Raw genomic sequence first — 72089 nt, forward strand, 5'->3', positions numbered from 1 at the left:
TGTCTTTGCCAGATCCAGAAACTTCCTCACCCTACCACTTACCATTCTGGGGTAATAAATCTCCTTTGCGCTGAGAACTTGGTGTCTAGGTGTGTTTTGTGCCAACTCTGAGGCCTCTTACAAGGGATTTGGGGTTTATTTTTCTTTGTTTATAAGAAAGGGTTTCGTGTAGCCCAGGTTGGCCCCAAATTTGCCAAGGCTGACCTTAAACCCTAGATATACTTGCCTCCATGTGCAACTTCTGGGATCATAAGTATATACTGCCACCCTGGCTATCCAATGAAAAATTATTTAGCATCTTCCACACATCATGAATGCAACCATATTCAATTAATGGTAAACTATATCTGTGTTAGCAGAACGCAGTAATCATTATAGATCAGAAAAAGGCAGCTAGTGTGATGAGCTTGGTGGTTTGTGATGTTTGTGATTTATCTGACAGGGGGAGGGAGTGGCAGGGAGAAGTCCTGGGAGCTAAAGAAGAGTTGGAAAATGGAAATACTGATTGCAACAGTGTCCCCACTGGCTAGAATGCAAGGCAAGAAGTTTCCCCTGGCAGTGGAGGAGGGGTTTCAAGTGAATAACACCACATCATCTTGCATCTACTTTAAGTCATTTATTACCCCACAAGGAGCTAGTCCTTCTTTGTTATTCCCAAAATTTCAGGAAGATCTGGTATGCACATTGGCCCTTTGTCAGTAGTGAATTTTGAAGAGATGAGAAAAAATAATTCTTTTTCTGAAAAAAAAAACTGAGGAGAAAAATGGTCATGTGTAGCATGAGAGGAGGAAGCTAGCTATAGGTGATGAGAGAAAGCACCGCCAAGAGATCAGAAGGAGGTAGGGCCTGGCAAAATGCAGTGAGGCTCCTGAGGTTCTTGGTAGACCTCTTGGAGGGATGCTTGAGTTGACATGCTTGTCCCAGTTTGTGAGGTCATGGTTCAGGACTGAGCCATTTTAATACAAAGTGACCAGGGGAAGCTAAGGGATGAAAACTCAGTCTTCAAAAGGCAGGTGACACAGTAGTGTGTGTGTGTGTGTGTGTGTGTGTGTGTGTGTGTGTGTGTGTGCAGAAGCACACATTCTGGGAACTGAATTCAGAACCCCTGGAGGAACAACAAATGCTCTAACATCTGAGCCATTTCCCCAGCCCTGACGTTATATACTCTTGACATCATTATTAATTTCCATTTCAGAGCTTAGTGTCTTGCGGGAGACTCAATAAAGTTTTTAAGATTAAACTCTTTAAATTTTTATTGGGTTTGTGCAATGCTGGTGAGCCCTCAGCTCTGTGTGTGTACAGTATGGCTACAGACAAAACGTTTACATGTACCAAATGAGCCCCCTTTTCAGAGGGAAAAGAGCTCCCAAAGAAGCTCACCTGCTTCTCTTGACAGAGATAGTTAATTCACACACACAGATGCTTGGCTAAGTCCCTAATTTTTCAAATGGAATTTAAGTAGGCTAATTAAAATAACATGGAAATAATTTTTAGTGTGGGCCTTTATAAGCCTTTCGGTTCTCAATTAGAGTCTTGTTTCTAATAATAATAAAAGGCAACAATGCACCCAGTAATTAGTAAATTAAAACCATCAAAGTAAACCTCAAGGCCTGATAAGAGCTCCAATTTTTTAAAGTGTTCTCATGTCAAGAGGTTATTTAAAGTACAGGTTTTATAGATGCTTTCCTTTTAAGTCAAATTCTCTTAGGTAATCAGATACTGAGCAGCGTTGCCTTTAATTTATCTGGCCAAGCCTCCCGCCATCTGTTTTCCCATAATGCTCTCATTCTCTCCTCCAGATGTTTGGCACAGGATCTCAACTTGATGACTATTTCTTCTTGTTCTCCTTCACCTCACAAGAACCTTCCAAGCCACAATTCTTTGGAAATCGACACAAGGAGCTTTACTTCAAATTACCATCTTTCGCTTAACAAGATCCATCTCTAAGGTCAGTGATAGTTTTTGTTTTTTTGCTTTTTTTTTTTGAAAATCGTTTTCCATGTAGAATTCCCTGGATGTGCATATTTTGAAAAAGACACTAGAGAATAAGACACCTAAACAGTGTGGGTCATGTTCACATGAGGCAGGCAAATTCAGCAACTGAGTTAGATATCACCATTTTACTTTGAATTCTTTCTAAAGTTTTGATTTATGGAGAAATAGAGGTTTTCTATCAGTCTTGCTACAGCTTCAACTTTGATCAATTCCTCTACTCAGTAGAGGGTCAAACACCTGAAGGGAAAGAAGAGGGGTCTTCAGAACATGTGTCAGGAGAAGATCATTTGTGCGAGCCCACTGAAAAGACAAATGACCCACCTCCCGCCTCCCATCTCCTGTGCTCTTGCTGCGTCAGTGATCTCTGCTGGTTGGTGGATCAGAGACAATCCAAGCTCTAACTAATCTGCCCTGTCACAGAGCGAGCCATGTGCAAACAAAGGTTTTAGTGCCTGGAAGGTAAAACGACTTTTAAGGAAAAATCTCCTGGCAAAGAAAAACTTTTCTGATTAAAATGTAGAGCGAGCCAGGAAATGTCTTCCCGAAGCCACCTGCAGACATTCCGTTCGATACCTGTATTCAAAGCCGAGCTGGAACTAAAGCTAGGTGACCAGGAAGAGAGAATATATAGATTATCACAAGGCTTATGGAGACCTGTAAGATCTTTTCAAGGTGCAAAGTGATCTGGAAAATGCTGTTCAGGGATAGCCTGGGCTAAGAATGAGATCATATCTCAACAATGAAACAACAACAACAACAACAACAGCAGCAGCAGCAGCAACAACAACAAAACACCTTCAAACACAAACAGGAAAGGAAAGAGGATGGAAGGAAGGAAAGAAGAAAGGGAGGGAGGGGGAAAAGGAAGGAGACATTTTTCTGTAGTCTTCATTTTGACCTCTTCTCTCTTTACTCTTCCTTTCTTGCTGCCAACAACTGGCAAAGTTTTGGTTGGCGCATGCTGCACAAAGCAGAGTGTTAGCCTACAGGCTCTCAGAGCCCAATGCATCTATCTCTCCTAGCAGAAGTTTTCTGAAGAGAGCATGGCATCTGTTTAGGAGACACATGTCAAGGTGTTGAGGGACAAGTGCAAGATCCACCCATCAGTCCGGATGGAAGGACTCTGCAAGAGACAAGGAAGCAGCTCCTTCCCGGAACCAGAAGAGAGTAGAAAAACAAAGGAACAATGGATGCAGAGGCCCACAGGAAATGAGAGGATGGAAGTAAGAAAGCCTAAAGGGGTGCTCTTAGGACTAAGGGTGTGGTGTTTCAGTTCTCGGTGCAGTATGGCGTATAACTCATAAATGGATAACATGAATATGGACTAACTTTGAACTTATCACTCTGGCAGTCCCACTGTGCAATCTTGCCCTGATAGACTACATTCTGGCTGCATTTTCCTAGCCTTCTTATAGATGAGCTGAACTGCACTGCTCACCCCTCCATGAACTGATTGTTAAGCCAGTTGCTGCTGAGTGATCTCTGAGAAACAGCTTTGCACTTTTGAATGGTGGCTGTTTATCTATACATTGAGAATAATTTCCCAGCGTTAAGAATTAAATGTGATAACACCCCCCATGACCTCTATCTTACATCATTGCTTGTCATGAGTCACCCCAAACTCCTGATTTCCCAGTTTTTGCTTATAAAGTAAGGAAGCCCCATTGGTGTTCTTGCCTTCTCCCTGACAAGTTCAAAGTCTGTTTACTTTAAGCTCATATCATCCATTATCACAGACTACTCGGTGTCGTAATATGAAGGGACTCTTTCTTCTCTTCCACTGATTTATAAACATCAGCAGAACATTGAGTCTTCTGTTTACCATAGTGCCTACCAGTTGGCAGGATGCACACCGTACATTCTTTAGATAAAATCCCCAATGTTGTTTACCAGAAGCCCTACACAATGTTTTCAATTATGAACCTTTAAATTTAAAGCAATTCCATTAAAATATCAAAAATAAGGCAGACTTTCCCCCCTCCAAAAATAATAATCAGTTTTCAAAGACCATGTTTTAAATACCAAGTCACAGTTCCTTGGAGATTATCACTGCCTGGGTCATAACACGTACAGTGTTTTGACATAAATCAAGTCGATAATGTGAAATTGAATAGAACTTATTTTGGGCCTCAGACTAATGAAGGAAGGAAACTAGAATCACTTGGAAAGGAGCTGCCAAACATTGGACAGCCTGCTAATGTAAAAAGATGGAATGCTTCTCTTCTCCATCCCTAAGTCATTGGGATGGCAGGTGTGCCTGGTTTATGTTGTTGCTCCTGTTTTTGATTGAAGAGTAAACTCTGCCTGTAGCCAGTTAATCATCTGCGTTTTTCGGAGAACTTAATTGAGAGGTTATTGCTGGCTCTGCTTCCTTCTTCCTCTGTGTCTCCTCTGAGTATCAGCAATCACGGTGATGTACGGCTTTGCTGGCAACTCACAGGGCACATCCAGAAGCACAGATCATGGTTGTTAGACCTGCCAGATGTTCCTGGTCCCTTGCCGTAATTAAGTTCCAACTTAGCTGGATTGGAAAGATCAGGAAACCACAGTTCTAATTAAGAATATTCATGAGTTTGCACCTTGGAAAGCGGGCAATCACATGATGTGCCAGAGTGGACGAGGTCCTTTGAGAAGGGAATAAAAGTAATAATAGTATTGCAATTTTAAATAGATAGCAGGAACAGACTGTGGGGTATTCTGCAGTGAAATGGAAGTATGTGAGATCGAACAAACTATTTGAACTCAGTCAAACCTGTCTTAATAAACTTGAAAGGGCTATGCCAGGGACTTCTAATACTGGCTGCACGTTATTATCTAAAAAACTTTAAAAAGGGGAAATCACTCAAACCTGGCCCCTCTCCCTCCTACCTCAGGGACCAAGAAAAAGACACAGCATCCTCATTACCACCTCTACAAGGAGTCACCTCTAGGCAGTTGCTATGGCAACCATGAATGTGTTCTTAGACATCCAAACTGAGAACTCAAAGCATGTTCAGTTGGACTATGAACAGTGCTGTGTTGTGACATGCTCAGAGTCAAGTACCTACCCTCTACCATCCTTTGACTGCCATTGGTTATCAGAGGTTCCTAACACCATCTCCAGAAGGAACAAAGGATACCTCCCTGGAGAGATTGCAGGCAGAGAGTTGAATCCTTTTCTCCTGGGTCTCTTGCAACAGCTGGAGTTAGAACCCTCAAAATACAGCAGAACATGGGATTACAAGTGAAGAGAGTATGAATTTATTTCTGCATTATTTTATGACACTTGAGAAAATCACCAGTTCTTTTTGCTAATAATTTTCCAATACAAGAAAGTTTCTCAGAGATTGCCTTAGCTAGTTGGAATAGTTTTTGAAGTCAACAGTTTCACATTGTATTCGACATCCAGTTAAGGGGCTCCCATAAGCCATTTACCTTCTTCCAGATACTTGATTTTCCTTGAGAACCCAGTCTTCCCTCACAGTCTCTGTCCTGACTGTATGCACTTCATGTTTCACGGGAGAACATCATTCATGTTCACCTCATCATGAGGTGAACGTTTGGGAGATTCGACTGAAACCCAAACCGCTAATGGAACACAGTTCTGGAGCCTTAGTTTTAAACCACGGTGAAATACAAACTCTTCATTATTGTCGCTGTGCTTGAAGTTCTCAGGATGTAAAACCCCAGAGATGCAAGGACAAGCCTTGTGTCACAGAGGGAGAGCACACTCGTTGGAGAGCAAAGATGTCCTGGGCACCTCTTTTCAGCTCTGCCTGGTGTTGGCATACTGTGTGCAGCTATAGAAATCAATAAAGTCTCTCTTAAAAGTCAGGTCAGTTTGAGCCAGATTCTCTCCTCTTGTGAATCAAAGGGTTCGAATGAATATGATCCCCTCATTTTGAAAACTTAAGAAACCAATGTCTAGCATGAGGACTTGTCTAGAACTAGGTTGTCAGACAGGGATGAGAACCACTTCCACAGCCTTTCAAATCAAACACTTTCACGGCACACTAAAGTCTTGAATTAAAAAGCTACAAGTCCTAATATCTCTGAAATCCCCCTTTAGCCAACAATTTCATCATTCTAGTGATGCCAATCTTCTTATAGCCTTGCTAGGTTTATTCTCTTGTAGCCTTTCTTTATCTTGTGTACCTGCTAAGCAAACTAATGAGAGTCTATTAACCAATGATCTACTTCAATCACTGTCTTGACACAATCTAGACAAAATAAACAACAGGATGTTCTGTAAGTTTTTCTGCAGGTTTAGTTTCCAAGCTTATTTCCCAAGAGTTTTCCTTTTTTATTGAATTGTGGTATGACTGTTTCAATTTCCAACCAGAGCAGAAGAGATGAAGATCTTAAACGAAAAGAGTGCAAAGCCAGAAGAGCTTGGTGTTTGCTAAAATTGGACTCTCTAAACCATCCTTCTCAATCTGTGGCTACTATACATTTTGCTAAACCTACTGATGTACCTCAGAAGTTTTATTCTCCGTGAATAGTATATTCCTATCACATACCTGCCTCCTCTATCCTTGGACCATGAGGCCCAATCTCCCAGGAACCTTGTTTTAATAAACCCAGAGTCTTATGATCACTCAACCACATGCATGCATATGAAGTGGTGGCTAGAAAACATGTTTATTAACAGCCAAGTGCATTGAATCAAACATGCCTCCTTTGACTATAGCCATGGCCCAGTACCAAGTTAATTTATTTATTTTTATCAGCATATATGTTAAGAGTTTCCAGTATATTCAAACCATTTCTAATTTTTGAAATTAGATATGAACCATGTTTGATCAGGATAAATCCCATGGGATTCGGGGGCCTGAAGTGCCATTGCTAATTGTCATATTTTCATGTTCATGTCTTCAACAATGTAGACGTGACATTGTGGACTGGCACTCAGAGGCAGTGTGAACTTGAAAATCTGAATTCTGAGATCTCAGATCTTCTTCGCTGCCCTCCCCACTCATCGCACATCATCTGGGACAGAGAACGTGCGAAGCTTTAGTTGTCTCTACCTCCAAGAACTGCAATCAGTGAGAGAGAAAAGAAGAAGGAACATCCTTGAGTTTTGTGTTATGATACTTGGACATTTGCAAAGTTCTCTGTTCTTCTAAATAGAGGAATAAGGGTTGTCTTCTTTTTCTTTAACTGAGGAGGAATGTTAAATATGTTGATATGTAGCTATTAACTTTAGGAATTCTGGAGAGTGTAGAAGAAATAAGGTTGGTGTTGGGCTGCAGAGATGGTTCAATGGCTGAAAGGACCTGGGTTTAATTCCCAGCTCCCACAAGACAGCCCACAACCATATGCTAATTCCAGTTCCAAAGAATTTGAAACCTACTTCTGGCCTCCACTTATACCAAAAATGCAAATTGTATACAAACTTACATGCAACAAAACACCCTTCCACATGGAAATAAAATCTAAAAAGAAAAGTTGCTGTCAATTTTGACATATTAGAAAATTAAAAAGAAACCACAAATGTATCCAGCTATTTTTATTGGCAATTTCCATTTTACTTTTTCATTGAAAAGAATATTTTCTAATTTATATACAGATGTATAAGTGTATAAGGACATAACTCTTACATATGATAACTCATTTATTCACCACAATGTTCCTAATAAAATAAATATTAGTATGTTCATTTTATAAATGGAGACTGGCTTGAGGATGCTGAATAGCCTTTGTGGATAGTGAGCCAATGAAATGAACTGGAAAGTCAAGTTTACCGTTCCCTAGTTTCTGTTCTAACCACATGGCTTTCTGAAACACGGTCTTGACAACGTAACGATACCTTATGTGTAAGCTGTCAGCATCTGTGCAGTGCACTGTGCACCTGCCATTTCTGGTTATGCTCATCACCCTGGGAAGCACACAGTGTTATCTGCACTTACAGATCAGGAAACAAACCTAAGTACAATCCCCGAGGTCATAGAACTCATAGCTGGCAGAGTGACACCACTAAATCCCATTCAGCATTCAGCTCACATCAGTGAAGCATTGCCTCTGTGCTGGGCAGCCAGGAGGCAGAACTGAGCCTGAGTGACAAGGAAAATACTCCTCTCCAACACTTTCAATGTTAGTGATGTCTCTTTGGATAGAGGTATCGACACACGCAAAAACTGAACAGCAGACACTGTGAAAGCATTAATTTCTCTAAAAATAGACTTTGATCCCAGCAAAGGACCCTGAGATATCCCAGAGCCTTTTAGACAATTACTGAACTAAAGTTAATTCATTTGGTTTTAAGTCTAGGGAGAGGATCTGATTCCTTTTGGACTTCAATATTATTGGCTTTTCTTTTTCACCCCACCCCAGCAGGTATTCCTCAAAGTAAGAGCTTCACTGAGCTAGCTGCTGCCCATTTTCATTCCCAACTCTCGCTCTGTCTCTGTTTTCTTTCTCTCTCTGCTAGGCACTACTCATGAGGCTCTATCCCATCCATTCCAGTCCTATGCTTGCCCAGCCTCTTTCAAATCTCTGTAAACTGTTGTTATTGATGTATTAGAAAACTGTCCCGAAGTTCTGCAGTCCTGCTGTCAGTGTAGTAAAGAGTCAAGTACCTAAAGATCACAGTCTACTTTTTAATCCTATTTCTGAAGGGAAAAGGGAAGAGAGAGAGAGAGAGAGAGAGAGAGAGAGAGAGAGAGAGAGAGAGAGATACAGAGATTGACAGAGAGGCAGAGACAAAGACCATATATATATGCTAAATTAAATTGTTTTCATTTTATATTTCTAATTAGAAAATTTAATTTATGTTTTCTATACTTGATGTCTTTTATTTATTTATTGGTACTCTTAACCACACTTCATAAGTGCTTGATAAGAAAACTAATAATCTTCAGAACCTTCAGGAAGCAATAAAGACAGTGGTTTTATAGTATGCTGCTCTTTGCATCCTACTGTCAGAGAAAACAGGGGAGGACAATTTGTATATCCAGACTGTAGTGACCATAGGAAGTCCAATCAAGGCTTTGGACTTGATCTTGTAATGAGAAACTTGTGGAGGTAACATAAAAACTGGTTATTCTAGGACCTATGAGAGATTGATGACCCTAGAACTTACATCGATTCTCAGTTACCCCACTCATAAGATGGTGGTAGTTACAGTAAATGCTTGATGGAATCATTTGAAGAATTAAAAGAATGCATGTAAAATGCTTGGCAAAGAGATACTGAGTTACTTCCGAGGCTGCCATAGCAACTACTCACATCATTCATATGGTACCAATCACGTCATATCATCCTATGTATTAGACCCCTAAGACTGCACTGGATAAGTAACACACTGATATTTTTAAATGAGAGGAATTCCTTCTCTCCCAGCAGGAAGCCAGAAGCCTGAAGTCATGATGCAACATGGTGGCATTTTGTTTGGGGCAATGAGAAATTTCCTGTGGCTGCTCACTTCTGGTAGAATTGCTTGACATCTCTTGGATGAGGCTGGACCATTTTCTCTGTCTTCATATAGTCTTCTCCTGTGGCTTTGTGAGTCATATCACTCTCTGCCTTTCTGACGGATGCTTGGGGTCACATTTAAGGTTCATTCGGGTTTTCTGGAATAGATCACACCTACAAGATCCTCTTTCTAAATAAAGTTACACTCACTGGTTTTGGGGGTATAGAAAAAGGCATAGGTCTATCTTTAGGGCAAATAGCAGCCTTCCCTGCCAAATTAGAAGGTAGTTGAAAGGAGTGGCCCATTTCCCTCATCTGTGTATGCTTCATAACATTAAAACATCTAGAACTATAAAGAGAAAATGATGGATTCGTGGGTGCTCACAAAACTATTAATAAGTAAAAGGCTGAGAAGTATATTATCAAAGAGGTCCTGCTTGGACAGTTGATCTGAGTATGTGTGCCTGTACTTTCTGATTTTCAAAGTCAATACAGGGAGGTACTCAGCTAACATCCATTCAAAGAAAGCCCTGATCTTAAATATTTTATAATTCTCTAATAGTTTTATATATCAATAAATTATTAAGGGCAAAATACCATTAAGTTTGCGTTGCCTATCTAGCCATTGCCTATATGGTTCAGTCCTGCCCTGAGTGGCTCCATGCTGGAAGGGACACAACCACAGAGGGACAAAGCCTCAGGGCTTGCCCACTTGCCTCTCAATCCTGTGAAAATTCTAGCACACCCAGACAACAACCCTCACTGAACTCTCATTCTTCCCTGGTCTTTATTGACCCCAAACAAGCCTGCCATTCATAGCGCTCTGAGTTGTTACCTTTCTCCCTCTTTTTCGAATTCTCCTGGAGGCTGAGAGGCACATTTCCTCCATCAGGACACAGGTGGAGAAGGTATTTTGAAGAGTTTTGAATAGACAGCCACTGCTTTGCTCGAACCCACCAGCCTGTACTTTTTGCCTTCTAACTGTGTCCACTAGCCACGGCAGCGAATTAGCTTTTTCCTGCTGATGTATACTATCTCAACATCAGATGTTTGGCAAATGGCCCACCTGGGTCCTGTCTAAATAAGATAAATAATTCTTGAACGAGTGTGAGATTAAAAAGACAGAGTGTTTGTGTGTACAAATCCATTTTCTTTCTTAGAATTGTAGAAATCACAAAAACGAACACCAAAGCAAGTCTCACACTTTTCATTGCAAAGGAGAAAAACTCAGGATAAAGGCCCACTACTGAATGCATTGCTTGGTCCAAGGAGAGCCATGGCGCATTAAATTCAATAAACCACTCAAGCTTCTGATCGAATATATTATGGGAACACTATAGGCTACAGTTTAAAAGATTAGTCCAGGAAGAAACAATATACTAGTGTATTGGCTTTCTTGCTGGCAGTCTCAGCTCCAGGCAAAAAGACGGTGCTACCTGATAGTTACCATAGCAACCAGGCAAGTGTTCAGCTGGAGCATTTCCAAACAGAAAAAAATAGCACACCATACACGAGTTGCTGTTTGAAGAGAAAGAGATTAGGCAGTGCTGGGAAGATGGCAGCATGGGTGTCTGCCAGAACAGATTTTGCAGTGTAAGGCTACATAGCTTCTGAGTTTTGTGGGTTCTCACCACAACTGTTTGGGGGTTCTAAGTTTGGTGGTATAGTGAGTGATTTTGGGGGGTAACAGTATGAAAAAAATGTTGTACCTGCAGGAGGACCCAGTTGGCTGAGATGTGAGCCTGCTCTCTTCCCCAAAAAGTCATTCTTTAATGACTTACTGGACCCATCTCTGGATTAGACAGCCACTCACACTGGAGTACACATCCACCTAAAATCCTGCACATGCTGGCTGCCTCCCACACTTGTACCCTGTACACCAATTCTTTAATGCTCAGAGGTTTTAAAGAAGGAGGGGTCCATTCAGTGTATGCAGGATCCTTTTGGTCCATCTCAACATTGGCCTAGAAAGTGGGGTTGGTGTCTTACCTCTGTGTCACTCCACAATCAGAATCCTCTCTTGTCACAGCATCCCTGGGACTTTACACCTCATTTGTATGTTTGTTCCTTTATTTTCTACAAGTGTTTGGCTTCCTGGTTGCAGACTATCCCTGTGGGTCAGATCTAACCTTTTATTTGACATGACATCTGGTCAATGTTTAAAGACGGAACTGACATTCTAATCATGTAACATTCTAACCCATGTTCTTGGTATTGCTAGCGCCAAGAGGTAAGCATCACTTTTAAAGCAAGGTCTGAACCCCTTGCCTGGTCCATGCCCACCATCACTTACCTGCCAGGCTCCTATAACATCCGAAAGACCTGTAAAGTCTCCAGCATCTTGAGGGGTAGAGTCAGCAGCTCATGTGCTGTTCCTTTCTTCCATTGTTAATACATTTGCTTGCCCACAGAGCCATGCTTACTTATCTTGTGAATATGACATAGGATTGAAGTTTTAAAATTGCATCATCCGTGTGATGCGTGCTCGGATTCTGCTTCTCCAATGTGTAGTGAAGTGAGTACTTTGCTTGTGTGCTTGGTGTCATGATGAAAAAGCCATACTGTTAGAAAGGATGTTTTGGTAATGAGTGCCCCACCAGATCTGGGACCCCAGCCTAGGTGTCTTTTCTTTACTTAAAATAAAGGAAAGGCTGTGCAAGCCTCTAGCTTGTGTCAGGATAGCTTTCACAGGGTTCAGCTAGGAATCCATTCTTGTAGCTGTTAGGTACAATTAATTAATTCATCCACCCATCCACCCATCCATCTATCCATTCATTCATTCATTCATTCATTCATTCATTCATTCACTTGATCAGTAATTATGTCAGTGTCTATTGGTTGTGCTTGACAAGCAGGCTTTCTGAATAATGGCATGGAGGAAAATACCCAAGTCTCCGCCCTCATGATACTTATAGTTAAGAGAACTCTTTCTTTCTTGACCCATAGAAGCTAGAAGTGAAGTTCCTGATGAATTCTGGAGACATCAAGTTGTGGGAAAGAGGAGTCAAAATAAACAGAAAGAGAAGGAAATACAAACGCCAGTAAAATGTGTGAGAACAGACTAACTTTCCTGACAGCCATGAAGTGGAGGTGTGTTTTGTTTAATACTCACACTCCTGACTCTTCATGAGAAGAGAACTTGGCATAATCTTTCAAGAGGTGATAAGTGTGAAAACTACCTACACATATTTTCTACTTTGAAATTCTAAGACTGGTTCTCTTGGAGAACAAGAGCAGACACAAAGATTTAGGTATAGAGATCTTGATGGGTGAGGAAGATGGTTTAGTGGATCAAGAACTTACTATGAAGAAAGCCACAGGAAACATAAAATCAGGCCAAGTATGGTGACTACCTTAATTCTTCACATTCACATGGTGGGGGCTGGGGACTGCCCCTAAGGGCTAGCTAGACTAGTTGGCATCAGCAAGCTCCAGGTTAGGTAAGATGCCCTTCCTCATTAAATAGACAGCAATTGAAGAAGACACTCAAAGTCAGTATCAGCTCTCCATATTCATGGACCCATACATACACACTCACCTGCACACACATGTACTCCTACATGTGCAAACTTTTGTACATGCATGCGTATTTATCACATACACAAAATGATTGTTAATTATAGAATTAATATACTATTAAGTTAATATCATAACTAAATAACCAGTGTGTGTTGAGGATGCCCTACACAGTCTGTTCTCTAAAACACCAAGTTACTCTTGGAAAGAAGCATGCTTGCTAGCTGAGGAAACAGCTAAGAAAGGTCACAGAGCCTGTGCTGACCAGCTGTTAGGAAGAACGACTTGGAAGGGTACTATCACTTTAGTCAACCCATTGCCTTTCTGTTGCATGTAGAAGAGAAAAAACCAGACAGTATAGAAGTTTCATGTTGGGAACTCAATTAGAAGGTCTGGAGCAACACACACACACACACACACACACACACACACACACACACACACAGACAGAGAGACAGAGAGACAGACAGAGACAGAGAGAGACAGAGACAGAGAGAGACAGAGACAGAGAGAGATGGAGAGACAGAGACAGAGAGACAGAGACAAAGACAGAGACAGAGACAGATAGAGAGACAGAGACAGAGAGACAGAGACAAAGACAGAGACAGATAGAGAGACAGAGACAGAGAGAGACAGAGACAGAGGCAGAGACAGAGAGAGACAGAGAGGGTCAATACAGAGTCAATACAGATTTATCAACTTGGAAACAAGATATACCCCAAAGCTGGTTAGAAAATGGTGTTTATAATGTGGTCCCTACGTATAAGAGAATCAGTTTATGGACACATTTTAGTGTAGGGATATGGTTCGGTAAATGATGGTACTAGGTTAGGAAGACAGATATCTAAGGCTATCTTTTGAACCATTGTGTTTCTCTTCTATATTTTTCTACCTTTAAAATATGTATTCTTTTATACACATTTCCTCGAATTTAAAAAATATCCTACTGTCCCTGGCTTGGTATGAGCATTCCAAGTATTTATATAGCACTGTAGTCTTTTGCTGTTGTGAATTAACATTGCTTCCCCTGGGGTGTTATAAGACTCATCTCGAATTGAGAGTAGCCTGACTTGGGTTTCAGGCCAACCTTGTCTATTAAAGTGTCCAGGTTGTGACTTGAGGGAAGTCGCTTCAACTTGCCTGGCCTTGGCACTGTGAGATGGCTCAATGAGCTGAACTCTGAGGTCCCCTGAAGCTCTAATATTCCATGCACTCCTGTGCATTCATTTTCTCCTTTTGTGACAGCCTGCAAACATCTCCAGTCTACAGGAGTCAGAGTGGAGAATATGAAATTATTTTGGCCTATAGAAAAGCATGGATAAACACCTGCCTAACCCATTTTAAGAAATAATAACATGACATTTGTAAACCACTTTGCACAGTCTTGATGAATCCCTCCCCGGAGGCTCTGAGTTTGACTCTACTTATTGTAGTAATTTTCACGCCAGTATTTGGAGAAAGATTTGCAACTGTAAGGGAGGGGGAGGCTTTCTCCCGCAGGGATTGCTAATGCTGTATATGCCTTTGTGTTGCGGGAATAAACTGTACTCAAGGCCAGCTTTGGGGACACACAAAAATGATCCAGAAAAAGAAAATGGAGATGCTTCAAGTTGTCTGTCTCTCTAGCCGTATCTGAGGGAAGTTGTCCTTCCCTAGGGTAGCAGAGCTGGGCTGGACTTCCCCATCAGACCTGATGCAGCACCTCATGGGCGCTGCTGTTTAGCAAAAAGTAAAGTGATGTTTGCCAGGTCCCGTATCTTGCAAAAATAATTCTAATATTGCTGAGCAAAGGTTCTACGGGAGGCTGCTTTCACCTCCAGGTGTGCAGAAGTATCCTGGGCATGAAGCTCGGCAATTTATGAATGGTCAGAGAAGACAGCGTCCTAATGCTTACCCAGGTAGAGAAAGCAGACTGCGAGGTGACCATACTCCTTTCCATGCCTGGGAAGATAAGATGAGCTGAAATGACGCTTTCATGTTGAACATTTCTGAGCTAAAAATTGCTCAAAACTAACTTCTGAGAAGTCAAACGGAAGTGAATTCATTTTCTTCTTTCTTCTTTCAAATCGGAGTGCTGGGAGTATTTTTAAAAACCTTTTGATTCAAGTTCACTTGAAATGCATATCACTCATATTTACAGGAAAGACACGTTGCAGTGATGAGGACTTTGGTTGGAAGCTACGTTACAAACCTGAGCCCCAGAGCCATCTCCTGGATGGGCATCACTGCCTCCTCTACAGTCCAAAGCAGGAAACCCAGAGGTCCCCAGGGCAGGAGGATGACTCGGTAAAGTGTTTGCCTTGCAAGTGTTAGGAACTGAACTCGGTCCTTTAAAATATAGATTTTAAGAAGCCAAAATGCATGTTACGATGTGCAATTGTAATTCCAGCATGGGAGGCAGAAACAAGGATCCCTGGGGTGTGCAGCTAGTTAGCCAGCCAATCTAGCTTGTAAATTCTAGGTCATGAGAGACCCTGTCTCAAAAAAGATGGCAGACAGCTTGATGTTCTCTGATCTCCACTTCAACACATGTGCACATGTGCACATGTGCACATGTGCATGGGCATGTGCATGTGCATGTGCATTACACACACACACACACACACATACATGCACATGCACACCCAGGCACAGAGGCACACAAAAGATCTTTGCAATATATCTAATGACAACCTTCAATGATATGTTCTTTTGGTGAATGGGCCTCTTTCTAGAATCTTCCCAAGCCATTATTTACTCTGAACACTTTACCTCAACCCTATCCTACTATTTATGAAGCATTCCCTGTTTGCTTATAGCTCTTCACTCAGAACACTTACTTTCTAGCTCCCTCTACGTTTTCTGTCATTCAAGACCCTGGGTCCAAGTCCTGTTTTCACTACAGAAATAATTTGGGCTAATGGCTCCCATGGCCAGCATGCGGCTCTGAAACATGCCCTGTTCACAGAGTTCCTGTCATTTCTCTGCCCACTGTATGACTCCTAGGATCCAGCTCAGGTCATCGGCCTTGGTGGCAAGTGCCGTTACTCTGACCTCCACATGGGCTCACACAAGCCACCCTCTCTGTTTCATTCCTTTCTATATGACAATCCCAGCACATCTTTGGAAGGGACTATTCTTTATCTTTTGTATCTTCCTGGTGATTTTATCGAAAGCAGCTGACTGCACTGTTTGGCCATTACTGAGTTTCCCTTCCACATTGTTCCACTGTGCTGAATGCCCATTCTTATTGACATGTCATACTATCTAATTACTATGGCTTTGTAATATAATTTAAGACAGGACTCACAATATCACTAGGTTTGATTCGCTTCCTCAGCATTATTTGGGTGGGTTCAGAGTCTTATCTCTTCATATGAATGTGAGCAGCTTCCAGATTAGAGATTGCCCATGCCCTCGTTTTAAATCATCCTTAATCTCCTTATTGTTAATGCCATTGTGGGATGGACTGTGCTTTAATGCTTTCTCAGCTAGACTGTTATTTGCATGTGAAGATTCTACTAAGTCTGTCTATTGATTTTGTATCCTGACACTTAACTGAATTCACTTAGTTCTAAGTTATTTTGTAAAGGATCATATCACCTATAAGAAGATGCTGTCTCTGTCTCTGTCTGTCTCTCTCTCTCTCCCCCTCTCTCTCTGGTCTGGTACCTCTGTTCTTTTTCAGTTCTGCTATCTTGGATAATGTTTCCAGCATTGGGCTGAACAGATCTGGAGAGCATGGCATCCTTGCCTTGCCCTGGGCTTCAGTGGGAAGCTTTTGTGTTTTTCACGTAGGCAATGTCCTTAGCTTTTGGCTTCTACAGAAATAGTCCTAATGATGCTAAGGAACCTCCCTCCCTTTCATATCTAACCTGTGGAGAACTTAATCACGAACTCACACCAGAATTCCCCTGTTCTTTTTCCGTGTCAGTTGAGATGATCTTCAGAAAGTGAATTTAAACAGTCTGAAATAAGGCTTCTCATTGTGCCAGAGAGCCAGTGTGTGAGTTTGAATGAGTGACTTCGACTCTGATTCCAAGCACACACACATTTAAAATGAAGCTAATGATGGCAAGCTCTAGTGAGATGGAGGCTACAAAATTAGAGAGTGAAGTTTATGGCATGTAGAAGAATCTCATTACATTTTAGTTCCCTTTCAAAAGATAGTTCAGAATATTTCGATCAGTTTTCTCTCCATCTTTCTACCTGGCTGGCTTGTAGAGAAGGCCCTTCTCCAAGTGACATCAATTAGATACACAGGTTTTCATGTCTTGGCTAAACGATTCTTCCCTTGGTCATAGTTCATAGCTACCAATCTCCTAGTAATGAGCACTGGCTTTTAACCACGGGGACTGGGGATGCTTTTTTATTTCAGAGCACAGTGACAGGCTTTTGGGGTCATTCTCAGCCTGTTATATATGTGTGATCTATGTACAACTCACCAAGGGAGAGAAGTAGCCAGCTGAAGAACAGAACATCATTCTCAAGTCACAGAAATTGTTACGTTTATGTCAAGCATGAGTTCTCTGTAGCCATGCCAGGTCAGTGGGTGGAGAGCAGGGAAATGCTTAATGGTGACCAGCATCCTCTGCAGATGAGGTATGACAGGAGGTGCCATTCCAGAGCGGAGAAGGGCCAGAGTGAAAGTGGCTAATCCAGCAGTCCTTGGAATCCTATAAGCAGCCTCTCAAGGACAGCTTCCCACCAGATGAACATGGTGGCCCTAAAGAGGCATGCACCTTGCAACGATCATTCACTCTCTGTTTAAAGTGGGAAATTGAAGTTTGTCAAAGTCATTTGGACTAGACAGAACCTCATGCAAAGCAATTGGCTCTGAGCTATTAGCATAGCAGATTTCTCGGTCCATTAAGAGTGTGATATAGGAGGTGGCCTTTTACAGTGCTCCTCTCCATTGCAGGCTCCAGACGCGCTGCCCTTTCTGAATCTTCAGTCTGTTTTTCTGATTACTTTTTAAGTGTCTCTCGGGAAAGTTTTCCCTCAATTTGGTGCTCACTCTTCCAAGTCCTTTGCTGCTATCCCTGTCTCCTTGATCCCTGGTTCCTGCTTTTGAATACAGTACCTTTGAGAAACCACATCAGAGAGAAACTCCTTATGAATTCTTGTTTTCACTCTCTGGTCTTCTCTTGGCTATTTAGATTCCTCCTTTATATTCTTGAAGCAATATTTCATGTATTCTCTCATCTCTCGATGGTTGCCAAAATATGCAGCTGCTTCCTGCACAGTATTGTGAAGATCTGCCCTCTTTATCTGTCAAAGTTATAAAAAGACTCAACTTCCGAATCCCAGTTAACCATGTAGGGATGATGGAGTTCCTCAGCAACTACGATTTGATCTCTTGGATGATTCCACACAACTGGTACAGTGCTAACTTCTATGTCTTGATCGGCCTAGGGGTAGCAGATGTACTCATCGTTCCTGTTGCCTCAGTGTCACTAATCAGGGTTTCTTGCGAAGGATGCTGCAGAGGGTAAAGTTAGCACACCACAGTCTGCAACCTCATAGTTCATACCCGAGTCCCTGAGAGGTGTCGCTATGAAAGAAAAAAAAATCTACTCTTCATTTCTCATTCTCTATAACCAACAAAATAGAAAAGCTAGCCTGTCTTGAGTAAGAACAAGGAGGGAGTGAATAAGGAAGAGGGGGGAGAGGAGGAGGAAGAGAATAGAGGAGTTGGAGAAGGAGGAGTTGAAAGAGGAGGAGGAAGAGGAGGAGGAGGAAAGCCCCCCTTCTTTACTCACTCCTTCACAGGAAAGATCACTTATGTGCAGGTTTGTTGCTGGAGATCAGGTGTCCTGTGATCTGTAGTTGGGGGACCAGTGTGTACGCCGCATGTCCTTGTGGCTTCATCCTCTTTATCATTGTGTGAAAGGACAACGATGTGTCTATCCCAGGGTCCTCTGTGTAGTTAGTAGAGGGGTATTTGCTGTGTCAGTTTGAAGTCACTGAGTGTGTACAGTTTAGGGGAGGGCTATGAAGAAACTAATTTGGGCTTAACTTGTTGTTTAGTATAGTCTTCCTAGTACTAACCAGTTAATTTTTCAGGCTCTGAATATGTTGATTTGGGGCTCAGAGAGAGAGAGAGAGAGAGAGAGAGAGAGAGAGAGAGAGAGAGGGAGGGAGAGAGAATGATTGCCAACTCAAGATCATGTTTTTCTTTGTTTCATATATGTGTGTATATATGAATACTCATGTATAATTCCACAACTCACTCTTTCCTCTTATATATTCTTGCTTCAATCTTAGAAAATAAAAGTGCTGGAAGGCATCTTATTTCCAGTGTGTTTGTGCCATTCTATGAGAGGGAGAGAGTGACGGGGTGAGGAGCGACTCATGGAGTAAGCTCTATTCTATGGATTGAAAATCAGACAGGAGATAGCAAAACAACTGTCAGAAGTGCAGCCACATTAGGAAGACGCGCAACATGGCACCATTCCATCCCATTCCATTCCTGACACAGGAGACTGACCTGTCTGCCTTGCTTTGTGCAATATACTACTAAACGTCTGGACACATGACTCAGTGTTGCTAAGTTCATCCCTCAGTATCCTTAGGAGATTGGTTTCAGAATACGTTGCCAAAACCCAAACCCCAGATACTATTGTCCCTCTTATAAAATGATATAGCATTTGATATAACCTAGACACATCTTCCCACAGACTTTGCATCATCTCTGGATTACATAGAACACCTAGTCTAGCATGAGTGTTGTGCGCATAGCTGTTACACTGTACAGCTTAAGGAATCAAGGGAAAAAAAGGGTCTGAGCATGTTTTATACAGGTGCATTTGTTTTCAAATATTATTTATCTGAAACTGGTTGAATTTATGAATGAAAAAGCTGCAGACAAGAGTGTTGACTATTAGCCAATGCATGTTGAAAGGCTTAGGGGAAGAGACAGCCTGGGTGTTTCTACCATTTCAGAAGAGAAGAATTTATAAGATGTAAGATATGGCTCTGGAAGAAGATAGCACTCTTGCATTATAGTCCAAAGATGGATGGTTGGATGGATGGATGGATGAATGGATGGATGGATGGATGGATGGATGGATGGGTAAATGAGTTAGTGGGTGGATGGATGGATGGATGGATGGATGGGTAAATGAGTTAGTGGGTGGATGGATGGATGGATGGATGGATGGATGGGTAAATGAGTTAGTGGGTGGATGGATGGATGGATGGATGGATGGATGGGTAAATGAGTTAGTGGGTGGATGGATGGATGGATGGATGGATGGATGGGTAAATGAGTTAGTGGGTGGATGGATGGATAGATGGATGGATGGATGAATGGATGGATGGATGGGTAAATGAGTGAGTGGGTGGATGGATGGCTGGATGGCTGGGTGGGTAGGTGGGAGGATGGGTGGGTAGGTGGGAGGATGGGTGGGTAGGTGGGAGGATGGGTGGGTAGGTGGGAGGATGGGTGGGTAGGTGGACAGGTGGGTAGACAGATGGAGAGGAGATAGATATATAATAGATACCATCTGAGTTTGCCTGTCTTTATTTTTTTTTAATTAAGCTGCTTTCATTATTTTTGCCCCCAGCATTCAATTCCCTGTCTTCTGCTTGCCACCAATCCTTCCTTAGTTTGGTTCTGTCTGATTTATTTAAATGCCTCTTTACATCTCATTAGCTAATTTTATGCCTTGAGAAAAATAATTTTTGTTTAATTTCAGTTCTCTTAAAAATCAAACCATTAAGTAAAGCCTCTAAGACCTGCTTCAATTCAAACAATGAACAAACCAAGGCATCTTTTTGGTGGGGAGTGATGGCACACATTCTTGGGTAGTGAATTCTCCATCCACATTGTACTGAATTTTCCATCAACACTACCTTCAATGATGGGGAAACTCATTAGAAAACGCTGCCAGAGATCTCTAGGGAAACGAACCAGGCATGAAGCGTGGCCTCAATGTGGAAGAGACATTTTGTTATTATGTGATGGCTAGCATGAAGTTCATTTGATACCAGTCACTGCTTGCCTAAGTTGTACCTCTGAGAGGAAGCATGTGGGATTGAGCAAAGTTTACTGACCATGATAGAAGTCTTTATGATTTAGCTTAGAGAATTCTTCTTCGTAAAGTTAAAAACAAAGTTCATTTTCATTTCTTCCATCAATTATGGGGATCCATGATGATGATGATGAGTGATATTATACAGGTTCTGCTGGCATTGGGGACCCAAGCTTGTGGCACGAGATGGAGTTCCACACAGCAGTAGCCTTCAAAACAATTGTAGACTGTTGTTAGTAAGAGCACTGTGAAGGTGGTCTTATCTCAGTCCTAAAGCTTGGTTGCTCTCACAGTGAGAGTGAGAGGGACTGATTAGTTAATGAATGTAATAATCCTGGTAATCCAGTAAATGCCATGATGGAATCTATGAGATTGGCTTCTGCAGACAGGCAATACTATGAGAGTCAGTGTAGCTTGGAGAATCCCTCCTGTCTTTCTGTCATTCAGGTCTCTGTGATTGGGATCTTCCCCAAGCTGAGTTTCCATAGCTTCTTTACCAATTTGTTTCTGCAGCCATGCTAGCAGGCTCAGTTGGGTGAATATTGCAGCTCTCTGGGAAGAAAGGGTAGAAGCTTCCATTTGAAAAGCTAATGACTTAGATGCTTATGAAGATTGGAAAGGGGTGTGTGTGTGTGTGTGTGTGTGTGTGTGTGTGTGTGTGTGTGTGTGTGTGTGTGTTTTAAAGGGCCTTCTTCCCATTATAGGAAAATGCATCTATTTGTGCTTTGAATATCAGAATTGTAAGGTAAGCACTTCCTTTTTGCACAGTGGCCTATCATTGATCATCAGGTTGTAAGGATCTCTCCATAGGACAGCAACAACATTCTGACAGACTGAAACACTGAGATCCATTCTTCTCCGTAATGTGTGATGTATTGTTTTCATTATTAAAATGCAAACTCTGAAGTGAGTTTTACCTGCTTGTGTTTGACTCAGGGACTAACACAGAGTGTTAATGAAATACAGTTTTTGATGAAGGTGCAACATTTTAGGGGAATGGAAGTAGTAACATATCAATTTTATAGTGACTTTTATATAGTGTATGCTACTTACTGATCCCTCCCATGTAATTTCAATAGCATTTATTCAGGAACTGTACTTAACAATGACAGACCCTTGGAAAATGCATACACACACACACAGAGAGAGAGAGAGAGAGAGAGAGAGAGAGAGAGAGAGAGAGAGAGAGAGAGAGAACGAACCCTGGGCCTGAAGCCCTGAGCTGGGCAGATGTGAAATGAAGATTAAGGGCCTGTTTGTCTCATACTGACTTTGGCCCAGCTCTTTGGAGTCTAGTCTTTTTATCCTTCCCCAGCCAAACTCTATTTCTTGGAAAGCCTTCTGGATTAGGTGGCAGAAAGGATTAAATGACAGCGTTACTTATATAAAGCTGTTTATAGTTTTAAAAGGAGCAAAGCTTCTGCTCACTGTGAACTGAAGGACTAGGACTCTACTTGTGTCACGTCACATTTCAGAAGTCAGGAAGGTGACTAGAAACGATAGCCACAGCCCACAGAGTGGCTCACATAGGAAGCTGAGATCACAGAGACCTGCCTGGTTTCAGGGCAGATATAAAAGCATGTTCAGTGGCCATATCCAGCCTATACCCTACTAGTACATACCCTAGTGAAAGGAAGTTACGCAGGGTGTGCCTGCACACAATTCAGTGTCCTTGTGGGAACTTTGGAATTGTCAGTGAAACTCAAGAAAAGACATTGGGAGCTTGCTGGCTCTTGAGGGAATGGTTTGAAATCAAATATTGTTCAAATGAGTGCTTTTCTCGATGAAAATGTGCACACTTGGTGAACTCTATTGTATGAACAGAGATAAGCAAAGAGAATGTGCTTTGGGGGTGCTGTCACTCGTCAGCTGTTTGGAATTTAAATTAGGGAGAAGTATGAATTTATGCCCAATTCCTTGAATTCTCCACCATGAAGAAAGATTCTATTATTTCAACATGAAGATACTTGCATGATCTCCAACTTTGGGCAACTTCTCTTGAACCTATTGGTGTTTGCAAAATCTGGGGCAGTCTGCAGCACTCTGTACAGAAGGCATATTGTGAATGGCTAGAGATTTCATAATCTCCCCGGAGAATGGAAAGGCTGACGTGCTGTGTTCTTGAACCCTTAATACTTCATTTCCTCATTCCTGGGTCCCCCTGATGAGCCCCCAAGCAGTGCTGATGGATTAGCAAGTCTCTTCTCCTGACTCCAATGGTCCATCACGGTTAGCTCTGCTCCGTGTTACTGTCTTTTTAGTGGCTGTGTGTTTGCTTCCCTTTCCCCCCATCTTTTATGCATGCTTCTATGTGACACTTATTGATATCACTGTTGCTGAATTTGGGCAAGCTTCCAGAGAAGCTTGGAGTCACTCTTACTTTTTCATCCAATAAATTCATCTGTTAAGCATTGGGAGAAGAATTCTGGAAACTCCATCACTCGCTGGCAACCCTCACATTTCTTAGGAGAAGAAAAATCTTCAATCTAGTTGAAACCATATTTCTAATGTTGGAATGGGTTTGGGATAAAAATACATTGCACATTTGGGCACAGACCTTGATTTTTCAACATACATCTTTTGTGTGTTAGAGACTGGTGATGCATGTTGCCCCTCCCAGGGATCTACCTTTTCTTAAGGCATTAAATTGCCTGCTCAGATGCATAACGTACTACCTACCACCTTGAATGGATGAGCTCATTAGCAATGACAAAATTTATGTGTGTGACATGGAGACGGAAGGGGAAATTAAAACCTTACTTCGCTCATGTATTTCATGTTTACAAAAAGGAAAGAAAGACTTCCTTTGTTGTCTAGCTGATAATTCAGAGAGGAAAGGGAGGTGTGGTTTGGTTTGCGGTAGGTAAGTACGGGATTGCTGTGGGTCTATGGTGCGAATTCCACACTGGTTCTTGCACTGTTTGATTATAAGCCTCTGAGAAAATTCATGGTTTGTCTTGATGCTTGCTCAAGTCTTTTAACTTTTGTGTGTCCACTGCTAGTCTCCTCTATCTTGGAAGTTACTATCACCAGGCAATTCTTAGCTTGAGGAACTCCAATTACTGTATGTTCTTTCAACAGTTCCCTTTCTGAGCTTGAGGGTTCTCAAAACGAGATCTCTCCACCAGCAACAGTGCTGGAGCCTGTTAGAGATGTACAGGTATGGGGGGACACTGTAGAGTAATGGATGAAACATTCTAGGATGAGCCGGTAATGTGTTTTACACAGCATGGGGGGTGGTTCTGACAGACACCCTACTAGAAAGAAGACCTGAGACTGTTTTTGGCCTTAGTTCAAAATAGTGAAGAAGAAACCACAGAACAGATCCAACCAGACAACTAGAGATGGAACCTTGTTCCCAATGGTCAACAAGCAACAGCTTCTCTCCAGAAACTGCTCCAGGACATCAGCCAGCCACAAAACACCACCACTCTGTCGCCACCAAACACCATCTCTTTATGCCATCACGACTTGCTTTGATTAGAAAATTTCCTGAGATTTGTAATAGGAATTCTTTGCTTTGAAAGTTATGAATTTCATTTCTTTTTTTCATTTATATGGTTAAATTTTCAACAGAATAACCATCACAAACTCGGGGCAAGTCAGCCTTTTTTATTGATAGAAGCTTTGCTGGTGTTGTCAACGCTTTGGTGGAAGGGAGTTTTGAGGATTAAAGTCTGTCTTATCCAGATAAGAGCCAAATATGGTTTAGAGTATTTATTCTATACTAAAATGGTAAAAAGAAATAAAATATAATTATCTATTAGAGTACATAAGTACATACATTAACAATGAGTAATCACTATGTAAAAAGTTGTTCTCTAATACTATCAACAGAATATGGAGAGAAGAAGTGAAGGCATGGTATGGCATCTGTGCTAAATCATAGTTTTCTATATAGGAATTGAAGGGGGGAAACAATGATGAATTGAAGATAAAAATATATGGTGTCACAATGGACATTAGTTAGCTTTTCATGAAACTGAAGAGGTATTTGCTTGAGCACACAGCTTGTGATTGCAAATGCTATTGACTAAGAGTTCAAGCCCCATCAGAAAAGATAGGCTGTTAGCTCATTTCAATTCAAAACAGAAGTGTACAAATTATGACAGTGATGGTAATGGTGGGAAAATGTTGCAAAGAATCATGGGAGCTGAATTTTCTAAGGGTTGTCTCTTAGACTAAAAAGAGGAGAATATAGCATATAAAACATAGAGGTTGAAGAGGGAAAGGAATTAGGGAAATACTTTTGGGAAACTTGTCAGAGAGAAGCTGGAAGAATACACTAAGTGTCTCTAATACCATGGCCAGGAGGTTAGATAGATGGATTTCCAAAGATCCGATGTTGGCTTCCGTGGCCTGGTGTAACTTATAGCTACAAGGATCCTTCCTTTGTTGAGCCTAATAGTAACAAACAGTACTGACTTGTGCCCTCCTTTTCCAGGTCATAATATGGAAGGCGCTTAGACCCAACGCTACCACATTTGAACTAAGGAATCAATCAGGTGAAGGGGAGTGGGAGGGCGAGATATTGCTTTGCTAAGAAGAGCCTCAGGTCTCCCTTTCCCAGGCCACTGAGCAGCCCCAACCAGAAGCAGAACCCTGACCAAACTCTGAGCTTAATCTTTCCAGCCTTCAGGACAGAGGGAAACTAAGTTCCTGTAATTTCTGACAGCCGGTCTAAGGTACTTTGCTATGGCAGCCGGAGTATTCAGACAGAGTGTCGGTAGCATCTGGGTTGAACAATCATTTGTCATGGGGGTTCCATATACTGCAGGATACTTGGATACTTTGTGTGTTTTATTTACAATTATGAAATGCCAGTAGGATTATCCTGTCATATATCGGCCATTTCCTTTCATTTCTCTAAATGTGCTTTAAGGTGGACAAGTACTTTCTGTCCCAGTAGAAGGTGCAAAACAAGCCTATAAGTGGCCAATTCACTGTTGCTTCTGGTGTCTTAGTGACCACAGGGGAAGGTTTCCCCTTAGTGTGGGTCAGGGATGTGCTACAACAGCAATCTCAGTTGTCTTGCCAAGAAGCCACAGCACTGGAAGAGGGTCTTTGTAAGAAGCAAAATTCCTTCTCTTATTACCAATTGACCAATGCACTGTGTGTCACTGAGAAAAACAAGAAACACCATGATGGTGGCTCTCACACAGTGAGTTCAAAGGCTGCCTAAGCTGCACAGTGAGGCACTGTCTTAAATGCCAAGGGCTAGTGTCTGGCTCAGTGGGACAGTCCTTGCTCAGAGTGCACAAGGATGTGGGTTCTATCCCAGAGGGCTTGCACCCTGAGATAAATCAAAACAAAATACAAGAAAAGTCACTAAAGGAACATTCTTGTTAGTACTTGTCAAATCAATAAAGTCCTTTTTAGGATGTTGCTAACTACCTAGGAAAAATAACCGTACATTTTACAATAATGAGTGTGGCAGATTTATGATGAACTCTCCTATGTGTAATTGTCTAAGAGAGCTGGTTTTCTCACCTTGATGTGGCTGTGTTAAAGCACTGGACACTTAATGGAGCTTTCCCCAAACCCCCAAATGCTGGCTGCATTCTTTATTTTTGATGTCCCAGACAGGCTATATCTTGTTTTGTACGGTCAGACTTTCGATTTTACCCACTCAAAGTGGTTTCAGTATGTAGATCATTGGCAATGGATACATTTATATATTAGTGACCTGTTCATTTTTTTCTGTTTTAAGTTTTGTGTCACTTTTTGTTAATTGTACTTTTTAAAGGAATTTGGCCAGCGAATGTAAGTGACTACCTGTTGTGGATTGCCTTGGTGCTGTTTGTATTTTGATGCTAATCCTACCTCCTAGGAGGAGCAGATCACAAACTCAGGTGACCTGCTCCCCAACTGAAAATAAAGGCTAGAGCCTGTGATTGGGCAGTGGAAGGGAAAGGCGTGGCTGGAGGTTTTAGAGAGAGGAGACACATGAGACAGAGGATAGAGGGAGAAGACGAGGAAGAAGAGGTGGAGATGGAGCAGACCCACTGGCCTGGAGGAGCTGCAAGCTTCTAGGGACTTCATAGCTGGGCAGTAGAGTAGTGTAGTGTATATTTGCCCAATCTAGGCATGCACTTGTAAGTATATTAACTGAGTTGTGTGCTCTTAGCATGGGCATATTGGGGTTGGAGATTTACCAATATAAATCTGGCTGGTATAAATATAAGTCTCTAGTGTTTTCCTTTTATGGGGTTAGAGGGAGCTGAGGGAGACCAGAATGGTTGTTCCATGAGAGGGCCAGAAGGCTGCTTGGAGCTAGCTGTGGGGGATGGGTGAGACCGCCATTTCAGGCACCAAGCCAGAACAAGCGTGAGTTCTATTACAATTACACCGTACAACTACCCTCCTCCTAGATCCGCTTTTCACAATGTATACTGTTTGATCTGTCTTGCACAGAAGGAAAGGTTTTTGTTGTTATTTTTTGGGTGTTTGTTGTTGTTGTTTGTTTGTTTGTTTGTTTTTGCCATTCAGGATAATAAAGGCACAGTCTCCTCTGCAGAGGCAATGGTCAGGAAGCTCAACTCTGACACAACAGCCACCTTCACAGATGCCACCATGGAACATGAAGATCCAAAGGAGATGAGTGCCACAGAAGTCTTGTGTCGTTTGCCTAGCACACATGGAGCAGGCAGGGAAGCTTGTGAGCCTAACTGGTCAGATCTTCCACAGTTCCCAAGAACCAGCAGAAGTTGCTAAACAGAAATGACACCCACAGATGTGCTAATGTGGACAAGGTGGGAAGGGAGCTCATGAGGCCTCATGTAGACAAAGAGCTACAAACAACAAGGGGTGCTGAGAGCTGGACAAACATAACAGTCTTCCTCAAGATCACACCAACTAGTCATCCAGTACGGAATCGTCAGCCATGAAAACATACATATACTTAATGTTATAGGTACTGAGCACATTGTATTTGTATAATAGAATACACACACACACACACACACACACACACACACACACACAGACACACTCACACATACATACACACACATGTACAGATGTGGCAACAATTGGGGAAAGGAACTTGAAAGAGAGAAAGTGAATACATAGGAAAGTTTAGGGGGAACAAAGAGAAGGGGAAAATAATGTGATCATATTATAATCTCAAAACACAAATAATTAAAACAAAAAATCAATGCTCGTGAGGGAACATTTTTTAAAGTTGCAGCTAAAGTCCCTCTATCTTTTACACTTGTGGGTCTGTAGTGACATCTCTCACTACACTCCTGTCCAGTCCCCTTCCCCCACCCCTCCCACTCCAGCTTCCTCTCCTTCCTTTGATCAATCATTTTTAAAAATTACGTTATTATATTGAACTCACAAATAAAAACATGACACAGCCAGATCAAGGTAGCCACTCAAACAAACACACGTATTCCCTGACTCTGAACTTCAATTAACGTGTGTCCACCTAGAATGGCCATTCTGAAGCTGTGGGTTTCACACTTGTACTCTCAAGTGCATTTTATACACTGGTCCACCACAAGTGGGGCTGGGGTGGTTGACAGAGTTGTAACAACAACCAAAAAAGCATGCTTATTTCCTCCTTCAGGGCTCATGAGTCCTTTTCTTCATCCCTCCCGTCATCATCTGACGTTAACCTTTTCTTGCTCTTCTCTTTAAACCACATTACACCTATTTACATATATGCATATGCATTACAGGCTAGGACTAGCACATGAGGGAGAACACGCACTGCTTTGTCTCTCAGTCTTCATTGCCTCACTTAGCATTATACATCCTTCGATCAGCTGTGCAAAGATTGATCAATTGTAATTATTTTCTTTTAAATGTTAGCTATTGACTATTGGTTTTCTTGCTGCCTGCTTTTGGTTTCACTCACTCTGCTCTGATAATACTTCTATCTTTTGCTTTGGGTTTTTTGTTTCCTCTTCTTATCCTGGCTTCTTCAGCCTATCCTATGTCACGACAGCTGGTATGTTTCTGGCTTCTGAAAAGCAAGTCAAATTATTGATGGATCACACCATTCTCTTTTTCTAGAAGATTCTTTTCTTTAAGATTCTTTCTTTTTAAGGATTTATTTATGTATATGAGTGCTCTATCTGCGTGTATACCGACGTGCCAGAGGAAGGCATCAGATCTCATTACAGATGGTTGTGAGCCACCATGTGGTTGCTGGGAATTGAACTCAGGACCTCTGGATGAGCAGACAGTGCCCTTAACCACTGAGCCATCTCTCCAGCCCTGAACAGAGATACTGAAGTAATGAATTGTCCACTAGCACATGCTGCTTTCACATTTCTGTCGATGTTTGGTATTATATTTTCATTGCCATTCACTTCATATTTTTTAATGTTCTCTTTGCTCTCTTTGACCCATTGATTGTTTCAATGTGTAGAGTTAATTTTCCAAATATTTGAAGATTTCCAACATGTTTTACTATAATTCACATTTAATTTTCTATTACTGTAGTCTGAGGACATATATCTTATACCCACTTTTGCAAGTGCTTACACATTTGAAAATAATCCATGTGTTTTTGATGCTGTAGACATTGGGTATTTTTCTGAAATGCCAACTCCTGGTGGCATTAATTGTATTCACACTTTTTATATCATTTCTGATTTCTCTATTTGTTTTATCAATTACTCAGAGAGGTGCCAAACTTATCAAATGTATGGCTTTTTAGACATTTTTCTTTCTATTCTTTTGGTTCTTACCTTTCTAATTTTAAAACTCTCTCTTTTTTACTTTAGTGTTTTCATTTATTTTTTAATGTATTCTTCTTTCATACATTACACTATCTCAGTTCTCCTTCCTCCATTCTTTCCAGGCTCTCTCCCCCTGGATCTGCTGCTCCTCTGTTTCCCTTCAGAAAAGAGCAGGCCTCCCAGAGATATCAGCCGGACATGGCATGACAAGATGTAATGAAATAAGACTAGGCTCATCCCCTCCTATCAAGGATGGATGAGGCAGCCCAGAAGAAAGACAAGGGTCCCAAGAGCAGGCAAAAGAATCAGAGCTACCCCTCTCCCACTGTTGGGGGTCCCACACTCTTTGACCAGGTGTACACCCAGGAGAAACCAATTATGCACTCTGGATGATGATCTTTTTATCACTAAGTAAGTTCCTTCAACTCTTGATCTCCAAATATTAGTTGAGTGCTATTACTTTAACCATACAACCTTTAATAACTAGTGCTTAGATGTCTTATCTTCCTATGTGTGCTTCTGTGCTTTTATCTGTCCAGTCTACTTCCAGATCTCTCTAACGTGGGGGGAGTAGGAAAGGGAAGAGATTAGGAAATGGCTTTCTTGATCGACAGTATTTGTATTAGATATTTGTTTTTGCTTTTGAGTGCATGAGTGCCTGCCTGCATTCATGTGCTGTGGGTGTGTGTATGTATGTATGTATTCTGATTACGGTTGAGTCCTTTCAAGGATTCTTAAAAATCTGTGTTTACATCACCCCACTGTCAATCTGTGACACTGTGAATCTCTGACTTCTCCTGCATGTAGATAGACCATGATAAATGACCTATATGTTACCTTTAGCACTTACCCACCTGCTAGTGTCTGCTGCTTCAGCTTTTCCAAGGTGATTTCTTCCATTCTTTCTTTGTAAGGAGAAATTAAGACATTTTATACTCTTTGCTTGGGATTTCCATCCAAGGCCAAAGAAATACTTACATATCCTTTGTTCTAGCAATGCCGAGAGAATTAGCTTTCACGAAACTGCCTCTAGTTACTTTCAAAGCAGCTAAGCAAATATCCCCCATAATTCAGCTTTTCTAGATGGGCTTAATGGATTCCAAATTCCAGGGAAACATTACAAGACTTTTAAGGATATTTATGTTGAAGTCTCTCTCTCTCTCTCTCTCTCTCTCTCTCTCTCTCTCTCTCTCTCTCTCTCTTTTATAACGCAGAGGTTATGGACACGCAGTGCTCCCTAAAGAGAGATAGGGTTCACTGATGCTCCAAATGCTCCTAATCTCCAGATCCAACCCTGCTGATATCCCCTGAGAATCAGCCACATGGCAAGCTTTTCACTCCCTTTGGGCTATACCTGATGTTTCACCTTGCTTTGAGATGAGGCATTCCCAGTTATGAAATGGAAAGTTGTTTTTTTTTTTAAACAAAAACAGCTCTTTTTGCAATCACATGCACACACAAACACACACACACACAGATGGAAAATCACAAATCTAGTAATATGAAACTTACACATTAATGGTGCAATAGCCTGCCTCTCTTCTCTACAAAAAGAATAAGGTTATTCATAATTTATGGATGGGAATGATCTGTCCTACAGTACCAAGAGGAAAGAACAGAAGACAGGGTTATTTTTCATAAGATGGAGGTAATAGCTTTTTTTTTCATGTGTATGTGTGTGTAGGCCAGAAGTTAACATGGGGTGTATTCCTCAGTCACTTTACTTAATGAAGCAGGGTTTCTTTCTCCTGTTGAACCAAGAGTTTGCAGATATAACTAGTCTAATATTGCCCTGCAAGATTACACATGGGCTGCCACACCCATCTGCCATTTATGTAGGTGCTGGGGATCTCAATTCTGGTCCTCACATATGCTTAGCAAGCACTCTATCCACTGACCTATCTCCCCAGCTCCTCTCATGTACTTTTGCTTGTGTTCAGTAAAACATCTCTGATATCATACACAGGAACTGGTTGTTTTTGAAGTTAGCCAGGGATAGATTATGGTACATTTTATGATAGATTATAGTTTAATTTACAACTATATTTCCAGAGAAGACTTACACACAGAGACACACACACACAGACACACACACACACACACACACAGACACACACACACAGACACACAGACACACACACACACACACAGAGAGAGAGAGAGAGAGAGAGAGAGAGAGAGAGAGAGATTGAGAAAGAGAGACAGTAGAGTAGAGTAAGGGGAAGCAGATAAAAGCTCTTCTTCCACAGGTCTCGAATAGGAATGAGGAAAGAAGGGGATTGATTGCTGTCTTGGATTCAAGGTGGAGGAGAGATGCTTCATGGTCTTTCTGGCAGGGTCATGGCTATTCCATAGCTTGGCTGAGATAACCTTCTCACTCCAGACTTTTGTAGACAGCCACAGATTTGTTTACAGGAGGCTGAGGACCTGTCTAGGAAACCTCGAGCTGTAGCCACAAATGGGTTCAGTCATGTGACATGTCTACTTGGTAAGATTTGTAAAGATAAGATTACCTCTGACACAGCATGCAGAGGGTATGTGTGTGTGGGAGGTGTGTGTGTGTGTGTGTGTGTGTGTGTGTGTGTGTGAGAGAGAGAGAGAGAGAGAGAGAGAGAGAGAGAGAGAGAGAACCAAATATGTGTGTTTGGTGTGTTTTTTTTATGTAGAAAATTGTGTGTGCCGTGCTCCTGGGTTGTGCCAGGCATGAGGCCTACTGTGGCCATGTTTGCTGTGGGGTTTCTTAATGAAGAGCAAAGCAGTGGGGGAGAGGCCCTGACTTACTCTTCTGTCTGCACTGCTCAGTTTTCCAGGTACATAAAGGTGGAGACCAATGGACACTGCACCGTTAGATGGAGAGTACTGGTGGCCAGAGCCATTAGAGGACTCTGCCAGCAAGCCTGGCCCTAGCTTAGCTTAGGAGAAGCAGCCATGAGTAATGCCATTCACTCCACTGGCTATTCCCAGGCAACAGTGCAAGTGGTGATGATGGACCCTCGCCATGGAACTCAGAGGACCACTTTGAACTGGAAGATGCGGATGGCTAGGGAGGCACCTGTAGCAAGCAATGATCTTAATTTTTTCCATGAACACATGACCCACTTTCCTTTGGGAATCTGGGATAATTAGAGGCAGAAGTGGGTGTGAGTTGAATCAGAATAACCTACAAGGTTAACATTTGTAACCCCTTGGATTAGTCATTGTTTTTACTTAACATGGAAACTAGTGAAACCTGGAAATCTTTAAGTTGCCTTAATTACTTGTTGGTTTTATTGGGTTTTTTTGTTTTGTTTTTGCTTTTGCTTTGTTTCATTTTGTTTTGTTTGTATAAGAGAAGCATATATAGAGAGTTAAGAGGAGAATCTTAAGAAGACAAAAGTCATGGAGAAAATAAGGACAGGTTGTGAAGCTCCTGGTCCCCAAATGAGCAACAGGGACCAAGTGGGAAACAGCATGAAAAGAAAGCAACGTTCCTTCTGAGGCAGAAGGGAAGGGGCTGAAATGAAGACAGATTCTCATATGTGGGCTCCACTCCCTCACTTCAGTCTGAGGCTGTCCTCTGCTAAGAGAGGATTTAGATAAATAAAAACAATGTGAGCAGGTCTAAGGAGGCCAATGGTGTGTCCATCTTTTTGGAGCTGACTCCAGATCTACAAAAGGCATGTTGAATCATGCCAAGGGCTTTGTCGAAGTTGAAGGCCATCACTGATGAAGTAGCAAAGCCTTCTCTGGCTTCCTAAGTCCTGGACTCAGGAGCCCTCTATTGGGCTTCCTTGAAACTCAGTGCCCCAACTCTGATTATTTTGATCCTGTTGTGGTCTATTGAAGTCTATCCTTCCTACCACCAGTCAGTCTCTGGGCCCTGAGGAGGCTCTGCTCTCACTCACGTTGGTTAGGGTTAGAGTGAAGTGTAAATTTAAGGGTTCTTTGGAAAGTTGGTTGGATGATGTTTTGCTGGGGAAAACACATGAAGGAACATTTAGCTGAAACAGACACAAGTGAAAGGATGTTCTGCTAAAGCAAGTACATGAAAGGACACGGGATGAAGGATTCTTTGCTAACAACACACATGTATTGTTCCACTTTACATTCCATAGTTGAGCTGCATTTGTCAGGACTCCATGGAGAGAAATGAACCAAAAATCTTCAGGTGGTGTGCTGCAATTTCTTGCTACTTCCTCAAACTTGGACTGATTGGCGGAGTGATGTCAGTTCAGACAGACCCGTGCTGATCCCTGGAAAGCACATGATGTTTGGAGGGTATAAATAGACCTCCAGTCTGTGATGGAGGCTGAGCTTGGCCTGCTGGTGTAGCTAGCTGTACAATGCTTGTGGGTCTTGAGTCTTCGATGATCTTCATTTCCCAGAGAGAGGCACAGCTGAGAACCTCCTGGCATTCCTTCTGGTCCTTCCTGCTGAGAGCTGAGGCTGAGGACTGGCTGTCTCTGTTAGGTGGTGCCACTACTGCTGATTTGTGTTTGCTATCCTGATTCTACTGAACTGGACTGCTGGTGTATCCGTGAAGTGTTTGTGAGTGGACCGAGCTGCCACTGTTGACCTTCGTAAAGAACTGCCAAATTCCAGACAACACAGGTGGGAGTTGCTCCGAACAATCTTTCTAAACAGATCCTTTCCCCACATCCTTTCTTTCCCACCACCTCTAGTTGGGCGGTGGGATAAAAGGGAGGTTAAAGCATTTAAGAACCATCATTAAAAGTAGGCATTTAAAAACTTAGTTACATTAGGGTCCTCTCAAGTAAGATGTGCTATCCAGGGAGAGGGGCTCATGAGATGCAGGAGTCTCACGCACTTCATAAGCCCAAGAAGTTCCTGAAGCAAGACTCATAGGCCACGTCAGGGCTGGATAAGCAGTGAATGAGAAGAGTCTTGAATTCAGCTAACCTCAAAGCATGTAGAGAGCTCTGGGGTGCAGCTTTTGTAAGTTGTCACCATAGTGGGGAGAGCTTTTCAGTGATGCAGCTGTCTTTGGGTCATCCACACCCAAAGGCTGTAAGTAACCCCGGTAAACTCATTGATTCATCATGCTGGTCTGGTGAAATTGTTGTTTGCTCTTTTGTTGGTTCCCTATCTAGGGTTGACAGACATGGCTCAGATCCCCAGAAGTTTATTGAACACCATTGTGTCCTTTTGGGTTTGCTTCTATTATTTATAGGCCACAGTGTATTGGGTACTCTGCAAATGTTGGATAGAAATGCACCAGATATTCATGTGACCATTGTGAGCTTTCTTCTATAGCTCTCAGAAGCCAGGGGAGAGAAGACGAAAGGAGATAATGTATGACCCAAGGTTATTTGTGGATTTGCAGGGTGGGTGTAACAGGAGGTGAAGGGTGTAGCTGTGAAGGGTGTTGTCCAGAGTCTTGTTGACAAGATGCTCCAGGAAGGTTGGGTTGGGCAGCATGTGAAAGGTGGCCCTGGTCCAGAGGAGGAGTCAGGCTCGGGTGAGGCCTTGGGAGGGAAGTGCTAACAGGAAGTGTTAGGGTTGAAGCAGAATGAGATGTGACCTCTGGCAGGCCCAGTGTCCCTGAGCTGTACTTTTAATGAATTCCTCACAATCCAATGGGCACTCCCATAGTCCAGAGTGAGGAGAGGAAAGAACTAGATAGTGAGTAGATTCTATTTGGAAAACAGTCTTGTAAGACACAAGGAACGGACATTAGAACTTAACTGTCAAACTACAACAGTGACGTTAAAGTTTTACAGAAAAGTTTTCTCTAAAGCAGTTGTTGCGGTTTAAATGTAATGTGTCCTCTATAGGCCTGTGTGTCTGAACATTTGGTCCTCGGCTGGTGCACTCTTTGGGAGAGTTGTAGAACATTTTGGTCATGATTCCTAGGCTTGTAGACATAGGGCTACAGAATTTGAGCTTATGGGTTATGGTCTGTCTGTCCAGCCCCAGTTTCTGGTTCTCTCCCCTCTGTCTTGTGGTTAGGTATGTTTGTTTGTATGTATGTTTACGCACATATGACATGTACATGCAAGCGAGTGCACATGTGCCTGCACATGGTTGGCACATGTGTGTGGAGTCATATGGAGACAGTATCTTCCTCAGTCATTATAGTTGGCAAATTCTGCTTGCAACCCATATGATGTAACTCCCCCACCCCATATACTGCTGCATTGAGCTGTCCCTGGGGTGAGCTGTCCAGTCATGCTTTTCCTACCATAATGGCTGTGCTCTTCATCTATAAGCAACGATAAATCTTTCCTTCCTGAAGCCACTTCTTTCGGGTATTTTATCACAGCAATGAGAAGATAACTAACACAGTAGTTGAGAGACCTTTACATAATCCTGTGGTTAAATCTTGCAATTCTTGTAGCTTTTGGTCACAATCATTATATTGATTTTGAATATAGGTACACACTGAAGTCATCCTTGTCAGTCTCAGACTTGGCACACAGAGGTGCTGTCCAGCAGGCTGACAAGTTCCAAATCATTCCCAAGCCTTGAGCTCATTAGTTTAGTAATAATTAGAACTCATTTCCACTGACATCTTAATCAGTGAAATTTATACACTTGCTCTAATGGCTTCCTCATGGTGCAGGTTTTGGGGTACCATTAACTGAATCCACCTCATTCAGATTCCTGAGATGTCTTACGGTGTGTTCATTTAATTCTACTATCAATTTTATCCCAAAGAGAATCTATCATCCTGCTGTAATTTTGATTGCTGTCAGGAAAGACAGAGAGAGGTTGGAAATGGACCACAGAAGCCATGGTATGTATGCCATGAACAAACTAAAACACTGTCTGTTAAGGCAGCATTTGTGGCGCTCTCTCTCTCTCCCTCCCTCCCTCCTCCCCTCCCTCCCTCCCTCCCTCCCTCTGTGTGTGTGTGTGTGTGTCATCATCTTTGATCTATTTCTAAACTGTGCACATTGCAGAAAATAAACAGTAATCCAAATGGTTCTCTACCATGGAAATACAAATGAAGGGTGCTCAGTGGAATGCACTGGGCTCATTTCGTATCTATTTGTAAATTTGCTTCAAAGCCTTCTATTGACTATATACATGTGGCTCTTTGATTTCTCCTTTGAAGTGGTCGTAACATCTCCTTGGCTCTCTCACTAATTGATGCAGTAAAGAAAATCTTTGATCCATGACCATTTTATCTGAGAGTCTCAATTTTTCTTTTTTTCTTTCTGTATTATTTTTTTTAAACCAAAGATCCTTTTTACAACATCTAATTAAGTTTCACCTAGCACCGGACCAGAGATATAAGGAATGTGTGACTTGAACACATGAGAATCTGCTGTAAGCTATATATGAATCAGGTCAATGGGTAGATAGAATACCAGAGACTTCCGGTGGCCATTGGATCGGAGGGGAAATCAGGGTTGGAATGATTGACAGAGATCATTGACTAGAACTCTTGTCAATGAAGGGAAACACTGAATTGAGGAAGGATGTGGTGGGAATCAGCATGGCTTACTTGGACTTGTTTATTCTCCCAAAGCCTAGATGAGAATAATTCAATGGTTAAACTTTATTTGCGATCTGCAACCCAATGCAATGATTCCAGGGGTTCCTGTACCCAATCACCCATCAGACACAGCTAAGGAACTGTAAGAAACACTGATTTAAGGGACCAACCACAGGAACTCTGCATAATTGGTCTGAGTAGTGGGGAGACAGGGAAAACTCCTCAAAAGAGTCTAAAATGAAACAAGTTAGGGAACTCTTGAGCTGTGGATTGTATACGTGTAACCTGGCTTACTTCAACCCTCCTGGAGGTGCTATGAAAGAAGAGTTTCACCTTTGTTTTACAGACCAGGGCACAGAGGCTTAGTGGGAACAAATGATTTCTCTCTCAGAGGGCTTCTGTGACTTACTGGTGAGAAAATTCAGCGGACAGAAAGCTGGATTAGTGCTGAAGGGTTTGTGGTAATTTTTAACAATGACATTATGATTATGGAAATAGAGTTCACTCACGCAGCGAATGTTTACCAGGTGCTATGCCAGGCTCTGTCTGGGGGACTGAGAAGTGAAATGGTGTTCAAGGCAGACTCTAGTTTTGCTCTAATCAACTCAGGCTGGCATGAGGGTGGGGGGAGTCTTCTGCTTCCTCAAAGTAGAAATGTGTAACTAGGAGTGTCATTCAGTGGCAGAGCCTCGATTCTGTCCCCAGCACTAAAAAGAAAAGAAAAGAACAAGATAAAAAGCAGAAGGGTTATTCTGAGAGAATAGTGTGTGTAGTGATGATGATGATGATGATGATGATGATGATGATGATGATATAGTTATAGTTATATGGTATATTGTATGTAATCTATCATATAATCTATTATATATTATATTATACATATCATATATCATGTATCACATATTACATATCACACATCATATGTTGTCATATTTTATATGTTGCTATATTTTATGTATTCTATATCCTATATTCTGAATTATATGTCATACACCACATACTACATACTGTACACCATATACTACATATATGATATTACACATATCATATATTGTATATCTGTATACACAGTTTTATATATATAATGAAGATGTGGAGGTGTATGCTTGTAATCCCAGTGTTGGGAGGATACCGGGAGACTGAGTGGTCCACCAACCTAACCTACTTGGCAAATCCCAGGACAATGAAAAACCCTGTCTCAAAAGCACAAGGTGTATGTAGATGATATTTGAGAAATGACAGCTGAGGTTGTCCTCTGGCCACCATATTCACACAGGTGCACCTGCACACACATGCACACACCCAGGTACGCATGCAAGAATGTATGCACAAATGTTAAGTCTGTGGGTAGAGTCTGAGATCTACCCGGGACCTGTGGATGCAGAGCCAGTCCATCCACGTATGAATTCTAGAGTTTAGAAGTGAATCAGCTAGCTGCTTCCCTTATTGCTGTGACGAAGTACCTTGAACTAGGTGAATTACAGACAACACAAATTTACTGCTCACTGGTTCAGAGGCTGGGAAATTGAAGATCAGAGAGCCTGCAGATTCCACATGTGGGGAGGGATGGAATTCTCTGTTTCACAGATGACACCTTCTTCCTGAGTCCACATGTGGCAGAAGAGGCAAACACATCCCCTCAGCCACTTTTTATCACATGCCAGAAGGTTTTACCTCCATGCCCACGCCCCTGCCAAACACCTCCTTACCTAGCACCTTTGCATTGAGGGATTTTAGACTAGGAATTGAGGGCGGAGACACAAACAGTCAGCCACTCTCGGTAAGAGCTCTGCCAGCCTTACTGAGAACTCCACAGATTATTTTAAGTGAAGGGAGCTCCGGGTGGGGGTGGGGGTGCCAACAGAAACAGGCAGTGCATAGGGAAGTATAGAAGATCCTCACCCGCCATGTCCAGGAATAGAAGCAGCAAGCCTGTGACGTCTGTGTCATCCCAGGGTGTGCAGTTGAACTTCTTGAGTGTGTTTGTGTTTATTATTAAAGCCCATAATGGTTTCAACAGCAGTTATTTTTCTGTGTATAAAATTAATGGGAGTCTCATTTTCTCTCCTTTTATAGAAATCATTTTAGAGATTATAGGGTAAATTCACAGAAATGGGAGTATATGAATTACATCAGATTAAGGGTATTTTTATAGAAAAAGTCAATTATGCTAGAGGGGGCTGTTACTTAATAAACAGAGAGCTAAGATGAAGCAAAGCATACATGGCTGATTTTAGTAGCTAATGTCTAGCCCATTGCAAATACACACTGCATTTAAAATCTTTCTCTTTCTCTCTCTTTCCTTTTCCCCTCCTCCTCTTCCTTCCTTCTACTCTCTCTCTCTCTCTCTCTCTCTCTCTCTCTCTCTCTCTCTCTCTCTCTGTATTTGGGAGCCCCCACCCATTCTCCCATTTTTAGGAAAAACCCTTCAGATGAATACTAAAATAAGTTCCATTCTGGTGAAAAAGAAAGCAGATCCAGGAATGTGCCTGGGGGAGTTCAATTTTTCTCTTCTGTATTGTGTGGCCTCTTGTTGGAATTACCCTGCGTGGACCCATAATCCAATTGCAGCCCATTGTTATTAGTGTCGGGGATAATTACACCATGCATGTTGATGGTTTTCCAGTCTTTGGAGGGCTTTCCCTTGTATTACTCCTTATAATTTGCTCCACAAATACAAGTATGAAGCAAGACAAGAGTAATTTTCCTTTTCTTTATGAAGGAAGATAGGTGAAGCTCGCTACAAATCACATTGCTGATGAAATGGTAGAAGCAGAATGGCAGGCCAGGGCATGTGATTCCTAATCTGGGGGCTCTGCCCTGCACTTGGCCTATCTTGTACTATACTGAGATTCTGACCATGCATTCCTGTCATAATCTGTAATGGCCCTGCTGCATTTATCCACAGAAATATGACATATGGGACAATAAACCTGGAGCAAACAGAAGAAGAGGGAAGAAAATTTGTAGTTGGAATGTCTTTCTGTTTAGCACCCAAATGATGGACAGAAGCAGAGCCCCAAAATCTTTATTAGATATATTTCTTTACTTACATTTCAAATGTTATCCCCTTTCCCGGTTTCCTGTCCAAATCCCTCATCCCCTCCCCCTTCCCCTCCCCCTCCCCCATACGGGTATTCCCCCCATCCATCCTCCTTACTGCTCCCCCCCATATTCCCCTGCACTGGGGGTCCAACCTTGGCAGGACCAAGGGCTTCCCCTTCCACTGGTGCTCCAACAAGGCTATCTTCTGCTACATATGCAGTTGGAGCCCTGGGTCAGTCCACATATAGTCTTTTGGTAGTGGTTTAGTCCCTGGAAGCTCTGGTTGGTTAGCCTCATTGTTCTTATGGGGTTGCAAGCTCCTTCAACTGAGCCCCAGAATCTTTATCAAGCTTTCTAGGGGCAGCATCTCTGGCGGTGAGGCAGAAGTGTACTGTTGGAAACCTAGGTGGTGGGTAATGCTGACTGAAATACTGTCCAGCTGGTAAGTGATGGAAACATGCCTAGTGGCTGCTTTCCAGGTAATTGACTTTATTGCTATTCTATGCCCAGGCAGATTGCTGAGGGGCCTGAAGGACAGCCAAACTCCTCTGGGAATCTCTCCAGCCTCCTACCCTCCTACCTCTCCATCGTTCTCTTGAGAGCACACACTTATTCCCTGAAACTCCTTCTTTCTGATGATCCAAATAGAAGATATGTCAAGGACCAAAATCTAGCTACACCAAAGGGTTGATGGCTTCGCCCAGGTCACATGGTAACTGGAAAAATTCAGACAAGTGAGAAGCGACTTGGGGAAAATTTTTTTTCCTTGTCTTGTTTTTCTTTTCTTTCTTAAGCCAACTGGTATGGTGGCTACTTAGTTAGCATATGACTTTCTGTAGCTTGATGGCTGCGGTTTGAAAAGCCTTGGCCATGTTGAATAATCTCAGTTATTTCCAAGCTTCAGTTTTATTTCTGCGTATAATCATCTACAAAGTTCACAGAGGTTCTTGTAACTCCTGGTGAGTTATAGTCATTAGTTTTTTCCCCCTTGTCCTAAACTCTGGCTGGTATGCTGACTAGATCATGGGAGAAGCAGATGCCAAGGCAGTATTTAACATGGCAAAGACTCATAATGAGGAGGAAGGTTAAAATCATTATAAAGGACAATGAGCAAAGAGCTGGTGGAAGGTGGGAAAAGAGAACCTAACCATAATGCAGATGTATCAGCCATGATAAAGGTGCAAAACAAGAGAATTGGGTAACAAGTGTCCTGGCTACTGTTTTGTTAACTTGACACAAGTTTAGAATCATCTGGGGAAAGTAACCTCAATTAAGAAATACCTCATGCCGGATAGTTTTGTGTCAATTTGACACAAGCTAGAGTCATCAGAGGGGAAGAAGCATCAATTGAGAAAATGCCTCCATAAGGCTGTAGGTAAGTAAGCCTATAGGGCATTTCATTAACTGGTGGTTGATGAGAAGAGCCCAGCCCATTGTGGGTGGCGTCATCCCCATCCCTGAGCTGGCGGTCCTAGGTTCTATAACAAAGTTGGATGAGCAAGCCCTGAGAAGCAAGTCAATAAGCAGCACTCCTCCATGGTCTCTGCACCAGCTCCTGCCTCCAGGTCCCTGTTCTGCTTGAGTTCCTGTACCAACTCCCTCTATTGATTAGCAGCAATATGGAAGTGTAAGGCAATTAAACCATTTTTTCCCAACTTGCTCTTTTGGTCATGGTATTTCACTGCAGCAATAGAAACCCTCTATAGGCCTCTATCAGACTGGCCTATGAGCAAGTGTGTGGGGGGAGGAACATTTTCTTGATTAATGATAAGTATGGGAGGGTCTAGCCCACTGTGGCAATTCCACTCCTGGGAAGGTAATTCTGGATTACATTAAAAAGGTAGTTGAGAAAGCCAGTAAGCAGAGTTCCTTTATGTCTTGATTTTCAATTCCTGCCTCCAGGTTCTTGTCTTGACGTCTCCCTGTGACTTCCCTTAGTGACAGACTGAGCCATGGAAGTGTAAGGTGAAAGAACCCCTTTCCTTCCCCAGTTCCTTTTGGTTATGGTGTTTATCACTGCAACAGAAACCTAACTTGGACATAAGGTTACTAAGGATTTCCATTCATGGCTTGACTCCAAAAAGTTGATCCTGGAAACTTGCTGCATTGGTAGTTGCCATGGTGAACACTGTCACACCCTGGGCTCAGTCATCATTTGGGGCTATCCATGTCCTGCACGCCCTCAGCCTAAATACTGATTCAGATTATCAAGACTGCCATAGCCAGAGACCAGAAACAATTTCTCTCTTGACCATAGAGCTGAGTCATGCACTTGCTTAGCAGTGGGCAGAAGGAAGCGGACTCTTGTAGCAAGGTAAAACCTCACCTTTACATGTACTCACAGAGACTCGGGCCTCTCTGACAAGAGACTGGCAGAGATACTCATTTCTCCACACGTGCATCTATATGTCCATTCATTCTTTTGTCCATTTGATGCTTTAGATGGTAGAAGCAGATCTGTTAAAGCGAGCTCATCTGTCTGAGACGGAGCCACTAACCACACTCAAATAAATACAGAGAGCCTGCCATAGCGCCTTCTTGATTCTTGCTAGTGCTTGGCGTTACTGTCAACATGTTCTAACCTCTTTGATTCCATGTTCTAGGCACAGAAAATGATGGGGCTTAGCACAGTGTCCTTGTGTTCAGGTCAAAGATTGCAGCAGGGGTGGCCAGCTGACTTGGCTATGTGCCTTCTAATTCCTAAGCCACAGAAGCTATTTGCTTTCAAAATAGCCCCGGCCTTTGGTAATAATATTTCATAACAGCTTCTCTCCAACTTATATGGCATTCTGCCATACATTGTGGAGTTCAAAGAAATCACAGACATTATTTCAAGAGCACATTATTTGGAAGAATAAATATGCTAGAAATATTTAGGGCTTGGCAGATAGTAAAAATAGTTGGTTTTTATTTTTATTATTATTATTTATTATTATTAACAAACATTTCTATCGATTAGAATTTAGTGCTCCCTTAAATCAGGTGTTTGTAAACCCCTTTTATTTCTTTTATTCCATTATTTAGTCAATCAAAGAACACATATCTGCACAGTAGGAACCAATCTCCCTGCCACACATCTATCCACTACCCCCAGCAGTGTTTGTATTTCGGCAGGCTTTCTCTCGTGGGGCTTAAAGAATCACATGTGTTTGTAGGCATTTTATCAAGTAGTTTAAAGAGCATAAAACTTGCAGTCATAATTTTGGAAGTAAATTTTATTGTTATGGCTTTAAAACACAATCAAATAAGAGCAAGAATTCCATTAGTAGTTGAATATTGTGATAATAGAGTTGAGAATAAATTTTATTGCTATAGGAACTATAAAACAGCGATAATAAAAACACTATTATTGTGAATAAATTGTATTGAGATGACTAACTAGAAAGCTATAAAACACGATGATAAGGGGTAATCTAATCACCAGGAAAGACGTGATAATAATTCACCCTTGTTAGTGAGGATCCTGGGGTTCCAGCTCACTGGCCTTGAGGCTCTGGGTTACTGCCTGCATTCCATAAGGTTACAGAAAGATAATCTTTGGCCAGTGGGGTTGGCAGGAGACCACATATTACAGTAAAATTGGACATGGGGATTGGGGGAAATCCAATTATCAGTGAGTGTTAGGAAAACCCTGTGTAGTAATGCCAACCAAATGCCCTCACAAAACATTTGGGCAGGGGAAAATGTTTACAGAGTTTTACTGACAGTTTTTGTGTATTATTTGATTGTGTGCTTTCATGCCTTTAAAATGTTTTGTGTGTATTCTTTCAGAACAACTGAGTAGAATTGCACTTTTGTTGAGGGGTAGCTGTGGGCTTGCCTTTTCTGCGAAACGCTCCATGTGCGTCTTCATTCCATCCCAGTGTGCACTCTCAGTCCTCGGCCCATCCAGCTGCCAAGGTGACAGTCCCATTGACACCTGTACTCCAGCATTCACCACATCCCTTCCCTCATGTGAGAGAAAGAGTGTTGTGTAAAATGTTATTCACTATTTAAAAGTATATGAGCTTGTGATGGAGTTTATGACGTCATTGCTCAAATGTGGTTTTACTGAAATGTCCTCGGATTTACGTTATCTTGACTTTCTAAAGTCACTATCAACAACAGTGACAAACTGGCTGGAGAGAGGCTCTGGATTTTCTTTATCTTTCCTCAGAACAATGGAGCTTCTGCTCTGGACCTTTTGCTTTTTGGGTCTGCTGGTTCCTGTGACCACAATAGGTGAGTGAGATATGAGACGATGGACCAACCTGTGGTTTCAATTATTTAAATAATTTTTTTCATCATCAACGGAGCTGGTCCTTACCCTCTTCCTATGTATGTATATCAACTTGAATGGTAATAGCTGAGAGCACTAAAGTTTTATCATTAAAAATTACTCTTGGAATCCTTGAATAAATTTCTAACAAGTATTTCCTCACCACTAGATATGTTATGTTTTATGAGTGGGAAAAGGAAATTATAATAAAATTTTTATATCTCTTATTTTCATAGTTTCTCAATTAGTAAATCATATTGCTCTAGTTAGTAAGAAAAATGTTTAAAATTATCAAATAATTTCACTTAGAGATAATCATTGCTAATGTTCCTGATAGATAGCTAATTATGTTTAGAATACTATTGCTAAGATTACAGTTAAATCATGGTAATTTTCCTATGACATTCGTGATTCATTTATAGCATATTACAATTGTTAATAACGTTCAATCATTTTGGCTAACTTTTATGTTTACAATTTTACAAATAATGTCACAATGATCAGCTAGGCAATTTCTTTCAAATTTTTGAATAGCATACTCAAATATAAGTTAGAGGAAGTTCAACTATTGGGTTAGAAAAATACATTTAAGCATCGTGGTATAAAGTGGCTTGATAAGGACTGTATCAGTGTATACATTTAACAGCCATGTAGAAAAGCATTTTATTTAAGCATTTGCCAACTTGATGAGTAAAACCTACCCACCCTCTTTACATTCTTTACATCTCAATGCCTTATGATAAGGTTAAATGCTTTATCTCCCATATTTCTCATTTTCTATCTTATATATTCCATTTACCCACCTTTTGGTGATCTTTTCTATTCTTAAAGGATAACTTCTCTAAACACATACTAAGCATCCGACTGTGTGTGATTGGGCACAGTTTTCTTATAAAGTACTTCTTGGCCTTGTCCATCCATAGCTCATTATTTCCGTCCCTGGTGTATCTTTTGTGAAATGTGTGTGGTTTAACTGCTGTTTCTACTTTTGCTTCATAGTTAAAACAAATATGCTTCTTGATGACTAGAAAGATCCACTTTGAGATTCACTCCAAGCTGACTGCCTGGCATAGGCTGCCCCTTGTCCTTAGAGCCTGATTTTAAGTATATATAGAGAATTTGGAATCTGTATGTTGTTAAACAACCTGTGTAAAATGTTTAGAAATTTCTTTCTTACCTTTTCTTTTTGTTTGTGTGATTCAATACAAGTAGCTAATCCATCTTCCTTTCTGAGTTTCTTCATCCATAAAATAGAGACAAAGATGCATGCATATTTTATAGAGAAAATATGGAATAAAGAGGCTGCTGATAAAACATTAAGAGATAGGACTGGGGAGATGGCTCAGGAGAGTGCTGCTCCAGCATGAGGACCTGAGTTATGAATACCCAATGCTCATGGAAAAAGCTGGGTGTGGCAGTGTGTGCATGTGGGTGTGGCAGTCCTGGAGATGAGAGGTGGATCTCTATATGTCACTATTCACCAAGCTTAGCCGAGTTGGCAAGATCTGGGTTCTGTGAGAGATGCTGTCTCAAAAACTGAGTGGAGTCCTCACCTCTCATCAAGGAAAATTCTCATACATCATAGAAGACCATTATGGAAAACCACAACCAATCAAATTCAGAGTTGTAAAGCCCAATCCCAATGCATATGTCTACAAAACACACTCACACTGAAGAAGAGGAAGCAGAAAGATCATAGGAGCCAGAGAAGATGAGAGAGTTTGTTGTAAGATTGTATCTCTTAGTAATGTTAAAAGCTACACCATAAAATCTGACCACTATGACTACCTAGAAGAAATGAGCTGAACAAGGCAACATCAACAGATATACCAACATGGACGAGGGGAAGCCCATGAGGCCTCAACCCCTATACAAAACAACTACAGGTAAATAAGGGATTCTGAGAGCAGGACAAATAAAGTCTTACCCAGGGATAACCATACCAATTGGTTATCCAATTCCAAATACTCGGCCATGAAATCATATATGCGATTAATATTATACAGACTGAGCAGCTTATATTTAGAAATATATGTACACATACATATATGCATGTAACAACAGTTAGGGTGGAGGGAAATAGAAAAAGACAGTTGATATGAACATCTACCTCTACATACATATATACATGGACACATGCACACATACCTACATGCATATCTTCATACAGACAGAAATAGATACATACACCCCCATTTGCCCCAAGTAAATATATATATGATAAATTATAGATAGCGATAGATACATTCTTACTTAGATATATCAATACATAGATATATATGTGATAGATAGATAATATTAGATTAAGAGTCTTGGCTCTTACACATCTTTTGACAATGAATCCTTGTTTCTGGAAAACTATACTGAGAAATAAGATGTGGAATTGTTTTATACATTGGAATAATCTTTATTTACAATACAAATATTATAGTGTTGGGAAATCAGTGTTCAATGATAGATTATATAAATGTTCATATGTAGTGAATGATACTTGGATATTGTCATAGTTAATTTTTATTAACTTGCCTGAATTAAAGTCATCATGGATCATATCTCTGAGTGCATCTATGTATTTCTAGAAATGTTTACTGAAGGAAAGGTTGCCCTCTGAATGTGAGGGTACCACACCATAGCTGGAGACCTAGAACAAATGTAGGGAAGAGCCCATTTAAGTACCAGAACTCATCTGTCTCTGCTTCCTACGTGTGATTGCAATGTGAGTAGCCACCATACTCTCCTCCCATCATGCATTCCCCATCCCAATAGGCTGTACACACAAACTCTGGGTCAAAATAAATCCGTCTTTCTTTCAGTTGCTTTTTGCCAGGTGTTTTGCCACAACAATAATAAAAGCAACTAAGAAAGTTATTTGCTCATGAAAATAATAACTATGAAGAACTTTCATAACATTGAAAAATTATGTTTCATACTAAAGGATGGATGTGTAATATAAAAGAAGATGAAATACTTAGAAAAGTAAGGAGAAAAAATGATATCCAAATAGTAATAACGACCTTTGGTTAATGATTTCTTTTCCTCTTCTCTATACTATTTTCCACCTTGCAGATATTCTACAATGAACATATATGACACTTGCATTCAAGGGAAAGACTGCCTGACACTTCCACTTGGAAGTAATTAGGCACAGGGAGTAACCTCGGAGAGTAGGGTGGCCAGTAGATGGATCTTCATGACTGCATTTGAGGAAAGCATTTCAAAGCCTCTTGACTTTGTCATTTAGGGCATTTTTGTTTTCATTATTACTTGGTAATCTAATGGGACCTGACAGTGGATTCCTGTGATACCAACAGGAGGCTGATCTTAGAGGATTATGTATTTGAGGTCACCCTGGGCTACATAGCAAGACCCTGTCTGGACAAAACTGTTTACAAACACTTGTATTAAATCTTTGAGACTTTCATAGAATACATTTTGATCATATGCACCTTTTCCCCTAACTCCTCCCATACCTACTCTCACTTTATCACCCACCCACCCAACTTTTAGTTGATTCTCCATTTTTTTTTCCATTGAGTTCAGTTTATGTCACTCAATCAGAGCTGGGAGCAGGGCCTACCCTGGCATGTGGTCTATCTATGAGGACTCACATCATAAAAGAAAAATAATGTTCCAAATGCCATCAAATACCAATGTTTCATTAGCTAGTAGTATGATTCCATGCTCACCTCCCTCCTGGTATACTGGGGTTTTGTCTGGATTGAGCTTTCCCAAGCCTTGTGCATACTATCACAGTCAGTGTGAATTTATATGGGCAGCTACTGTTTCATTACAATTATATACTGCCTCTCTCTTACAATATTTTTTGCCCCCTCTTTATGAGATTTCAGAGTTTTTGAAGGTGTAATATATATGTCCCATTTAGGGTCAACCCTTTCACAATCTCTTATTCTCTGTACACTGACCAATTGAAGGTTTCTGTGTCAGTTGCCACCTACGGCAAGAAGACGCTCCTCTGGATATAGGTAAGAAACATATTGATCTCTATATAGGTATTGCCATAAGTCATTAGGAGTCATTTCACACTATGCCAATTTAGCAAGTAGTATTAGGAACCATACCTATCTTTCCATAGGTTCTTGGCCCTATTAACAGTGCCAAGAGTAGATTTCATCTCATGGACCAGGTCATCAACTCAACCAGAAAGATGCTGGTTTCTTCCACATTTGTACCACCATTTTGCCAGTGGGATATGTTATTAGATCAGTCATTACTGGAGCTTGCAGTTTTCATAGCTGAGGGAGACTGTTGATTTCTTTTCTTCTTCAGTAGTGTGAACAGCACCTTCTAGCACTATAAAATCTACCCAGTGGGGATGAAGCTTCCAGCTTGATTTCTCCATATTTTTGGATTCAGGTGTGTGGTGCTATCAGCACTGGACTCAAGTTTGGATAACCAAGAACATTGACAATAGCCTACAGCGTTTAGATGTCTGTGGGACCACACTGGATGACTCAAAAAGAGAACGCTCATTCCAGGTACTGAGGTTTTTACTTGTTAATATGGTGTTGTGGTTAATAATAAAACAAAAAGGACTCACTGTCCCACACTACCACCTGCTACTCTCTGGTCCCAGTGGTCTCACCGCCATGGATAGCCCCAGCAGCGACCACCCATCTCGCTATGTTCTCATGGTGGGTCACTGCCACGCCAGACCCATACAATGACTGCTCATCTTGAGGTTAGCTGTCACAATTCCCAGTAACCTGGTAAAATCAAAACTCTTGAGGCTTGTAATTTATCAATCAGATTTATATCAGTAAATTCTCACCCAACAAAATGTCCATACAATAAACTCAGAGCCAACTGATATTGATATAAACTGCCCACCTACATAAGACAAATTGTCCTGTAATTATCTATCTCTTATAAGATATTCATAGCTACCGGTGGCTATTTAAAGCCACACAGATCTGGGTCATCCTTCTCTTCCTCCATCTTCCCCTCTTCTCCTCCATACTTTCTGTCCCTTCTCTGAAATTCTCAGCCCGCCTTTCTTTTTCACTGCCCAGTCATGGGCCTTGCCTTATCTTGTGCCTGCCCTCACCTGCATATAGACATCAACCCATAGTACGGTGTGTTTTATTGGGATCTTCAAGTAAATATGTGTTTATGTCTGAAATTTTTCAGTTATTTTTTTTAGAAATTTGCTTTCATAAAACTTACTGACTCAAAACATAGATTAGTATAATTTTAAAACTGTTCTCAAGAATACACTAAACATCAGTTTAACAATCCTAAAGTTAAATCTTTAAGCCTTCTAGCTCTCTCTCTCTCTCTCTCTCTCTCTCTCTCTCTCTCTCTCTCTCCCCTCCCCCCTCCCCCTTCCCTCTCTCCCTTTCTCCCTCTCTCCCTCTCCCTCTCCCTCTCTCTTTCTCCCTCTCAATGAAAATCATTGGGATTTTGTGATTTAAACTAAATGGCTTGAAAGTATTCTTCCTCTTTGACCTCACTCTCCTTCCTGGGATGTGCTCAAGGAAAAGAGAATAGACATTTACATAAGCAGTTATTCGCCATAGGATTACTTACAATAGCTCCCACCCACTCACCACACCCACAAAGAAAAAACCATTCTGTCCAACACAGAAGAATTTCAATAAACAATAGTATTTAATAGACACTTATTTTCAAGTGTTATATTGCCATTGAAATTAATATTTTAAAAGGATTTGTTGATGTAAAGAAATGTATCTGATAGGATATAGAATATAATGGAACGACTACACAAATTACACATAAAAATGAGTTGAAGTAGGTCAATAGACTGAAGATAGAAAATGTAGCAAAGGTCAACACTGGTTAGCTTGGAAGCATGGGAGTACTGAGAATTAGTCTCTCCTTTTAAAAATAGTTTCAGCTCTCCTGTTCTCCATACTTTCTAATTTCTCCATTTTAAATATATGTTAATTTTATAAGAAAAACTCTGAAAATACTTTACTGCATGAAATATTCATGCTTACTGTTTCTCCACTAAGTATTTAAAGTATGAAATTTGCCTCAACATTTGTTATTTTTACCTCTTTATACATTCCAGTCAAAATTCCATCAACCCCTCTTTGATCATCTGTGCTTATTAATAATGTACCCCAAAGGAGTGTTTTCCTCTGTTAAGCATTTGGTGAATGTCTGTTCTGGAAGAATACATGAAGTATAATCATCATTTCATTTGCTCAGTGAGACGAGAGTGGTGATAACTTGGGGGGTTGACCAACTTTCCCCTTCTCTGTTGACACATGTTATGTATCACCCAAGAAACCCAGAGCAGCCCTTCTAAGCTCCCTGTTAGAGTTTTTGAGCTTTAATTATTGAGTTTTCATTTCTTTCACATAAAAATCATAAAAGCTATTAATCGGAGACTTTCATTGAGATCCCAGACTATTAGGTTTTACATATTAGATAAACCCATCTGTTCAATGCTGAATTCCAGAAACAATAGATATTTGCTGAACTCACTTGGTTGAAAATATCCAGTGGACTGGTTAGTTAAATGTCAATTTGACACATGTTAGAATCATTTGGAAGAGGGAATCTTAATTGAGAAAATGCTCCCATAGGATTGGCCTTTCTTGCTTGATGATTGATATTGGAGGACCCAGTTCATTGTGTCTGGTGCCACTTCTGCACTGGTGGCCCTGGGCTCTATAAGAAAGCAGTCTGAGTAAGCCATGGGAAGCAAGTGTAAGCAGCACCTCTTTATGCCCTCTGTCTTAGCTCCTGCCTCCAGGTTCCTGCCTGAGTCCTTGTCCTAGCATCCCTGGATAATGAACTATAAACTGTTAAGAGGAATACAAAATAAACCCTTTACACCTCAAACTGTTTTGGCCATGGTGTTTTTTCACAATAGAAACCCTAGCTACAACATCCATAAGAGAAAATTTCCTTCACACTAAGCATGTCTAAAAATGAACAGCACAATATAAACGTTTCACACTGTATTTGGTGTTGGAGATAATCTAAAGATGAGTTTAAGTGTTCAAGAGAAGGTAGGTGGGTTATATGAAGGCACAATAGCACTATACAAGATGCGCCTGAAGCTAATCTCTGTGAATACCCAGGGATAGACTCCTCTCCTACTCGTAAACTGTGACAAGGAAAAGCCCAAATGTTTGTGGAACCATCTGAAGGGAGAAAGGCTAGCCACCGCCCATATCCCTGCTGCAATTGGAAAAGCATCATCAGGGGCCTCACTTCCTGGTGGGCAGAGTGCATTATGTGAGAGACAAGGGAGGGGCGGCCTGGAAGGTTCTCTCTTCATTTGCCTCTCTCCTCCCCATTGGAAAGAAGAATTACATTTTTTTTTGATAACTCCCTTGATACTGATCTTTACTGCTGATCTCTTTGTTGTCCACATCAGCTCCAGCTACTGGAAAATGTTTAATCTCTGTAACTAAATCTTCAGAAAAAATAAAGCATAGGTAGCATTTCTTCTAAAGATCATTGTTATTTCAAGGGAATAAACAGCATACATATGAATATTGAATTTTCAAAACATCCCCAGCCTGCACAATTGTTACCGAGGTTCTGATTATTGTTATCTCAGCCAGGATTGAGTTCAGATTCTTGCTTCCCAGGCTCTAGTATATTTTGAATACCATTAAGCTGGCAATGATTATCACACATCACATTTTGGAATTTAAAGGCTCTGTCATAGACCTTTCATATGTTTGTGTATTAAAGATATTTTTAAGATCAGGAAATATTTTATTATGATTATCTATTACTATTATCTATTGCTGTGTTTTATAAAGTGGGTGCATAGATATATAAAATAACACAAGATGATAGCATAGATTGTTCAATAAGGATTAATTAGTGCTGTTACAGATGATATTTGCTGACTTGTTAATAACATAATAGAGTGTGTTTCTGAATATGTATTTATATATATTTAAACACACTAAGGGATATTTGTATTTTTCTTTATAATATACATTCCACAAAGCATTCATTCTCCATCTATTACTTGTACCAATATGCATTTTATATTGAAAATTTTACTCTGAAACATTATTGCTTATGAAAATACAATGCATAGTAAATATTCTAAAATAAATTGAAGAAATATATTGGTTCCCATCTATTACAATTTAGGTAGCATTTGTTTCTTCTAGTTACTTTTAAACTTCATATCCATTGTTTTGGGTAATTCTTTAAACAAATTTATAAGATTCCCACTTATTCTAGATAAATATGACAAAATCAAATCTAATAAAACATTAAATTTTGAAGTCAAGGAACTATTAAATTCAAACTATCAGTAGTTGTAATGTTAATAACTAATGAAAATAAATATAACTGCATTTGGTTTCTATTTGAGTAGCTGATTGTTAGTAAATCTCCCTAAATAGCAATGGGAGCTTGTTTTATTTGTTTCTTTGTTACTTTTTATTTTGATTCAGGCTTTTACTCATAGGCCAGGCTGACCCTGAACTTGTGATCATCCTGCCTCAGTCTCTTGAGTATTGAAATCATAGGTGTTTGGTTCTCAGGACCTAGCTAAAAAATGCCCCAGCTTGAAATTTGTACTTTAATTAATCTAGGATCTACAGTTAGGAGTGGAGGGGAAGATGGACAGATTTCTGTGAGTTCCAGAACCGTCAGGATTATTTAGAGAGAACCTGCCTAAAAATTTTTAAAAAATAATGGTTTTGCATTGCTTAAGAATACCAATTGAATGGTTAAATTAGTCTTTGTCTTTTAATACTATTGCAACTAACTAAAGTATTTGTTGTGTTTAATTTGAACTACTGTGGTTTTATTGGTGGTTAGGGGTTAACTACAATAGAAGAGTGTTCTCATTGTTAAGCATGAATTAACTCACTTAATTCTCAAAAGGATCCTCTGAAAAGTGCTATTACTCTTCTCTCTTTATAAATAAAGAAAAGAAGACTCAAGAAAGAAAAAACACAATGCTGTAGATGTTCAAGAACATGGGGAAATGATGAAAGTCACTGGAATACTAGTTAATTAGCTGTCCAGCAAGTTTCCCTGTGATTCACCACCACTGCAGAAATTTGCATCACAGCATCTCCTAAAGCTGACACACCAGTGCCATCAAGAAAGTATTTCCCCACGCATATTTATTAAGTAAATGGATTATCAGAATGATCTTCAATGGATATTCAAACTTCCTGTTCTTTGTTAAATAAAGCGTTTTAGCCAGGAATATTTACCAAATGTTTGTGTGGCTTAGAGTACTAGTAACCCTATAACTTATTAGCTGCATGACTCTTTGCAAGTGACTTTCTTCTCCTGGTGTGTTTCTTGCTTGTAGAACATGGATCATATTCTGTGGGGTTAAAATGAGAACTGAGTTATAAACTGTACATGTGTTTAGTTTCTTAGGTTCTAGCATAATGCTTAGAAAGCATCAGATAGTATTAGTAAACTCTTTGCTGAAAGATACATCCTAAGTAGACAGTTAAAACAATACTTTAGCTGTTATAGAAACTGAAGTTATGATTAACCCATGGCAGAAGACCCAAGTCCAGCTTACTGGTTCATATCAAACATTTAAATTACGCCAGCTCTTCACAATTCATTCTAGAAATTAGAAGAGAGAATGTTTCCTAACCCAGTCTACAGAATTTATCTAATACCCAAGTCAGACAAAGAAAGAAAATTACAGACTGATAGTCTTCATAAACTCAGAAGAACCTTAAAAATTATTGGCAAATATTATCTAGCTTTGGGTGGAAAGAACTGTATATCCTGGCTAAGGGTGGTTTATACCAGTCATATGTAACATTCCAACACATTATCCCAGTCTTACATAACATTCCGTCACATCCACAGGCTGAAGAAGGGAAGTTATAGCCTCCTACCAGTAGATCTACAAAACAATTTCACAGCGTCCAACATACAGCTATGGTTAGGAAAAATAAACTTTCTCAGTCTGATGAATACGTTTTAAAGCTGCTACTGGTAGCATCATCCTTAGCCACATGAAACTGACTGGTTTCACAGGACGATCACTCATTTCAACAGTGTCATTTTTCAATAGAGCCCTTGCGGGCCTAGCTAATGTAATAAAACAAGAAAAGATAATAAATGGCATATAGTTTAGTACTGAATAAATAAAACTGTGTGTTTAAAGGGGAAATGAATATACAGGTAGGAAAACAGAAAGAATCTACGACTGTCCTGGAATTAAGAACCTCTCAGGGCAAACTGGCTGACATAGGAAAGTCCATTGATTTCCTGTACATAACAAAAAGCAAGTTGAATTTGAAAATTAAAAAAAAATGCTAGTGTGCCCAAAATGAAGGATTGGTAACATGTCTCTTCAGGGAAACATATGGAGCACAAATGAAAGACACCAAAGGACTGAATGGCTGGGGAGGTATTTCTGTTCACGGATAGAAGACTCAATATTGTGAGGATATTGGCCCTTCTGAATTTTATTTATAGACACAATGCAACCCCAAACAAAATCCCAGGGAGTTATTTTGTGGTTATTGACAAACTGATTCTAAAGATTTGTGGACAAATAAACGACACTGAATAGCCAACACAATGTTGAAGGAGAGTAGAGTGAGAGGAGCGACATTACCTTATTTCAGACTTACTATAACCTTACAGACATCAGACAGTGTGGTACTGGCAAAGAATAAACAAACAGATCAATATAGGGGAATATGGAGCCCAGAAATAGGCCCACATGCACATGCTCCATTGATTTGGACAAAGGAGAAAAATAATACAACAGATTATTATTAAAAAATTCTTTGCAGCAGATAGTACTAGAATGACTAGACACTGACAGACAAAACACAGGTATTAACTCAGAATTATATATCACTGTGGCGGGGGAGGGGCTCAATCTGTAAAGTGCTTACCATGCATGAGGACTTTAGTTCTTCAGAATCTAGCCCAAAATAGTAGGATGGTAGCAAGCCCCTGCCATCCCAGCTCTGAGAAAACAGATAGACAGATTCCTGCCGTGCCTGCCAGCCTATCTGTCCTGAGTGGTAATCTCTAGGCCAGTGACAAACCTTTCTCACCTCAAAGGAGGTGGACAGCACTATTAAGGATAACAGACAAGGTTGACCTCTCTGACTTCCATGTACATGTGCCTTAGGGGTTTAGTGCTGTGGACAGACACCATAACCAAGGCAACTCTTATAAGGGCAACATTTAGTTGGTGCTGGCTTACAGGTTCAGAGGTTCAATCCATTACCATCAAGGTGAGAGGATGGCAGCATCCAGGCAGACATGGGAATGGAGGAGCTGAGAGTTCAACATCTTCATCTGAAGGCAGACAGGAGAAGACTGGCTTCCCGGCAGTTAGGAAGAAGCACTCCCAAAGCACTGCCCTCCACAGTGCTACACTTCCACCAAGGCCACACCTACCCAACAAGGCCACACCTACTTCAACAAGGACACACCTTCTAATAGTACTACTCCCTGGACCAAGCATTTTCAAACCACCACAACATGTATACACACACACACACACACACACACACACACACACACACATGCATTCTCATTTCATCTACAAGAACATACAGGCATGTATGCATACATACATACATACATACATACATACATACATACATAGTCCTTTACCAAAATATTAAATACAAGACTATAAGATTTAAGAATATGTGTTAGAAAGCTTAGATTATTCTGAGTATAACATTGACATTTTAGACACACCAGCAAAGGCTCAATCCATGAAAAAATTGATATATCAAAATTTAGTAAGTGTATAAACTTCTAACACTTTGAAAGAAAATGTCAAGAAAACCAGTTGACAGAAACTGAGATAAAATGTTTATGAAAGGCACATCTGAAATAAGAGTATGATCCAAAATATACAAAGAACTTTGAAACTCAAACATTAATCAAAGGACTTGATAAGTATAATGTAAGCAGATGACACCAAAGAAAACACAAGGAGATGAAGAACCTAGGAAAAGATCACCCGAAAGCTGCAAATTCAAACTCCCATCTGTGCCACAGTCTGCTGCAGCAGCCCACAGCTGGAAGGCCAACAGCAAAGGCCATGGGGAGGGGCGGAGCAACCAGAACTCATTGGCTGCTGGTGGACGTGCAAAACTGTCTTGATCAGTTTTGGAAAGTGGTCGGTCAATCCATTTCTTACGGAATAAAACATGTGCTTAGCACAGGATTCAGCTACTGCACTCTTTAGTTCTCACACAAATGAACTAGGAACATGACTGCGCGAAATCATTCACATGCCTGTTTGGGCAGCTTAGTTTATAACTAGCCATAGAGAAGGCAACCAAGGTATCTTTCAACATATGAATGGGTAATCTGTGGCATAGCCGGAGAAGAGAATATTACCCAGCAATGATAAAGGAGCTGCCAAGCTGCAAAAAGACATGGAAGGAAGAACAACAATATCAACCAACCAGACCTCCAGAGCTCCCAGAGAGTACACATGGGGGGAGTCATGGCTCCAGCTGCGTATGTAGCAGAGGATGGCATTGCCTGGCATCTATAGGAGGAGAAAGAAGCCCTTGGTCTTGTGAAAGTTCATTTCCCCAGTGTAGGGGAACGCTAGGGTGTTGAGGTAAGGGTGGGTGGGCGGGAGGGGGAGCATCCTCATAGAAGCAGGGAGAGGATGGGAGAGGGGGAACATTTGAAATGTAAATACATAAACTATCCAATAGCAAAACATAAACATATTGTGGGGGTTTGAATGAGAGTGACCCCAAAGTCTCATATATGTGAATGCATGTTTCCTGGTTGTTAGAACTGTTTGAGAAAAATTAAAGATCATTCCAGTCGGCTTACTTCCTGTCTCATGCTTGTTGTCTAGACATGTAAGCTCTTAGTTACTGCTCCAGCACCATGCCTGCCTGCCTGCCTGATGCCATAATGCTCATGGACTCACCCTTGCCCTCTGAAGTTGTAAGCAGGTGCCCAATTACATGCTTTTTTTTAAAACTTGCCTTGGTCACAATACCTATCATGATAGAAAAAAAAAAACCCCAAGACCCACATTAATAAGTGAAAGAAAACAATCTGAAAAGGCTGTACAGTGGGACCACAGCTATATAATACTCTGGAAAAGGTATAATTATGCAGATTGGGTGATCAAAAGTTATTATCAAAGGATTGAAAATAGAGGAACGGATTAACGGAGCTCAGAGGACAGTTAGATCACTAAAATTGATACTAGACTGGTTTGTATGGAAAATCAAATGTCTGTCAAATTTCATAGATTATACGCCACTAGGAATGAATCCTACATGGCTTTGAGTGGTGATGTCTCAATGTGTTGTCATTGGTTGCATCTGCTGCATAGGGATTGGTTCTCACCAGGCGTTTATAGTTGTGGTTACTATTAGAGTCTCTTCAGTCTCAGCTTGCCAGGGTTTGGGTCCAGTAACACTTTCCCAGTGATCTGGTTTCTTCATCTCTGAAATAGAGATAAAGAGAAATCTGTCTGAACATTTTAGAGAGGAGTAAATGAGATTTAAATTACGTAGAATAATGTCTGTCTCGTAAAAAGTTTCAGCTCAATAAATCTTAGCTATTACATCTTTTACAAACTTACACGCACTTTTTATCTACAATGCTTTATTGAGTTATTTTAGCCTCCCTGCTAGGCTGACATGATTGCCTTCCTTCTGTATACAAAGAAATCACATCTCCCAGTGGCTAAATACTTCCCCACGGTATCATGGCAGGTAAACCACAGATAAACCACAAAGTTATTATTCCAAAACTGGCTTTGGGACTTCAAATCCTGTGTGCACTTCCTTCTATGACTTTTGAAACTTTATTTTCATTGTGTGTGTGTGTGTGTGTGTGTGTGTGTGTGTGTGTGTGTGTGTGTGTGTGTGTGTGTGTGTAAACTCATGGACACCAGAAGAGGTTATCACATTATCTAGCAGTGGAGTTACAAGGAATCTCTGAGTTATCTGACATCAGTGCAAGCTTCTAACCTTATAGACATCTCTCCAGCCCCTTTGTGACCTTTAAAATCAACCTTCTATTTTTCAGGAAGTGCTGATGTCTTCATTATTTCATGTCTTTCTTTCCATTCCAGATCCCCAGCACAGACAAGAGTTTGTCAGTCCACAGAGGAGCCTTGAGACCTATTCCTATGACAGATACCACCCATGGGGGAGGGGAGTAAGGACACACAGTATGAAGGATGGTGTTGCTGGATGTCACAGCCTGCTTTAGGATATACCAGGGATGGCGTTCTGTTAATATTAATACTCACAAACGACGTTGGCTCAAACTGTGAGGTGAAGGCATGCTAAGTTGAAGGAATTTCCAAACATCTCCTCCACCATTAACACCACCATAGAAACTACAGAACCTGGTAATATGAAATAAAAAGACAAGTTAATAGCACAAAGAAAAGGGAAGGGGAGCAGCCCCGTGTGCCTAGTGTGAACACGGACCATAATTAACACTTCTTTGGGCTTGTCATAGCCTTAGCAGGTTTGAGCAGTACCAGGTTGGTGCCTGTGTGAGTGTGAGGCTCAAGGGATTTTGTTTGGCTGAAAATGTAGGGTTTTTTCCTTGCTGGATTTGGGGGCTCAGCAGTAGCTCTCTGAGGGAAAAGCCTTTTGCAAAGAAGCATTTGTAACGCTATGGAGATGCTTAGTGGCTTCCAAAAGTAGGTAGTGAAAAAATAGCTCTTGGGTGTATGTCTGTGTGATACCAGATACCACACACTTTTTTTTTTTTTTTTTAGGTATAAACTTCTAAAACTAGAGCGGTTGGATTCAAGGAGATACACATCTAAAAGTCATATATAAATGGACAAATTGCCTTCTAAATAGATGTTACCAATTTATACTCTCCACACTTCTGGATAGAGTATCATTTTTCCGGAATAATTTTTTTCCAGAATGCTAGGAAGAATTTATGCCTTCCTCTGTAAAAATGAACCTCAAAGAACTGTTGGCTCCATGGCTTTGAAGATACTGTAAGCCAGGGGAAACCTGATGATCTGCTGTAATGGTTAGTGTTGGCAGTTGGATCCAGATCACCTGTAAGGAGTTATTTAGATTAGGTTTGCCTCTAGGAGTGCCTATGAGGGATTGTCCTGATTGGGTTTATTAAGGTGGGAGGCTCCACCTTAAAGGAAGACTCAGGTCCCTGACACATGGAACAGGAAGCTAGCTGAGCTCAACCTTTCATCACCCTCTTCTTCCTGATTCTGGACACAATGTAGCCAGATGCCAAGTTCCTACCTTCAACACTTCTCTGTCACAACAGAATGCACCTTCCAACTGTGAGCTGAACTAAGTCCTTTCTCCTTTATTTTGCTTTTGTCAGAAGATTGTTATCACCGTGGCAGACAGTAATGAAGACATCCTGTTTCCATGTAGGAGCATGCTTGGCTTGAACTCTGTTGGCCTGTGACCTTGATGAAGCCATTAGACCTCTTTAATTTTTAGCTGCTGCTTCTTCTTCTTTTTCTACTTCTTCCTCCACCTTCTCCTCCACCTCCTTCTTCCTTCTCCTCCTTCTTCCTCCTCCTTCTTCTTCTTCCTCTTCACCCTCCTCTTCCCCTTCTTCTCCTTCTTCTTCCTCCTCCCTCTGCTTCTCCTTCCTCCTCCCCCTTCTCTTCTCCCTCCTCCTCTTCCCCTTCTTCCTCCTCCCTCTGCTTCTCCTTCCTCCTCCCCCTTCTCTTCTCCCTCCTCCTCCCCCCTCCTCTTCCCCCTCTTTCTTCTTCCTCTTCCTCCTCCTTCTCCCCCCTCCTCCTTCTGTGAAACTGAAATAGTAGTGTTCTTCTGAAAGCACCGTGGTGATGTGGTGATGAAAAAGTTGGCTGCAATATCACTGATTGGGCAATAGTGAGCATACCTCTGCCTCTTCTGCTGCTGTTTATCGCTTTATTGAGACTTAGGCTATCTGCATCCTACTCTGTCCCGTCACAGATGTTTACAATGCTGTGGCATTGAAATTGTCTTTTGCTAAATATTTATTAAGGTATTAACAACTTTTCTTCATAGTCTGTGCGTCAATTCAGACACAGTTTTTAAAAATAACTTGTTTTCTCTAGTTATCTATTATTTCCTGTAATTCTGGATTGTCAATGTCAACTACTACATAGAAATTGAAGTGTCTTGAGGCCTGAGAGATGCTGATGGCTACCTGAATCTGTCTTCATTTTTCACTGTAGTTCCTCTTGTGGAACCTGTTATTGGTCACAGTATAATATCCCTCCCAAGATTGATATATATGATTTACAATTAAATCAGCACCTATTCATGTCTATTCAGTTTAATCAAAATTATTATCACGTGCCTGACTTAGAAACTTCAGTAAGCATGTTCTGGGAAGGGCATACATGGGTGTTGTCTAATCTTAGAACATTAACAACAAGTGCTTTGGTGTGCTAATCTACTTTTCATTATTGTAATGAAATACCCAAAGCAGGTGAACGTTGTAAAGAAAGGGAGTTTAATTAACTCACAGTTTGGGAAGCTGAAAGTCCAAATAGTATGTGTCAGCCTCTGGTGAGGACCACTTACCTCAGCTGCATCACCTTGTGGTGCATGGCAATGACATCATCAATAAAGAAGCCAAAGGGAACTACAGGGGCAGACTCAAAACCTTACCCTATTTTACTCTCAAGAATACTCGCTCCAAGAGAACCAATATTCCTTGTGATACAGAAATCCAAATGACCTAAGGACCTATCAGCACTACACATGCTTCTGCAAGGTTTTGTATACCCTACACTGTTATACTAGGGATCAAATGAACTGTTAGGGCACAGAGAATGTCCAACCAGGGTTCTTGGGCTGCTAAGAAGATCCCACAAAACAAGCCTGACCTAAAACCACTGCCTTTATTGTGTGGCACACAAGGGCTAATTCCGATGGCCCTGAAGGACATGCTCAGTACACAGTCTCTGAAGTGTCACTGGTAGATTATCAAAACTGTTCATTCTCAATCGCTCATTTGTAAAGGTCAGTGGGGGTGTCCTAATGGTACCCCAGGAGGTCTTGAAAAGAAGTGGGAGGGAGGAGACAATAAATCATGGCTTTGTTTTTCTGTTTTGTTTGCCGAATGCCTTCCGCTGTCTAGAGCAGAGTTCAGTGTCTTAGTGAAAAAAAAATAGTTATCTCAATTGGGGGCAATCAAGCAATCCACATAGTGACAGCCCAGTCCTTTGGGTTGTTTTAGATCTATCAGTGGATGCGCCAGGTCAGCGAGAAGTATGCAGAAGTGCTGACACAGCATTTCCTGAGAATGACCTATGAGACCTGGCCCATGCACTACCTGAAGGAGAGTGCAGAGGCCGAGCCTCACTGAACTGGCAGAATCTGCCCCAGCAGACTGCACAGAACTCAGAGGCTCTGTCAGAGCTGTGGGAAGAATTAAAAACTCAGTGTACAAGTCTTTGCCTTTTCTACTCTAAATTAGGCTTTTGTACATGCCTTCTTCATAAAAGGTTCTGAGGCAAGATAGGACTCAAACACAGAAGGAACCCACTAGTGGATTACCTCAGTAAGGAGCATTAGAAGCAGCTTACTTTTCATCTCTTCTGTTTTTTGGTGATGATAGTGATCATTTTTCTCTTCTTTTCTTTTCTCCTTTCCTCTCCTCTCCTCTCCTCTCCTCTCCTCTCCTCTCCTCTCCTCTCCTCTCCTGCCTTCACTCTCCTGTTCCCCACCTCTCTCCCTCCCTTCCTTCCATTTTACTTATGTCTGGATGTATTTGTAGAGGTCAGATTATGACTTGCAGGAGTTGGTTCTCTTCTTCCACTATGTAAGCGCTGGAGATCAAACTCCAGTTGTCAGGGTTGGAAGCAACTGTCTTTTCCCACAGAAACATCTTGTTAGCTCAAATGTTTTGTTTTAAAATGACAACCCCCTGCCCCTGCCCCTGCCCCTCCCCTGCCCCTGCCCCTGCCCCTGCCCCTGCCCCTGCCCCTGCCCCTGCCCCTGCCCCTCCCCTGCCCCTGCCCCTGCCCCTCCCCTGCCCCTGCCCCTGCCCCTCCCCTGCCCCTGCCCCTGCCCCTGCCCCTGCCCCTGCCCCTGCCCCTGCCCCTGCCCCTGCCTCATGTTTTAAAAACAGAAAACCTTTGTTTATTATTCTTTGGCTTTATCATAGAGGGGGAAAAAAAACCTCACAGGAGGAGTAAGGTGATTTATACAAGGTCAAGGTCACATAACAAGACAATTGCATAACCAAAGAGGTAATTAGGCCCCAATCCTCCTACCCTTTGCATGTGGTTAAAAACAAAAGTGTCTGGGGTCTGTCACTCTTCCACAGGGCCAGGATTTCTAAGCTTTCAAGTCTGGACCAGGGAGTGTCTATTCTGACTGGACATTAGAATCACCTGTGGAGTCTAGTCAACTAACCCTGCTGTGTCAGTCCTCCCCTGACACAGTGGCCTGATTGTTCTAAGACAGGACAAGCTCTGATGTCAGCCTACGACATGGTCAGAGTTGAAGTCCACTGCACTAAAACAGTGGCCTTTTTTTCATCTCCTCCCATCTTCCTATCCCCCTTTCTGTCATACAGGCGATGAACTATAATCTGGGCACACTAAGCAAGTTGTCTACTACTGAGCTACATCCTCATCCCTTTTGATTATTTTTTAGGCAAGGCAGATTCTTACAAATAGCTCAGAATATATGCCTGTACCACTATACTTGACAAAACAAAGGTCTTCAAAGGGTGGTCCTTAGTCCCTCACCATCACTAGCATCTGGGATCTTGCTACAAATGCACATCCTCAGGTCTCACTGCATCTCTGATATCAGAAACTCTGGAGGCATGGAGAGTGCCCAGCCATCTGGGTTTAACTGGTCTAATCTTAATAATTCTGAGGTCTACTTATCTTGCCAACAAGTTCCAGGTTACTGTGGTGTTATTTAAGACTATACAGCATGAGCCAGCCTCTTCAAAAGCTAGCATTATTATTCCGTGGCCCTCTATGACTGTGTGTAGCCATGTGGAGTTCATGAGTGAGTGAAGCCTGTATATTTTGACACGGGCATGGCCATGTTGAGGATTCCAAGGCCTCCAATCCATGGAACAATTGTCCAAGATCATATCTCTATGGGCCAAACTCCAGAGATCCCTCTTGATGCACAGCTTTCCTCAGGGATATTTATGAAGGATTGATGAGTGTATGCAAAGACTCCCAAATGCAGCTTCCTCCAGATGTTTACAGCCTGAGATTGCTCACCTACAAAGATCTCCTACAGAGCTTACTCAACCCTTCCTGCTAGGCTATATCAGGCTGAGGCTCTAGGTTGCAGTGATTAGAGGCCTGATCCTGGCTTTGCTATGCAAGGGTCTGTCTTTTCCTCATTCCCATACTGCTGCCCTAGTCAAGGTTGCAGAACCCAACCCTTCAGGCACAGGCACAGGCTTGGGGGATGTGGTAGCCAGGCTCATTTACAAGAACCAAAATCACTGCCTCAGAGTTACCTGAGAGATGGACTGATTGGTGTTGTTAAGGAGCTGGCACCAGTCGACCTGTGTTTTGATCGGCACTCAAACTCTAAGCTGAGTCAGCGGAGATGCTTCAACTTCCTTTGCCCAGGGCAAGGATAAGTAAAAAATGAAAACATAACAAAGGGGTACTAAATATAATCACCCAATTAACCCACATATGATCATAAAATGGGTAATTTTAGAAGAAAATTGGGGGTAAGAGGGTGTTAGGAATTCTCCTGTAAGCCTTGGGAGGCAGGGGAAGCTATGAAAAGAAAGTCCCTTGAATATGACAACCCCAGCCATGCTTTTGCCTCAGCTCGTAAGAGTCTTATGTGTAGGGAAGGAGCCTTCAACAGCTCTCTTTCCAAGACTTTGACAAGTAGCCTGGTCTAGGCTATTAACAAACCCAAGGCAGGTATAAATGTTACAGCCTGGGTCTGTTCAGAGCCCCTTCTCCACTAAAGAGAACACACGATTGGCAGTGTAATTCCACACACCTCTAGGGAGAGAGCAGATTGCTTCCTGGAGGAAGACTTAATGTCAGGAATAACGAATGGGCAAGGAGGGGAAAAGACAGATGCCTGCGGGTTAGAGGAGTAGCCTGGGAATTCAACAAGCATTGCACAGAGGGGTGGACTTTCATCAGTCATGGTTTGGGGAGGTTTAAACGAAGGGTTGACCCACTGTGAAATACTTTTGATTCTTGAACTCATCACAGCTGATATGCTTTGCCTCTCTGGGTGAGCTATGTGTATAAAGCCTGAAGCCATGTTATGTATGCATTCATGCATTGTAGTTTATGGGACAGTTGACTTAAACTTGAGGTACCTTGCCTCTGTCTTTCTGCAGAGTGTTGGGATTCGAGGCATATGCCACCACACCCAGAGCTGTCAGGTGATTCTATGTGCAATAAAGTTTGAGAGCCACCGTATACTTTGCTTTTATTTGCAACCATGAATTAATTTACGATACAGGGGGAAATGATGCTTTGAGTGGATGTGCTGGAGAATCAGTTGCACCGTCCTGGGGACAGTTATCAAGGCCATGGGCAGGAGAAGAGGGTAGCAGAGGAAAGGATCACCAGTATCCTTGCCACCATCTGTGAAACACAGAGGGAAGTAAGAAAGGGCACTCTAGAGAATAAAAACCTGGTGGCTTTGCATGGTGGCTAATACTAGCGATCATTGGGTTATGGATCCTGAATTTCCCCTCTAGATCAGCTTAACTTCCAGCAATTCCAAGAAGACTATTTGGATAGACTGTGGAATTCATGCCAGCAGATGGATTGCCCCCGCTTTCTGCCAGTGGTTTCTGAGAGAGGGAAGTGTCTTTACTTGCCTCCTAATGCTAAATCATGCCATTGAGTACCTGTCCACTCTGGGCTCTTCAGAAACATACTTCTTTCCCGTTAACTGGAACGGTATTCAATTAGCCCCACTTCAAGTGAAATGGAATTAGTGAGCCTTGCCAAAAACTGACTATCCTGACTTGATTCTACTGCATCAGAAATCATTTTTTATTGGAAGGTAAACTTACCTAAATATAGAAGACTATGTAAACTGGAGGTCAGAGATAATATTGAATCTTGTCAAATAGTATTAGGAAAAATTTTGAACATTGAGAAATATTTCACCTAGCTTCCCATCTACTGTGGGAGCATAGAAATGACCACCCATGTACCTCTTGTGTGGGACAAGAGATTTCCCATATGGAAGATACTCTCCCCTCTCCTTCTCCCTTTGGGGAATAAGACAACTTTAAAATAAAACATTTTGGTTAGTCTTTTTGGAAACACAAATATAAAAAGTAACCTGGGAAGAGTCATTCCTAGGCCAATAGCAGAAATGCCAACTGGGAGAAATTCAGATTAGCTCCATCTCTCCTAGTGAATTATAAACTTTCAAGAGGCCAAGGGACAAGGACAGATACAGCTTAAAAATCAGTGTTTTATTGTTGTTTTGAAACAGTCTTACCACTAAGCCCAGGCTAGTCCCGAACTAATGTAGTTCAAGAACTTGAGGTCTTTTTGCCTCGTTTTGTGTCCAGAGTGCTAGAATTACGGTGAGCCACCACACTCTGGTGGATGGGTGCTTTAACAGATTTGTCAGATAACAGTGTCAGATGACACTCTTTATATCAAATTTGAGAGCTGCTATTCAAAAGTCCATGACCCTTAAGGAGAACCTGATGGCTCCTATAGTCAAGTTGAAATTCACAGAAAATGAGAAGAGAAAGATTTCTTCCTAGAATCACTCCAGGCATTTCTCTAATTTCCAGATTCTACAGAATGATAAAGACAGTGCAAGGATCGGCAGACTCCTTAAGGAACTAGACTTCATGTGCTAAATGCCGATGGTTAGATCTACACTTGGACAACAGCATGGACACTGCCTGTGGGGCAGGGCTATTTATGTTTGCGTACTGATTCATTCCTCTGTTATCAGCCATTCTAGCTATGGAAATATTTTCTAGCCATATAAAGAAAGAAACCCCATTTGATAGCTTTTTCATCAAAGTTGATTTTAGGATGTGGAAGCCTCACACCTCCTGAGAGTTGGAGCCTAGTGTGGGTATTATCTATGGTTTTTCCTCTTCCATTTGGTCTTACTTCCGCCATCTTCTTAGAGGGTATGGCTTGCATATTACCTGATTATCATTATATTAATATGCATCTGATATACTGACCTACATCTACCTCAGAGCTCTTTGAGACACATGAAGAGAAACAAATGACATCTAAATACTAAACCAGACTGTGCCTTTCTATATGATCACTCAGAAGGTTAAATGCCCCAGGCTTCTAATGTAGTAAATAGCAGAAAGTACTTTCCATACAATATTTATAAATCCCATTGCTCCCCAAATGAGAGTCCGTTTTCTAGAGAGCACCCTTCTGTCACTCACCAGAGTTCTGCCTTTCTAGAAAGCACCCCTCTTTCCCTCTTCCACCCCTCCTCGAAGCTCCGTCTTTGGGTCTCTTCTCTAGAAGAGCCATTGTGGCCCTGTCTATGAATTGAGGCCCCTTAATTCCGGGTGACACTTGCCTTTATCCTTACTTCTACTCAGCAATCTTCTTTCGAAAACTGTGCAAAAATCAAACAAAAACCAAAACAACAGCAACGAAAACCAAAAATCATCTCTAATACACTTGAAATGGTCTTCTCCATTTATCAAGCTGTTTTCTTTTCATCCTATACAACTCAATTCTAAACAGTACCCAATGCTGCCATGAGTAAGATCCCACTTAGACCCCACTTATCTGCCATGGACTGAGAGACTGCGCTGGTTTTCATCGGATGGCTTACACACCTGTTCACAGTGGTTTGCATTGCTGTTCCTAACGTTGGATGTTGCTGGCCTCTCTGCAAAACTAAAATTCATATATGCACAAATTTTACAATGATAAAGGCAACAGTTTTTTGTTGCTGTTGTTGTTTTTGTTTTTTTTTTTTAAATAATTCGAGGAAGTGTTTTCTATGTTCAAGGACTACCTGTCATTATTGACACTGATTTATGAAGCCTTTGCATGTCAACACCCCATGGCTCCTCTGATTCAGGACCATCCCATCATAGTGACACATGCTTTGGAACAGATCTCAATTGATATTTCAGTGTCTCCTGGTAGGCCAAATATGTGCTTATCAGACAAAGTAATTATCATCATCATCATCACCACCACCACCATCATCAACAACAACAACAATAGCAAAAATGGGCTGAGCAGCACTGTGGCTTACTAAACATCACCATTTTTGGAAAATCTATACAACTTCTTGGGCATTCTGCTTGCTTTAATTTCCTTTAAAGAAATGGTATCACCTAGTACTCAAAGGCAGGACTCTTTTCAAATGAGACTGGCTAAGCAAGAACAGAGTAGACCTAGCTAGTGTCTCAGGTAGGGTTTCTATTGCTGAGATGAGACACCATTAATGGATGATGTTTTTATACACCATGTAAGGTTGTCTTTGTATTAGTCAAAGGTTGGTTTCTGTGCTGGCAGAGAATTGAGTACGGGCCAGACTTTGGTATTGTAATTTTTATGAAGTATCACCTGTCTCAGTGTTTCATAACGTTATTCTCCATCCCCTTCTGCTTGGATCAATAAAGAGATGATGGCCTAGAACTGGGCAGGAAAGGAAAGGCAGAGCACCAGGGTAGAGATAGGAACTCTGGGAAAGAACCAGTTCCAGGTCAGACATGGAGGAAGTCAGATGTATGGGGACTGAATTAGAGACAACAGGCCATATGGCAAAGACGAATTAGTATAAATGGGTTACTAGGTTATCCGAGCTAGTAGGGAACAAGCCTAAGCCATAAGACCTTTATCAATAAATGGACGTCTCTGTATCATTACTGGAAGCTGGCAGGTTGGGACAGGCTGGCAATACAGCATCGCCGAAAACCAAGTTGGGGAGAGAAAGGTTTATACTTTACACCAGTGTTCATCATAGAAGAAAGTCTGGACAGGAACTCAAGCTGGGCTGCTACCTGGAGGCAGGAGCTGACACAGAAGCCATGGAGGAGTACGCTTACTGGCTTGCTCCTCATGGCTTGCTCAGCCTGCTTTCTTATAGAATCCAAAACCACAAGCCAAGGGATAGTAACACCTACAATGGGTTAGACCCTCCCCCATCAGTCACTAATTAAGAAAATGCCCTGCAGTCTTGCCTACAGCCTGATCTTACGGAGGCATTTCCTTAATGGAGGTGCCCTCCTCTCAGATGACTTTAGCTTGTGTCAAGTTGACATAAAAGTAGACAGCACAAGTAGTCAGAATATGTTTTAAGCCATCACTTGGTTTTAAAATATATAGCTCACCATCAAGAAGATTAAAGCCAGAATGCTGTCTTTGGATTTGTTTTTTACAGCAGGAGGCAGACAGCAAGCAGAATAAACATTTTCTTCTCCTTCAGTCATTTCTGCGTTTCCAAATCTTGATATGCTCGAAGCATTGGAAGCAAATGAAAAATTAGCAGTAAGAACACTGATACTCACCATATGGCAAAGGTTGAGCTGCAGTCTCTATTGCTTGGTGATCTTGAAAAGTAAATGCCTCATCTTTCTGTTTCTTTTTTTTTTTTTTTACTTTCACTTTATTTTGAACATTAGCCACACAATCCAACCTTATCCAAAGTCCATTATGCATGTTAAATGTGATGTACATAGGAGGGGCACTGACATAGCACATAGGGGACTAACATGGACAGACTATCTGGGTCCTTTCAAAATAGCTCTGATGGGACTCGGGCTTGTCCTTGGTTGGCCATGCAGTTGACTAACTTACAGGAGTGACTTGACAGCCAAGGCCAAGTCTGACTACCGTGAGTACCAAGGTTTGCTACTCACCCTGGCTCATTTGTAAACTGAGATCATGAAATTTTTTCCAAGGCCTCCTGTATTTCCCAGATATCGGCACACCCATAAACTGCCAAGATGTAACATTCTGTGGGATAGAACCAATGTTGGAACCAGAACTCACTCCTTCTCAAGCCTTACAGAAAGCAAGGGGGAAAAAAAGACATCCTGTGCTTCCTGATCATGGGCTCTTATGGGCAACTCATTCTCACACCATATGGCCACACCAAAAATAAACCACATAACTACGAAGAACTAGTGACTCCACAGTGCCAAGGCCTCTGGACACACCTCCACAGGGCCACTGCCTGCCGTGGTTAATTGTCATTTCCAAGAGATTCTGGCTCTGTTTTCCATCTCCCTCCCACCTCCCAATCCTTATTTTCTTTTTCTTGCTTTTTGTTCCTTGCCAGATGCCTGCCAGGAAGACTCTAGGTTAAGTGCTGCTTTACCTACGTTAATTAACTACCTGTTTCATGAAGTGTCAAGTTGGGCGACATCTTAGGTGTTCGGCTATACTATAAATGAGATGCTTATGTTAATACTCTGCAGGAATGCGCTCTCCTTTCTGCACGTCCCCTTGAAGCTCCATTCAGCTATTACAGCTTTTGAACCATGCTTAAGAACTTGCCGGATGTTAGCGGAACGTGGCACATCTAAAACAACATGGCTAAACAATATCTGCTCTTCGTTCTGCTAAACACAATGCTCTGTTTTCTTCTAGACTCTTGCAGCCTTTGCCCAGGAGTATTTGGAAGAGGAAGTGCCAGGGAAATACAAGCCAGGGCAGGGAGCTTGTGTTGTGTTTTTTTTTTTCCAGGTCCTTCTCTGGAGCTGTGCTTGCCCAAAGCTCTGGTGGGCAGACTTGCTGGAAAGAGCTGGGCTCTTTGCCCTTCTGTGAATCCTCAGACAATAGTCACAAATCACACAGAAGGCAAAGGCAGAATTGTTGTAATGTTTACTATCATTATTTTTTAACTGAGTCTTTTTAATTGTGGCAAAATACACTTAGCATAAACAAAGACTAGCAACCATTTTTAGGTGTATAGTTCGGAATATTCAGTGTTGTGACCCAACCCCCAGAACTGACTCACTGAGCATACATGGCACCCATCACATGACATCTCCCATTTTCCTCTCTGCTCAGCTGTGGCAAACCCCAGTTTTCTTGCTGTACCTATGGGGTGTCTAGATACCTCACATCGATGGATTACTTACTCAGTGAAGCATAATATCCTGCGTGCAACTCTTGGAGGGTGTGTTACAGTTTCTTCTCTTGTCTTTTGGTTGTGAGTCTTCGCCTTTAATGGCCAAACTGTTGCCCCAGATCAGGATTTCTTTCCTTTTAAAGAGCAATTAATATTCCAGTGTATGTATAAATCATGTTTTGTTTCTTTGCCATCATTGGACATTTGGGTTTATTTTACCTTTCATGAATTGTTAATAATGCAGCTAAGAATATGGCCATGTAGACCTCACTCCAAGACTCCATTTCGCTTCCTTTGGACATATCTAGATGTTTGGTCTCTGGCCTATGTGGTAATTCCACTTTTAATAGTTTTTTATTTGATCTACTGCTTTTCGTTTTGGTTATACAATTTAAAACATCTATCTATAGTTCACAAGCTTACACTTTTTCATAGTTTTGCCAATGCTTATTTAAAATTAAAAAATTGATTTTTTAAAAGAAGTTCCTCTTTGTGTGCAGATGACAGGGTAGATGAGAGCAAGTCTTACCCTGTCGTTGATATCCCAGAGACCAGGCGATCTCTCTTGGTTACTTTATGCCTCCTGTCCTTTTCCCACTGGAGCATCACCCATCATGTACAGGCAGAAGGGAGTGATAACCCACTAAAGGCCTTTGCTGAAGGGAGCCTTCCCCAGAAATGAAATATCCCCCAATACTCAAATATCTTTCTTAAGGCCACTTTTTCCTTCCATAGTTACAAGCTTTGTACTCTACGATCATTTTTGAAATATGTACGAGTAACTAAAATTTGCTTAGATTATTACAATTTACAAAGGGATTTTAAAGTCATTATCTCGCTTGACTCTTGGGATGACATATTAAACTCCTTTTGGGAATATATAAAGAAAGCTCGAGCAAGCTACATGTCCCGGATCGCTGCAGGGAGAAGGTGGTGGAGACCAATCACTCTGGGTTGGTCCTCTGCATGCACTGAGCACTTGTATTCATCATCCTCACAAAACCCCTCTGCTTAGAAAGGGTTTTTCACTTTTTGAAACCATTAATCAATTTGCATCTCCAGCCAACCATGGGCTAATTTACCCTCATTTAAAATCCCTGGCACTTTTTCCTTTGATAGAGAAATTTGCAGAAATACATGTATTAGTTATGAAGCTCAGACCTAGACCCATTCCCCAGTTTCTATGATTGTGACTATAGATTTCTTTTCTCTTTGAGATAATTGTTTCAAAGTCAGATGGGTGGCCAGAGACATTGTAGATCTTCAGCGGAAAGGTGTCTTTAACCAACAGAAAGATCTTCATGGAAGGTTATCATTTTCAATACACTACCTCAGTATGTTTTCATGGGAAGTCCGTCCTTTTGGTTCAGGAATAGAGATATTATATGATCTCTATTCAAATGTCATAGTGTCTCTTGTCACTGATTTCATTTCTTGTCTGAGCCCTGTGGCCACAGGGAGAGACTTGGAACAGGAACTACTGGAGAGTAATCCTAAAATGAAAATATTGATAAACCATTGGTTCCATATGTGGCATACATAGGAACCAGTTAACTTTTCTGTGTCTTTTGCAGCCTTGCGTGCTAGAGAGTAAGCATAGCTATTCATCTTCAGACTTTGATAGGAAGTATGAAAAATTTGCACTATGTGTCAACCTTATTGAATCCTGGAAGCATTTTCAGGTTCTTAGGGAAAAACTATAGCACTGTGCACAACTGTGTGTGTGTGTGTGTGTGTGTGTGTGTGTGTAAT

The 72089-nt window shown here is 41.4% G+C and overlaps 1 protein-coding gene and 2 long non-coding RNA genes across 5 annotated transcripts in view; all 3 read left to right on the top strand.

Annotated features, from left to right (window-relative positions):
* The window catches only part of LOC134480376 (uncharacterized), a 14872-nt gene extending 7400 nt beyond the window's left edge, over positions 1–7472 (top strand). Inside the window, exons 2-3 of one of the 2 annotated variants that reach the window (XR_010054799.1) lie at positions 1800–1948; positions 6861–7472. This is a non-coding gene — a long non-coding RNA (uncharacterized LOC134480376). Of the gene's footprint in view, positions 1–1799 lie in introns of both variants that reach the window. The other variant, XR_010054798.1, reaches the window with a different exon arrangement.
* A 24991-nt stretch (positions 7473–32463) lies between these two features.
* On the top strand, positions 32464–53539 carry LOC134480375 (uncharacterized). Of its 2 annotated transcripts, XR_010054797.1 has the most exons (3): positions 32464–34201; positions 36269–48851; positions 53254–53539. It is a non-coding gene; the product is annotated as an uncharacterized LOC134480375 (long non-coding RNA). The 2 variants fall into 2 exon arrangements; XR_010054796.1 differs by having other exon boundaries at positions 32464–48851.
* A 4491-nt stretch (positions 53540–58030) lies between these two features.
* Positions 58031–72089, top strand: part of Cpo (carboxypeptidase O) — an 18255-nt gene continuing 4196 nt past the window's right edge. Inside the window, 8 exon segments of the mRNA XM_039084310.1 lie at positions 58031–58037; positions 58400–58485; positions 61507–61620; positions 64990–65217; positions 66052–66109; positions 66112–66192; positions 69181–69281; positions 69283–69387. Of these exon segments, the coding sequence (XP_038940238.1) occupies positions 58031–58037; positions 58400–58485; positions 61507–61620; positions 64990–65217; positions 66052–66109; positions 66112–66192; positions 69181–69281; positions 69283–69387 (780 nt within the window).

The sequence above is a fragment of the Rattus norvegicus genome, chromosome 9 (genome assembly GCF_036323735.1).
Source record: "Rattus norvegicus strain BN/NHsdMcwi chromosome 9, GRCr8, whole genome shotgun sequence".
Taxonomy (NCBI): Eukaryota; Metazoa; Chordata; class Mammalia; order Rodentia; family Muridae; genus Rattus; species Rattus norvegicus.